This window comes from Lotus japonicus, chromosome 3 (genome assembly GCF_012489685.1).
Source record: "Lotus japonicus ecotype B-129 chromosome 3, LjGifu_v1.2".
Taxonomy (NCBI): domain Eukaryota; kingdom Viridiplantae; phylum Streptophyta; class Magnoliopsida; order Fabales; family Fabaceae; genus Lotus; species Lotus japonicus.
Window position 1 is genome coordinate 60,841,452 of NC_080043.1, and position 72,089 is coordinate 60,913,540.

The 72,089-nt window shown below is 39.2% G+C and overlaps 1 protein-coding gene and 1 long non-coding RNA gene across 4 annotated transcripts; both read left to right on the top strand.

The window, feature by feature from the left end:
• The first annotated feature begins 24,112 nt into the window (after nt 1-24,112).
• LOC130745135 (uncharacterized) lies at nt 24,113-27,230 on the top strand. Its single transcript, XR_009021546.1, has 3 exons — nt 24,113-24,481; nt 25,259-25,380; nt 26,713-27,230. It is a non-coding gene; the product is annotated as an uncharacterized LOC130745135 (long non-coding RNA).
• Nucleotides 27,231-32,796: 5,566 nt separating this feature from the next.
• Nucleotides 32,797-49,649, top strand: LOC130745137 (protein FAR1-RELATED SEQUENCE 3-like). Of its 3 annotated transcripts, none has more exons than XM_057597281.1 (4): nt 32,797-33,005; nt 33,108-33,287; nt 34,892-35,435; nt 48,988-49,649. In XM_057597281.1, exons 3-4 carry the CDS (start codon nt 34,893-34,895, stop codon nt 49,198-49,200), a joined length of 756 nt encoding a protein of 251 aa, XP_057453264.1. In that variant the 5' UTR covers nt 32,797-33,005; nt 33,108-33,287; nt 34,892; the 3' UTR covers nt 49,201-49,649. The 3 variants fall into 3 exon arrangements, with proteins under 3 accessions (XP_057453264.1, XP_057453263.1, XP_057453262.1); XM_057597280.1 differs by having other exon boundaries at nt 33,108-33,183; nt 34,889-35,435; nt 48,988-49,648; XM_057597279.1 differs by having other exon boundaries at nt 32,798-33,005; nt 33,108-33,183; nt 48,988-49,637.
• Nucleotides 49,650-72,089: the final 22,440 nt, after the last annotated feature.

Consider the following 72,089-nt stretch of genomic DNA (forward strand, 5'->3'; position numbering starts at 1 on the left):
TGATCAGAACCTCTGAGGTAACTAACAAGAGAGGACCCAGAAAGTGGGTACCTAAGGATAAGATTATCTATGTTGCAGATATCCTTGATAGCTCCACTGAAACACCAATCATGGTATCTGGTTAGTGGATGCTCGCGTCACATGACGGGAGAAAGGCGTATGTTCCAAGAGCTAAAACTTAAGCCTGGAGGCGAAGTTGGCTTTGGTGGCAACGAAAAGGGTAAAATTGTTGGTACTGGTACTATTTGTGTAGATAGTAGTCCATGCATTGACAATGTTTTATTGGTAGACGGCTTAACTCATAACTTATTGTCTATAAGTCAATTAGCTGACAAGGGTTATGATGTTATTTTCAATCAAAAGTCCTGTCGGGCTGTAAGTCAGATCGATGGCTCTGTTCTTTTTAACAGCAAGAGGAAGAACAACATTTATAAGATCAGATTATCTGAGTTGGAATCTCAGAATGTGAAGTGTCTTCTTTCTGTTAATGAAGAGCAGTGGGTATGACATAGACGGTTAGGGCATGCCAGTATGAGAAAGATTTCTCAGCTGAGTAAGCTCAACCTTGTCAGGGGCTTACCCACTCTGAAGTTCTCTTCAGATGCTATTTGTGAAGCATGTCAGAAAGGCAAATTCACAAAAGTCCCTTTCAAGGCAAAGAATGTTGTCTCAACCTCAAGGCCGTTGGAACTTTTGCATATCGACCTGTTTGGACCAGTGAAAACTAAGTCTATAGGTGGCAAGAGATATGGGATGGTCATTGTTGACGACTATAGCCGCTGGACATGGGTAAAATTTCTAACCCGCAAGGATGAGTCTCATTCTGTGTTCTCTACCTTCATAGCCCAAGTGCAAAACGAGAAGGCTTGTAGGATTGTGCGTGTCAGAAGTGACCATGGTGGAGAGTTTGAGAATGATAAGTTTGAGAGTCTGTTTGATTCCTATGGAATTGCACATGATTTCTCTTGTCCCAGAACTCCTCAACAAAATGGGGTTGTTGAGAGGAAGAACAGAACTCTTCAGGAGATGGCTAGAACCATGCTCCAAGAAACTGGCATGACTAAGCACTTTTGGGCAAAGGCAGTAAACACAACATGTTACATTCAGAACAGAATCTCTATGAGACCAATTCTGAATAAGACTCCCTATGAATTGTGGAAGAATATAAAACCCAACATTTCTTATTTTCATCCTTTTGGTTGTGTTTGTTATGTTCTTAACACTAAGGATAGATTGCATAAGTTTGATGCTAAGTCTTCTAAATGTCTATTACTTGGTTACTCTGATCGTTCTAAAGGTTTCAGATTTTATAATACTGATGCTAAAACAATTGAAGAATCTATTCATGTTAGATTTGATGATAAGCTTGACTTTGATCAGTCAAAGCTAGTTGAGATATTTGCAGATTTAAGTATAAATGTTTCTGACAAAGGCAAAGCTCTAGAGGAAGCTGAGCCACAGGAAGATGAACCAGAAGAAGCTGGTCCCTCTGATTCACAGTCTCAGAAGAAAAGCAGAATCACTGCAGCTCATCCTAAGGAATTGATTCTGGGTAACAAAGATGAACCAGTCAGAACCAGATCAGCCTTCAGACCCTCTGAAGAGACCTTGCTCAGTCTGAAAGGATTAGTGTCCTTAATTGAACCCAAGTCAATTGATGAAGCTCTTCAAGACAAGGACTGGATTCTGGCTATGGAAGAAGAACTGAATCAATTTTCCAAGAATGATGTTTGGAGCTTAGTGAAGAAACCTCAAAGTGTTCATGTGATTGGAACCAAATGGGTGTTCAGAAACAAGCTGAATGAGAAAGGAGATGTAGTCAGAAACAAGGCAAGGCTAGTTGCTCAAGGCTACAGTCAGCAGGAAGGAATAGACTATACGGAAACATTTGCTCCAGTAGTAAGACTAGAAGCAATCAGACTGTTGATCTCCTTCTCATTAAATCACAACATAATTCTTCATCAGATGGATGTTAAGAGTGCCTTCCTAAATGGTTACATTTCAGAGGAAGTCTATGTTCATCAACCCCCAGGTTTTGAAGATGAGAAGAACCCTGACCATGTTTTCAAATTGAAGAAATCTCTCTATGGTCTGAAGCAAGCTCCCAGAGCATGGTATGAGAGACTCAGCTCATTCCTTCTGGAAAATGAGTTTGTAAGGGGTAAAGTAGATACAACTCTCTTTTGCAAAACTTACAAAGATGATATCTTAATTGTGCAAATTTATGTTGATGATATTATATTTGGTTCTGCTAATCAATCTCTATGCAAAGAATTTTCTGAGATGATGCAGGCTGAATTTGAAATGAGTATGATGGGAGAACTCAAGTACTTTCTGGGAATACAAGTATATCAAACACCAGAAGGAACATATATCCATCAGAGCAAGTACACTAAAGAACTTCTGAAAAAGTTCAACATGCTAGAATCTACAATTGCCAAGACTCCAATGCATCCTACATGCATCCTGGATAAAGAAGATGCAAGTGGTAAAGTTTGTCAGAAGCTCTATCGTGGTATGATAGGATCACTTCTATACTTAACTGCATCTAGGCCAGATATTCTGTTTAGTGTTCATCTCTATGCTCGATTCCAATCAGATCCGAGGAAAACCCACTTAACTGCTGTTAAGAGGATCCTGAGATATCTGAAAGGTACCACTAACCTTGGCTTGATGTATAAGAAAACATCAGAGTATAAGCTTTCAGGTTATTGTGATGCTGATTATGCTGGAGATAGAACAGAGAGAAAAAGCACTTCTGGAAATTGTCAATTTCTGGGAAGCAACTTAGTCTCATGGGCAAGCAAGAGGCAATCAACCATTGCACTATCCACTGCAGAGGCAGAATACATCTCAGCAACAATATGCAGCACTCAGATGCTCTAGATGAAATATCAGCTGGAGGATTATCAAATCCTTGAGAGCAACATCCCAATCTATTGTGATAACACTGCTGCTATCTCACTGAGTAAGAATCCTATCTTACACTCAAGGGCAAAACACATTGAGGTAAAGTATCATTTTATTAGAGATTATGTTCAAAAGGGCGTACTTCTTCTGAAGTTTGTTGATACTAACCATCAATGGGTAGATATATTTACAAAGCCCTTAGCAGAGGATAGATTTAATTTCATTCTGAAAAATCTGAATATGGACTTTTGTCCAGCATGAAGATGGATCAGAACCTCTGACTATGATGCTTCTTTATCAGAAGAAGTCTAGTTCATAAGGTAACTCCATCAGAGTTTAAGTACCCATTGGTGCTCACTCTGAAGCTGAGACAGTAAACGTGTGTCAGTAGCTATGATTCATCGTTCCTTGTGCCTGTGCTGACAGTCTGTCGTAATGAGTGTTGATGTCCTTCTCTCCAAAGTGTGCTATTGGTATTAACTGTTGCTATGATGTCTTTATTTTCTTAACCGTTGATTTTATCTTGCTTTTTAATCAACAACGGTTATTTTCAAAAACCCACTATACACACACGTTCTCCATCACTTCTGATTTACTCTCTCTCTCTCTTCGGTTGCAATCCCTTAATCCCCACGATCTCTCTCTCTCTCTTCATTCATCCTTTCCTTTCTACCCAAACCTTCAACCGCTTCAAAGATGGTGAAATCAAACAGAGGTGAAACTGAGGACGGAAGAAGATTTCCAGTCATGTTAGTAGGTCAAATTACAGGTCAATCGGGTTCTGCAAATCAGAGAAATCAACCAGAAGCTCAAGCTCAAGCTCAAGGGCAGATGATTTGTAACACCCCGATTTTCGGGTGGTGTCACTTTAGTAACTCAAAAATAAAATGAAGCGGAAAAGCAGGTATTTTTTTTTTGTTTTCTTTTTAAATAAAATGACTTGTCGAAATAAAGACTCAACTCATTCGCGATTAACAGCGACTGATGTACAATAAAAGTACAGCCCTCGCTGCAACCAAAATCATCGTCACTAGTGTCCTCAAGTGACAGAAAGCAACATCAAGTAACTAAAAGTATTGCCCAACGACAAACAAGTGCGACCCATAGATAGAGTCATAAGTTTTATAAATACAGTCCTCCAAGAAAGTAAGTCAGCCCAAAACGGCCTCCAAAAGACTTCCTACGTCCGACAACTCCCTGTGATCCTCATGGAAGAGAACCACACAAAAAGCTAATAGTCGGGGACCTACCCTGCCCCAAAATGAGAAATGACAATCAGAGCTATGACACTAACACCCAACCTTAATAGGCTCTAAACACCCATACCCTATACTTCCATCATCGACCCTCATCTGGTCATGCATTCAGTCCGGGTCCTTGTCGAAAGCTTCAGTAATAGTCATTACGCTCCTGGTCCTCCTCGAGTGACGAATCATCACAAATCGACTGACGGACGCCTGGCAGCAGGCCGACCGCCCAAACACAAACATGCAACCAAAGCCAAGGCTGTAAGATCAAGATTTGATCAGTGGTTGCATCTCTATATTTTGATGATTACAATTAAGGTTTGTGATGATGAACAATTGTGGTACCCTAACGTTTGTATTTTTTAGTTGTGATAAACAGGTTCTGAATCTGACCCAAGCCTATTTATTCAGAAGAAGAAGAACCAAAGGATACTAAAAAGAGAGCTTTAAAGCGTACCATGTTCGTTCAGAACAGTGGAAAATCCTTCAGAAGTTCTGAAGATACAAGCTCTCAAGAGGTTCTGAAGAACCAGAGTCAGAAGTTCTGAATACCAGATGTTCCAGTGGAACGGTCCAGAAGTAGAAGACTCAAGTTCTGAAGACCTGCAAGAAGTTGGTTATGAAGACCCAAGCTATTCTAGCTCTGACGTTCAGAAGTTCTGAAGAACTTGTTCAGAAGCAGAAGTTGCAAGGTCAGAAGAATCCAAGCCTTAATCTGACGTTGATCAGAAGCTTCACCAACGTTCATCTGAAGCCTTCAGATCTCAAGTCAACTGGTGAAAGGACAGGTCGCTATCATAGTACAACATCGTACAAGCCTCAGTCTGTCCGCCACCTACCTTGTTCAGCCTAGCAGTCTGATATTACAAGATTGCCACTCCAACGGACAAAACCCTAGCAACGGCTACATCACAAGTCTTGGAGTATATAAAGGCTGAAGAAAGAAGAAAGAGGCTAAGAAACCTTGCTGAAATCATTCAACATATACGAACCAATCTCTTAGCATTATTTCTTCACTATTCTTAAACATCTGAGTTTACTATTAGCTTTTTAGAAGCACGTCTTGTAAACCCGAAACCTTTTACATTACATTGTAAAGTTCCTTAAGAGACCAAGGTTGGTCGGATCTTGAGAGGACTGAATCAAGGTTGATTCAGTGTTTAGCTAGTCTTAAGAGGATCGGTAGATCAGCTTCTTAAGAGGATACTAGTGAGAAAATCAGTGTATTGTTAGTCACTTAGCAGGTAGCAAAGTGCAGTTGTAACACTCATTGATTTTAGTGAATTGCCTTCATCAGAAGAAGGAAGAAATCACCTTCACAGGTGGACTGGATTAGCTTGAGCTTTTATCTCAAGTGAACCAGGATAAAATACTTGCGTGCTTCACTTCTTATCCTTCAGCACCTAGTTCTTATCTTTGAGTTTTGAAAAAGTTCTAAAAGTATATCCTTTATTCAAAAACTCTATTCAAACCCCCCCTTTCTAGTGTTTTTCGCACCTTCAAAGGCGCTAGGGTCAACTTACGGAATACAATAGATATACAAACAACATGTGATAAAGGGGGGTATATACTTATATAGGTTCTCAGTTGCCTATCTTAAGGTATATACTTAGCATGTTATCAAGGCTCTAATAAACAATTCGATATCTGCTATCTCAACAGTTCAATAAACAATGGCTCAACAATTCAATAAGGGTGCATGTATGCATGCAATGTCAATTCAAAAGATGATCCCAACCAATAGGCATGTCAAGTCGATCCAACCCATCGGGTTGAACATACATACTCGCACACGCAACAAATGACAACGCCAAGTCGGTTCACTCAATAGAGTCGAACATACGGACGTTGCGCGCGTCCAATGACTATCGCCGAATCGATCCAATCCATTCGATTGAACATACGGATCCGCGCCTGTCGAAAGGTTGTCGCTGAATCGATCCAATCCATCGGATTGAATATACAGACTCACGCGAGTTTAAATGGCAATCGCTGAATCGATCCAATCCATCGGATTGAATGTACGGACTCACGCGTGCCTGAGTGACTACCGCCGAATCGATCCAATCCATTAGATTGAATATACGGACTCGCGCGTGTCAAACTACTATTGCCGAATCGGTCCAACCCGTCGGGTTGAACACACGGATTCGCGCCCGCTATGCCGAAGATACACTCTTGGTGTTCTTCGTGAAGGCCCAGCCTTTCGACCATCTCAACCCCGAGTATATGCATGATGCAATATGGTTAGGTAAACATCGAATCGTCCTCGCTCGTACATGTTTAACTACAAATCTCAATTTAAAAGTACCCGAAGGTCAAAGTCGTCTTTGCGACTAGGCTGTGAAAAGCCGGAGTACGTATTGCACTCAGTGACATTTCCCTGGTCACTATGGTTCACCCCCGTGGCGACCATCAAATCATCTTAGGTTCAAGGCATTTCGACTATTTCCCGTTTTTCACAATCATTTCCAACTCTTAAGTTTCCCTACAGGTCTCGTTAATTAATCAAAGCCCTATAAGTTGAGTTAATCAAGTTATGAGGTTTATTGACAAAATCTAAGTTTCATGAATTATCAAGTTCCATGTTCTAACTAATCAAAGTCCCCAAAATCCCCCAAGTATAATCCCGGGAAAAGTCTAAGTGTTCAAAGAGGGCTAGATCTCTGACCTCAGGTTAGGACCTGCCTAGGGTTATTCTTTCAACCCGAATGATAAAAAAGAATCAATTCAAATGTCCTACACTTCGCAATCGCGTCAAAGCGCACGATTCGACAACAATATCAATATCTCAAGCTAAGAAGCAATATATTAATAATTCAGTGCGGAAATCATAAGACAAAAACCAGTAAACGGCCGAAGCCTCTCAGAAAACGGAGACACACGTCTCATATAAGTTCACTCGGCCGAAGCCTCCAGAAAACATTTTCCAGTTCAAAGCGATAAACAATATTCAATGCAATCTTCAATATCAAGCAGTATTCAAGTCGAAGTTATCGACGCCTACAATACAAATAGCTAGTAAGTTGCCCTAACCTCGAGTTGTTCCAGTCTCGCGGTGTAGGTCTCCCTCACAAGCTTGTTCAGTCAACCCCAAAGTTTCCATAATTGAACCTTTGAGCGAAAACCACAGAATTCAATCTCAATCAGTCAGAAACTCAGCAAACAATAATTACTAAGGTTACACGAAACATCATAAACTCCGAAGTACGATAATCTAACGCGATAAGACAAGTTTTCGAAAAAGAGAAATTTCCTCCCCCCTAAAGGGTGCTCTCGGCCACACCCACATGCAATTGTGTTCGCCGCTTTTTCTTCGATTAAACTTGGTTCCTAGGTTATCATTAGTCGTAACTAAGGCGAATTAAAGCTCAGAAAAATTATCGGATCGAAAACTGACGCAGGGGTATTTTGGTCAGTGTTTTTAGCTCGGAATTTCAAATTGGAATTTCGAAAAACAAATTAGATGGGGATGTCACCAACGACGTTTATGACAACTAATCCTACTGGAGCTAAGCTCAGTCGAGAGTTTTAAGTCTAAAGGACGAAGCTTTGGCCAAAAATGGGTTTTTCGAGCAGAAGTGAAACTCGGCGGCAATTCGGCGAGATTCAGCAGAAAACAACCGGATATTCATGCTCTTGGGCATGTAGGCAATAAGTTTAGACATTGAAATCAAGTTATTTGAACAGTTTTACAAAAAGCTCAAAACTTTGAGTACAGAAAGACATAGAGAAAAGCGACAGAATTAACAATCAGAAGTAAGGAATAGCATTTATACCTCGAGGTCTACGCGTAGCAACGAACGGTGCAACGATCAGGCAAGAACCGGCGAAAAACTCTCCTCCCTTTCTCTCCTCCAAGCTCGCGGCCTCTAATGGTGAATGGGGTTTGAATTTTTGATTTTTCAAGCTATTTATAGAAGATGGAAAATGCGGAAAAATGTAAATTTCGCGATTCTGATTTTTCCTGCGCGTTCCTCTGTTAATTCTAAGATAGATTCTGGCGACAGAATTCCAGAACTCGAAACAGGTTTCTTGGAATTAAAGCAAACGATCCAAAGTCGGTGTGAATCGATTTAACCCGAAAAGTTACTTTTTGCAATTGATGTCGGATGAGAAAACTTTCTTCTGAAGAAAGATTAGAAACATCGAAAGAAATGGGTGTTCGCATGTGGAATATTCGTTTGAAGCTCCGAATAGAAAAAGTCTTCATCGATCGTTTATTTTAGGTTTCTTGAGCTATCAGAGATTCAGCTTCGGCAAACTTCCGAGAATTGGAATCGGACGTTCGTACATTCCAGGGTTTCAGATCGAAACAATTGTCATGGAAATGAATAAGAGAAATTCTTATATTTCTCTGAAGATTTTTGGAATTAGTTCCTATAGTGCTTTAGGAGTAAATTAATCGTTTACTAACGCTCTTGCCCTAGGCGTAAGCGTATAAGACTTACGCTATAACTTATATCGACTTTAATACTATTTTCAGCCTTTTCCTGAACTTTCTCCTTCATAAATTTATTCCATTTGATAAACACTTGTTCAGGTTTCCTTCACGATACATCGAAACCTAATCGTGAATATGAATTTAATTAATTTATTCTAAGCTTAAAAACTTGGGTCTCACATGATTCCTCTCGCACAAAGGGGTTGTGCTGTTACATGTGTCTACTCTCCTGATGAACTCCAGGTTCTTGCTGAGTGGAGTTCGACCTGGACAACATTGCTGCAAATGGGTATGATCTTCGTCCTGAAGTTCAAGCTCAAGGCTGGGAAGAATACTTCAATAGGCTTCGTGGTCCAGTCTACGTCAAGTTGGTAAAGGAATTCTGGAAACATGCCGACTGTGACGACAATCAAGTGGTTTCCTATATTGCTGGCAGAAGAATCATCATCACAGAGAAGTCGATTGTTGATCTTCTGGGTGAACACACTGGCACAGGCTACAGATTCCACCTGACGGAATCAAAGGTGAAACCCAAGACAAAAGAAGGAACCAACAAAGCTCTCTACACAAACTATAAACCTGGCAGGAGTGATTACAAAGTAGTGGAACTTCATCCAAAGCTGAGGATTTGGCACAAGATTCTGCTTCATTACATCAATCAGAGACCAAAGGGAAGCTCTCCAGACTACATCAACTTTTGTTAGAAAGTGATGCTCTTCTTCATCCAAGATCACAAGAAGATCTGTCTTCCCTTCTTCCTGTTCTCTTACCTCAAAGAGTGTATCAGGAAATCCAGAACCACTGCTTCTCTAAAGTCTGCCATCAGATACATTCCTTTTGGAAGACTGCTCTCAGACCTCTTCATTGAGAGCAAATTGATAGAAGATCTGATTACAGCAGGATGCACAGAGGATCTGTCGACCGTTGCTGGTGATATCTTCACCTCCACATCCTTGAAGAAGATGAGATTGATCAAGACAAAGGTTGCACCTGCTCATGAAGATACCTCTGATGAAGTCAGACAAAGAAGAGTCCCTCTGACCGATTATCCTCTATGGTCTCAAGCAGATGATCCAACTGCTATCTTGTGCTATATTGATGACTTGAGGCAACAAGGTTATGAGATAGATGTGGACGAGTTCTTCAGAACCCTGCCACCAGCTCCAGAGTTTGATTCTCCTCCCAAGAAGAAGAAGAAGAGAAAAATCATCTTAGAGGAATCCTCTGAAGAGTCTGATCCTTCTGATGGTGTTGATCAGAAGAAGAAGAAGGCTGACAAGCCTAAGAGGAAGCATGAGGAACCCACCAAGCCAGATGCTCCATCTGATGGTGATGATGATGATGCTCCTCCACCAAAGAAGAAAAAGAAGCAAGTGAAGATTGTGGAGAAGCCAACCCGTGTGGAACCAGCTGCTGAAGTAACCAGAATTGAGGCTTCTGCCAGGGTTACTCGGTCTGCAGTGCGATCATCAAGTAAGTCTGCTGTTACAGATATTGATGATGATTTAAATTCACTTGATGCACTCCCAATTTCTGCACTCCTTAACCGTACTACCACCCCACTCACTCCTATTCCAGAGTCCCAACCAGCTGAACAAACCACTTCTCCACCCACTTCACCTAGATCTTCATTTTTCCAACCTTCTCATGAAGAAGCTCCTCTTTGGAACATGCTTCAGACTCCAAGACCCTCTGAACCTACCTCACCCATAACCATTCAATACAACCCACAAGCCTCTGAACCCATCATCTTAGAACCATCTGAACCTGAACCCAGAACCTCTGATCACTCTGTCCCCAGAGCATCAGATCATCAGGGTCGCAAAACAACTGATACAGAAACCACAACTCCCTATCCCTCTGTATCTTTTCCCACTAATGTTGCTGACTCCTCACCCTCCAATAACTCTGAGTCCATTCGCCAATTTGTTCAAATTGTGAAAGAAAAAGAGTCTCCCATTCCTGAGTACTACCATACTGTACCTAGCCCAAGGAGATACCCTGGACCTAGACCAGAACGTCTAGTTGACCCAGATCATCCTATACAAGTTGTCCTTCTGAATGCAGCAGACCCTTCATCTCAACCCATCCAACCAGAACTTGTTCAACAAGAACTTGTTTAACCAGAACCAGAAAACTCAGTATCCAACCATTCCTCGGTTAGATCTCCAAACCCTGAGGTTGAAACCTCTCAGCCTAACCTTGAGATCCACACTTCAAATGTTCAAACTTTAGATGTTGGTTCTCCTCAAGGTGTTTCTGAGGCCAATAGCAGCAACCACCCAAATTCTCCTGAAACCAATCTTTCCATTGTTCCCTATACTTATCTCAAGCCAAACTCCCTTCTTGAGTGCATCAGTGTGTTTAATTATGAGGCATCATTGATGATTCACAATGTGCAAGGCCACACTGACCTCAGTGAGAATCCTGAATCTGTTGTTGAAGAATGGAATCATCTGAGTAATTGGATGATTGCTCAGGTTTCTATTATGATGAGTCATCTCACAGCTGAAAGGGATCAGAGGATTGAGGCTGCTAGGCAGCGTTTCAGCAGAAGAGTGGCTCTGCATGAACAACAGCTAAGAGTTGAGCTACTTGAAGCTGTTGAGGAAGCAAGAAAGAAGAAAGAACAAGCAGAAGAAGCTGCACGCCTAGAAGCTGAACAAAAGCTAGAAGCTCTGAAAGAAGCTGAAAGGTTACAGGCTCAAGCTGAAGCTCTCAGATGTCAAGTTCTTGCACCAGTGCCTTTCACAAGTGCTGCCTCTCAATCCACTCAAGCTCCTCACTCTGCTCAGGATGTTCCATCTACTTCGACTCAGCCAAGTTCTTCCAGACTTGACATTTTGGAACAACGTCTTAACACTCATGAGACTCTCCTGATTGACATGAATCAAGCACTTCAAGAGCTTCTGCGTCGCACTGCCAAGCCCTAGTTCTTAGGATTTCTCTCGTTTTTTTCTTCCTTAATTAATTCACTTTTAGCTCCTTGTTTTCATAATTTTAAGATATTCGCTTTATGTGTTATATTTGTTTATTTTCTTTAGTGTTTGTTTATTTTCTGTTTCTTATTGCATTAATCATAACATAAGCTTGAAAAACCTTTCTTTATTTATATAATAATCATAACCATTACATTACATCATACATTTCCATAAATCTAGAATGGAGGATCCTTCCTCATTCTTCTACATTCCTGGCGCTGCTCCACTCTTTCCCTCTCTAGACGATCTAGTGTATATTCTATGTTGCCGAGCTTGATGCTCAGCTCATTATTCTCCAGACTATCCTCCACCGTCTCGAGTCTTTTCTCCACTGCTTCTTTCTCTTCCAGCAGATTCAGCTCAAGCTGGCACAGCTCCTGAATCTCCTCCACGAAGCAGAGGAACTCCTTCAGATCTTTTTCCAACTCTGGACTAAGATCCTCTTCCAGCAGCATTGTAATTCGCTCATGTATGGTTCTTGAACCATCAGGATGCCTAACATTCAAGAACAAGTCTTCTTCAAAGGCCTTCTTCCTGAGCTCCGCTAAAGCAACCATGTATGATGCCATTTTCTTATATTTGGAATTGATCGTGTTGTGAAGCTTACTTCGTTTCTAATCACTTTATATAAGCATCCTCTTCTCTCCGGCAGTTATTGCTACTGCAGTTTCTCGAGAATGAATCCTTGGTAATTGAAGCTTCTATTTACTCCCGTGGCCGGTAAACGTTCTACACATGCATTAATTCTTTCTTTAATTCGCTAATCTCCTTTTCATCATTAATATTTTCTCCATCTTTTTGAACTTAGTCCTTCCTTTAGGGGGAGTACCTTGTACTTCATGCTAAGTTTTTCACACCCCAAGCTTTTTGCTTATGACAAAAAGGGGGAGTATAACCCAAAGTTTTTGATGTATATGCTGATTAGTGTGATTTAGTTATTGTTTGGAGAATTTAAGAGTTCCACTGCTATGACCATAGATATGTCACTGGGCAAATACAAGGAATACATTTCACTTCTTCTGAAGTGATTTTAGTTGACTCTGATACCCTACTCGTGACTCTGAATATTTATGCACTCTGATTATTTCATTTCATCTATGTCATGCGTTTTCACTCTGAACTCTTATATTATTTAGCTCAGAATCTAGACATTACTAACGTTTTCATTAAGTCTTAGATTCAGGGGGAGCTAAGCTCAGAATCAAGTTGTGACTTGGATTCAGAATGAGCAAAATAAACCATTCACATCAGGATAAGTTTAATTCTATTTCTCAAAACTCTGAGTGAATTCAGTTTATTGTTTAAGAATTGTTCATCAAAATACTTGGTTTTGTCATCATCAAAAAGGGGGAGATTGTAAGATCAAGTTTTGATCGAGTAGTACAACTCTATGTTTTGATGATTACAAGTTAACATTTTAGTATGAACAATTATGGTACTCTAACGTGTTTTTCTGAGTGTGCTCTTACAGGCCCTGACCTTAATCCAATCTCACACAAATCAGAAGCACTGTGCTTAAAGAGTGTCCCAAGCAACGCTTTCGCAATCTCTATGTTCAGTCTGAACAGTAGAAAAGCTTCAGAAGATCTGAAGTATATCAAGCTCTGATATGGACTCAGTCACTTGAAGTTCTGAAGATCCAGACGTTCTGACAACCCAGACACTCTGAAGGTTCAGATGTTCTGATGGTGTAGAAGACTCTGAAGATCTAGAAGCTGAAAAGTGAAGACTCTGAAGTCCAGAAGCAAAATGGCTCTGAAGACCAAGTACTTCTCCTATGAGTTCAGAATCAGAAGATACAACGGTCAGAGGATCCATGCTTCCCTCTGACTCTGATCAACAAGCTTCACAAATTCCAACACGAAGCATTCTTCTGATCAGAAGTCTACTAGGTTAAAGGTCAAGTCACTATCCAAAGTACAAAAGCAAATGTACTATCCTTACGACCTAACCTAACATTCTCAGCCACAGCAAAAGCTGGAAATTCCAGAACTGCCCTCCAACGGTAGCATTCCCATGCAATGTTCAAACCCTAATCCTTGGAGTATAAATAGAGGCTGAAGATTGAAAGATGCGGTTGGAAGAATCTCATACGCGCAAGCTATATTCAAACTTTCTAAGCATTCTTTCATCTGTGAATTCATTGTGTTTACTACAAGCTTTTTAGAAGCAAATTCCTTTGTAAACAATCTTTCTTAAACAGTTGTTTAGTTTACCTTTAGGAGATCAAGGTTGATCGGATCCTAGAGAAGACTAAGAGAGTGAATCTTAGTGTGAGCTAAGTCAGTGTATTGTTAGTCACTTGTAGGTTTCAAGTGTAGTTGTAACAATTATCTGATTAGTGGATTGCCTTCATTCTAAGAAGGAAGAAATCACCTTAACGGGTGGACTGGACTAGCTTGAGTGATTCATCAAGTGAACCAGGATAAAATCCTTGTGTGCTTTTCTATCTCTTATCTTAAGCACCTTATTTGCTATCGAAAGATTTGCCAAAATCTTAAGGTGGAAGTTTTATTCTGAAAACGTTATTCGAACCCCCCCCCCCCCCCTTTCTACCGTTTTTCATACCTTCACCCTTGGCATCCGAGAGTCGGCGTTTCAATCCTCGCAAGATGACTTTGTTCGCCGACTCCGCCTGGCCGTTGGTTTGAGGGTGTTCCACCGACGAAAATCTCCTCTGGATCCTCATTTCTTCACAAAATTCCTTGGTCTGATTGCTTGCAAATTGCGTCCCATTGTCTAAGACGATCGCCCTTGGCACTCCAAATCGGCACACAATCCTTTTCCAATAAAAACTTATTATCTTGGCTGCCGTTATGCTTGCTAAAGGTTCAACCTCTATCCATTTAGTAAAGTAATCCACCGCCACGAGAATGAACTTCATTTACGATCTGCAGTGGGAAAAGGCCCGACGAGATCAAATCCCCACATGGCGAAGGGCCAGGGGGAACTAATCATGGCCAATTGCTCCGGCGGGGCTCTAGGTAAATTCGCGAATTGTTGACATTTCTAGCACTTCCTTACAAATTCCGCACAATCCTTTTTTATCGTGGGCCAATAAAAACCTGCCATGAGGACTTTACCCGCTAGAGATCTTCCCCCGATGTGGCTCGCGCAAACCCCCTCGTGAACCTCCGTCATGACATCCTCATACTTTTCTGGCGGTAGGCACCTTAAGAGGGGCGAAGTGAATCCTCGCCGGAAAAGGATGCCATCGAGCAACGTGTAATGCCCTGCTTCTCTCCTTTGAGCCTTTGAGTATTTTATCACATCGCCTGGCTCACCCGCCAAGATATCAATGATGGGGTTCATCCAAGTTGCCTGGCGATCTACTGAGGCCACTAGTTATCCCTCTATGCTGGGGTTGGTGAGTGTTTCCTGAATCACGCTTCGGTTATTCCCGGGTTTTCTGGTGCTAGCCAACTTAGCTAGGGCATCAGCCCTTTGATTTTGTGTCATCAGCACGTACTCGACCACAATCTCCTTTATTAGACTCATAAGCGATCGGTACGCGCTCTAGATACTTTATCAAAGCCGGTTCTTTGACCTGAAACTCCCCATTAACCTGATTTGCCACTAACAACGAGTCCGTCCTTACCAACAAACTGTCAATTTGCACCTCGATCGCCAGCTTTAGTCCTGCAATTAGAGCTTCATATTCCGCTTGGTTGTTACTGGCCTTGAACTGGAATCTGAGAGATTGCTCCAACACCAGTTCTCCCGGCCCCTGCAGTGTGACTTCGGCTCCACTTCCGTTGTCGTTCGACGAACCATCGACGAACAACGTCCATTGTGTGTTTACTCTTTCTCCTTCCTCGGGTGTCAAATCTACCACAAAATCCGCCAAGGTCTGCGCCCCAACTTTCGCCTTTTTATCATACTGCAATCCATACTTGGACAGCTCCACTGACCATGCGACGAGCCTTCTTGACAAATCTGGTTTCTGCAATACCTATCTCAAAGGAAGGTCAGTTCTCACCTTTACCTGAAAACTTTGAAAGTAGGGTCGCAAACGTCTGGCGGTGACAAGGACGGCGAGCGCCGCCTTTTCTATCTTTTGATACCTCATTTCGGCCCCTTGAAACGTGTGGCTCACAAAGTAAACTATTTTATGTTCCCCGTCTACCTCCTGAAGGATTACCGAGCTGATCGCGTGATCTCCCACGGAGAAGTACAAATGCAGGGGAAGACCTTGGACGGGTTTCGAAAGGACAGGTGGTGCTGACAACATTTCCTTGAGGCGAGTAAAATCTTCTTCACATTCTGGACTCCACTCGAATGTTGCGTTCTTCTTAAGGCATTTGAAAAACGGAGCTGACTTATCACCTGAATGAGGCAGAAATCGAGACAAAGCTGCGATTCGCCCGGTTAGCCGCTACACCTCTTTCACATTGCTTGGGCTCTTCATCTCCCGTATCGCCTTGCACTTGTCCGGATTAATCTCAATCCCTCTTGACGTAATCATGAAGCCTAAAAATTTACCCCCTTGAATTTTGAAAGAACATTTCTCCGGATTGAGCCTCATGTCGTGCTTCCGGATTTTGCCAAAGGCTTCCGATAGGTCCTCGTGGTGAGTCGACCCCAGAACTGACTTAACGATCATGTCATCGACGTACACTTCCATATTCCTTCCTACTTGCCCCTCAAACGCCCTGTCCATCAGTCGCTGATACGTCGCCCCCGCGTTTTTCAACCCAAAAGGCATGGTCTGATAACAGTAATTTACCCTTGCGGTCATGAAAGCCGTTTTTTCTTCGTCAGATGGATGCATTTTGATTTGATGGTACCCCGAGTGTGCATCCATTAAACTCAGAAGTTCATTCCCGGAGGCTCCATCCACCAGTTTATCTATGCTAGGTAGAGGGTAGGAATCCTTCGGACATGCCTTATTTAGGTCTGTGTAATCCACACACATTCGCCATTTCCCGTTTGCTTTTTTGACCATTACCACGTTCGCCAACCAGGTAGGGTATTTAATTTCGCGAATAAATTCTGTTGCGAGTAGCTTGTTCACCTCTTCCTGGGTCGCCTTCTCCTTTTCATCGCCCATGCGTCGCCGAGACTGGGTTACTGGCTTCGCCCCTGGATTTAGTGCTAATCTATGACAGATGAAGTTCGGGTCTATGCCAGGCATATCCTTGTGACTCAAGGCGAAAAGGTCCAGGTTCTCTCCCAACATCTTTGACAACCTCTGCTCTTGGCTTTCACTTAGTCTGGTCCCTATTTTGAGTATCTTCTCGCCAAACTTAAACTCTTTGGTTTCTTCTATCGGGGTGGGTCTATTGACTCGCCCCTCGCCCCTTGGATCCAAGCTGTCCTCCTGAGCCTCTACTTCGTTACAACGATGTCCTGTTGAGGCGTTTTTCTTACCATACCGATCCACAGCGTTACAGTAACACTCCCTCGCAACCCTTTGGTCCACCACAATTCGTCCTATTCGCCCGCTCGCCAACGGGTACTTCACTGCTAGATGAGCTGTTGATATCACGGCGCACAGTCGGTTCAAAGTGTTCCTTCCAATGATCACGTTGTATGAGCCTTCTGCCTCTAAGACCAAGTATTTTACTGTTAGTTTTTTGGCATCCTCGCCCTCACCGAATGTGGTATCAAGATCTATGACTCCTTTTACCCACACTCGTTCACCTGCGAATCCTACCAAGGTCCCTTCATACGGGATAAGGTCTCCTTCTTCTATTCCGAGCTGCGTAAACGCTCCACCATAGATGATATCTGCTGAGCTCCCCTGCTCCAGGAGCATTCGTTGTACGTCTAAGTTGTTAAACCGAAGGGAGATCACGATCGGGTCATCCAGATGTGGTTTTAACCGAAAAAATCAGCAGGTGAAAACGTGATGTCTGGATGCTGGAAACCGAAAGGCGCTTCCGCGACCACATTTACCGTTCTGAGGTATCGCTTGCGCGCTGCACTAGTGATTCCTCCTCCGCTAAAGCCGCCGGCGATTGTACCTACCTCGCCGATCGTAGACGGTTTGTTGCGCTGCGCCTTAATAGTCTTCCCTGTTGTTATCAATTTCGCAACTGCATGCTGTAAAGCTCTGCATTTTCCGGTATCATGACCAGAAACTTGGTGATAAGCACACCACTCCTCCATCATCCTATCCCTCGTCGAAGAAGACTCTAACTTCCTCACGGAACCTCGGTACTTTTCCTGTATAATCCGCTAGGTTTTAACGCCGCGTCCACTATGGTAACTGCCTCATCTTGATGTTCCAAACGGCCAACGACTTCACCGATCAATTTTTGCCAACTTCCGTCAGCCTCCAATTCTGGAAACTTCGTGCTCACGCTTGCTGGCATTTGCTTGTCCTGCTCGTCTCGTTCCTGCGGGCTTACGTCTTGTTTTGACTGATCGCGCACACGCTTTGACTGTCTTCCACGCAATCGATGATACCCTCCCATCGAACCGATTCCAATGGTGGCTCCTATCAACTCAAGAAAATTCCACAAGAGATTTTGCACCTTCCTTGAAATCGTGATCCACGTTGTCCGGGAATTGAAATCTACCGATCCCCACAGACGGCGCCAATGTTCGGGTCTAGAACATAGAATCAAGGCATGGTGCCTAGAGTGTGTGGAGTGTGATCGGAAATCTTAGAAAGATGAACTCCTAACTGTTTAGAGAGAGAAAATATAACTGAATTTCAATGTTGTTATTGCCAAATGAGCTAAGAGTCCCTTACAATTGGTAACTGTCCCCTATTTATAGATTTGGGGTTGGGTCTTCGTGCCTTTAATCTGTCTAAATGGGCCGGTTGGGCCTTGGGGTGCGAGGCCCAAAAGACCTGGGTCTATCCCGTGCTTAAGTGTGAGCATCCTGTGCGAGGGACCCTAGGGGCTCGCCAGTCCAAGATTAATTCTAGCCTTTGATTGCTTTTAATCATCACCATGGATGCTTTTCTTTCTAATTCAATTTTGTGTGGCCTTTTCTCATTCCGGATTTCTCTTTCTCATCACCATTTTCAAACTCTTCACTTCCCTCATCAGCCGTTTTCTAATTTCTATAGTCTTTGTGACTTTCCTTCTTCCCTCATTAAAAACATTTACCGTTCAAGTTTTTTGGATCTCCTTTATATACACCTTGAAGTTTCAGACATTACTTTCATAGTATTGTCTTCACCTCTGATTTTGTGTAAAAATTGTCCAAAGCGCTGGCTGAGCTCCAAAACTCTCTTGCTGTATGTTTTGGTCAATTTCTTTTATGCGACATAGGTTGCATATACAATTGTTGCATATACTAACTTCAGGATCCTATTTTGTCTCTAATGTTTCCTGTCTATTTTGTTATTAGGCAACATCACTGATCCTCCTCTTTAGTCTTGGTAAGAACCCTCTTTTAATCGCATTTTTGGACGAGGTTGGCTCAGTTGTGTATGATTTGTGATTAATTCATCCCTTTGTTCATCTTCTATGTCACCCTCTTCTCCTATGAGCAATAAAATACTATTAATGTTTTTTAATTTTATTTATTTATTTCTCGATATTAATTTTTTGTCTCAATTTGAATTGAATCCAATTTATAATTTTCCCTCATTGTTCTAGACTGCTAGGTGCTTTGCAGTGGCATTTTGGAGACTGCAAATTTTAATAGTGGGGAATGTTGTAAATCTTGGTGGAACTTAAACAATACTTTCCTTCTCATACTCCCTTCTTTATTTTATAAGATCTAAAGTTGCACATAGCTTTGTCCCTCATATTCATATTGGAATATGCTTTTATTCATTCAAGTAAGTAATGTCATCTCTTTTTTGGTTCGCATTTGTATGCACAAGAAATCTTTGTTTTCTACATCTCTTCGAGTTCTTAATAGCCCTATAGGAGTATGGGAAAATCTTTGTTTGAATGATCATATGACAAAAGAATTTCTTACCTAAAGTTAGATTTTCATAATAAATGATTTATTATTTTCATTTTTTTTACTATTGATATTTTCTAGACAAAAAATTGAAGGATATTAGTCTTATTTTCTTTTAAGGTTTAAATTCTTATATTTACAAATAAAAATAGAATAAAATGACTGTTTTTATATTTAAAAATGTTCCATTGACATGCTTAGTCACTATCAGCAACTATTATCCAATAAAACACCCAAAAGTAAATTATTTAGCATAGGAGAGAAAAACACAGTTATAAATAAAACTCATTAACATCCTTTTGGGGTTTTATAAAAGTTAGAAAATATAAATTTTAAAGATTGAATTTAAATCTCACTTTAAAGTGCCTAATGATAACACAAAAATAAAGAATTTAAAATATTAGCATAAAAATAGTGGTTATATTCTATGAATTTATATTGGTTTTTAATTAGGAGTTATGTAAAAGATGAAAAATTTAAAACATAAAAGATTGAATTTATATCCCACTTCAAAGCTCTTAATAATGACCTAAAACTAAAGAATACAACTCATGGGCAAAAAACCTTTACACTTCTACATATATGTGCTTACTATTTTATAGAATTTACAAAAACAAATTAGTATTCTTAAAATGAATTTCATTTTGTTTGTAAAATTGATACCAATTCGAAAATCAACTAATTTAGAAATTAACAATGTTATTTTTAAAATAAATAAGACAAAAGGGAAAATTGATAAAAACATTATTAATATAAAATAAAAATCTTAAGTATAAAGGACAAAAACACAAAATATATGAGGCTGCAAACCAGAAGCTCAAATTTGTAGTGGATACTAAACATATCGGAGCCACAAAGGCCAAAAGCTAGACAGTGGAATTAGACAAAACATCCCTCACAATATGAAAGCTACTTATAACATCTCTCATTTGTTATCCTACATTCAGGTTATTCGGTGATTTCTGATTCCAATATACTTATATATCTACTTATTTGTCTTTCCCATATAAGAAAGTTAAATGAGGATGAAAGTTAGGAGGTAAAAAGCGATGTGGGACTTAATCACTCAAGTGTGGGTTGAAATTTTTGCTTATGCTGCTAGCTACTATCAGGGAATTCATACCATCGTGTTTCTATGACAATCTTTACAATTATATTTCTTAAACTGCAAATCAATATTACCAGTCTTAATGCTAAATCAATTGACTCAACTGCAAAAACTCTTTCCTATCCAATTGTGTCATTTAAATGTGTTTAAGTATATAATTTAGTGGTTTCTTATTATGAATTAATATCAATTAGGGAATTGCAAAGTACATGATTGTCGTAGGATTTGAGTGAGAGTCATGCAAACAGATAATAAAGGCACATAAGTTGAAGGAGGACATTGTAATATTAAATATGATATCGATGCAAAGATGACATTCTCACTATCCCTTCCCCTTGAAATTCTATTTGACGATTTCAATCCTCCCATTAACGTCATGCTATATCCTTCTTTTATTTACCTCAAAATATATAAAAATTGTTTATCATTTTTGGTTCATATGAGTTAGGAAATTCCATAGGGCACAAAAAGTTAGTTTTGGTTTCTTGAATTATTAGTAATAAATAATATTAATATTAATCCATAAAATATAAAGATGGTGGATTTAATATTATATCAATGCAGAAAATAACCTTCTCATTATCCTTTTGCCCTGCAATTATATAAGTACAAATTTAAATGATTTTTAATTCAATTAATCATACCATCGTGTTTTTTGTCAATGAGTTTTCCATATAAGATAGAGAATCTATAGGACATAATTAATATGTTTTGATCTAGAGAAGTATTAATTGTTTATTAATTAACAATAATACTAATACATGTGGTGGTTTTAATACTAAATATGATATCACCCAAAAAATAATTTTTTCACTAACCAGTTTCCCTACAACTATATGTATTAATAACACCGCTCATTCAAAATGTGCACTTCGTATAGTCTGTGTTGACGTATTTGCATTGAATATAGGCTCAAACTTTTAATCATTATGTATGTTTTAGCTTAGAATGTGTAAATGTGCTATAACTTACTATTTGATTTTGTATTGATTTTCTCTTGATTCGATCCTACTTTATATTGAACAATTTCGATGTATAATTGAGTCTTCCTAATTTTTCAAGGTTTACAAATAGGATTTTTCTTTTCATATTTTTTCACAGTAAAAAATCTTTCAAATTTATAATTTCTTTATCTAAATTTAATTTTATGCTTATAATTCATAAAATTTATTTTTTTAAATGTAACAAAAATAACACAGGTTTTGAGAAGTTTTTTTTTTTGAGAGCAAAAGAGTTATTCATTGATAAAAAAAGATGGATACAATCCCACAAGATGGGGAAAATAAAAAGTAACAAACCACCCTAGAAAATCCAAAACAACAACCCAAAGGAGGAAACAACCTTCCTAGCACTTAGAAGGAAAATTCTCTTTAATAACTTCAACCAACCCTCGAATGGCATCTTCATCACTACCAGGGAAAGACATGCCTACGGACTTAGCAAGACACCAAGCACTTGAGAAGTTACATGTTATAAAAAAGTGAATATTATCTAAGGTCATTGCTAAATTTTACAAAGGTGCTAATTCATTTCCAAACTTAAAAAAAGTATATGAAGTTCTATATGACACATTAAGGACATGTGCTATATGATGGACTTACTTGAAAATGATAAAAAATACACACTGATGAATTAATAGAACCTTTGCATTGCGGTAATAGAAGACTTTTTGCTACTTTACTATTATCATATCAGCTTTTAAAGGCATAATTTGTTTGGAAAAAAACTTGAGAGTATTTAAGTGATAGTAAACATAGACAAATGCTTCTTATGCAACGCAGTGGTAAATACATTTTTCCTCAAAACTCAAAAAAAGTAAGGAAAAAAAAACCATAAAAAATAAAATTATTGCGCTTCTGCAAAAGAAAAACAAATACATTCATAACTTGAAATAGAAGGCAAATTTTTGTTTGCTTACTAGTTTTTTGCGATGCACGGGGAATATTCATTTTTATTTAATTTGTGTGTTTTTATATTTTTACGTTATTTTCTAAAATATATTTTTGTATTAATTATATTAGAATTTTTGAAGTTTTTTGTAAGAAATGTGTTTTTTTTGTTTGGTCGTGGCATTGTGATGAATTTAGTGTGTTTGCGGTGTCTTGTCTCCCTTGCGACGACACACCACACACTTTTAACTTGTCTTGTTTTACAACCCTTGTCGTTTTCGTGTTGCCTTGGTAATATAGTGGATTGTATTACCTATATGTAGAGTTTTATCTGTCATTTTTTATTTTACCTTGGCTGATGTTGGTAGTGCAACTATCTTCATGTCTCTTTTCTACTCCATTCGAGAGGATCAAAATAAAATATTATGTCACCGGCATGCCGCTTCATTAGGTTCTTTGTTGTGACGCGTTGCTGCATTGCAACCATCTTTGGTGACAACAAATACCTCGTATGCGCCTAACCTCCCGGGAGCTTCCTCTAGCCCGGGCTCGACCTCCTCCATATATGGTGCAAGCCAATTTTGATGTTTCTGTTTCATTATCTAGTTCAGCTGGTTTTAGCTTTTTGTTTTGAATTAATTTTTTTTTCCTTGAAAATTGTGATACAATATTTTCATGGAGGTTGAAACTTCCAATTGCTCTTGTCATCCCACAACAACAACTTTTCAACCTAAATATCAACTTCTCCTTCGAAAAGTTGGTTGTAAGACCTGGATTTACAGAACAAGTTAATTTCCGACTCACGCGTAGAATCAGGGTAAGCGTGACAAGAGTTTGATGTTTGAGGAAGATTAATGAAGAAGAAAGTGCAGGAATTGCTGGAGGAATGTTGCGTAGTCGTTTTAGGAGTTAGTGCGAGTCGTCTGCACACCTGACTTATGGCGAGAGTGTCCAGAATAGGCTAATTTCGCTTTTAGAGCAACGTATTAAGTGAGATTTCGAATCCTTGGAAAATTTAAAGATTCTCTTTATTTTTTCTTCGACCAGCGTTTCATTTCGGAACCCTGAACTGTACGCACGATAGTATTCACTTTTCGGAAGTCCGACGACGCTAATTTCCTTGCTTCGAAACCCTAGATTCAAGCACTGGATGAAGACTTTTTCTATTCAGGACTTCTAACGAAGTTTCCGTCCGCGTTACCAGATTTGTTTCGACGTTTCCAATCTTTCTTCAGAAGGAAGTTTTCTCATCCGACATCAATTGCAAAAAGTAGTTTTGCGGTATATTTTGAAGCATACTGCGTTCAAGCCATTTTCTCACTTAAATGAACCCGATGCAAGTATCGCCCTTTCTTGGATCGATACTTAGATTAATTGCATAATATGACAACGTCATATTTGTTCTAATTGTCTAACAGTTATTCTTTAGCTCAGTTTTTACTCATTTTCTTGTCGATGGATCGTTTTATTTTGCCCAAAGTGATCCAAATTTATATTTTATCATTTCATAGAGTTCCTCTTAATTTTTGGGATAATAATATATCACCCCTATATTTTTCTCTTAACTCTATGAGTTAAATCATTCGGTGTCTAAATCAATTCGTACTAGTTTTAAAATATCTTCTCCCTAAATATCTAAACCATCCGTCCTTATCCTCCCTCACTCACGTTCTCTCTCTCAGAAGCATCACCACCAGACTTCAATATTTATTCATTTCCTTTCTTCCATACTTTTACTTTCCTTTTCTCCTTCACGTTTTTCTTTCCCTGGCAGCAACAAACCGACGCACACCACCTTCTTTTCCTCTTTCTTTCTCATTTTCTTTCTTCTTCTACAGATCACATTTTTCTTCTTCTTCTTTTCCACTTCTTTTATTCTTCTTTTTCTTCTTCCTTCATGAAACAATAACCACCATGCTAATTTCTTCTCCTCACATTCCAGCACCCAAAACGCACATAATGGTCCCTCTTCCCTCCCTCACGTGATTTCTCTCTTGTGCAGCACCATGTCTTCATCTTCCTATTCTATGGTAAAGTCTCTTCTCCTTTTATCATGTTTTTAATGGGTAAAGTTGAGTTTTGATTTGTTATGCTTTTAAAAAAAAATGACTTCCATCCAAAGTGCTTTTACAAATGTTATCCCCCATCATCGGATCTATGGATTTCACCATTTAATTTTCTTAAAAGTTGTTTTTTTTAGTTAAGTGATTTTGGGATTTTAAGAGCTTTAATTTAAGTCTTGATTAGTTGTGTTTAAATGTTAAAAATGGATTTAGAAGTGATTTGGGGAAAAAGGAAAATTTATACATATTTATGTAGTCGTGGCCGAGCCTATGACATGTGTTTTGGGTTTGGAAAATCAATTCTGAAACTTGTTTTTGTTTAGTGAAAATCATAAGTTAAGTTTGAGGACTAAAAGTTTATTGTGGGAAAACTTTAGGATTAAAGCACAAGAGGCTGAGAAGTTTTGGGTTAAACCGGAGTTTTAAAAGTCTTGGGGTTTGTTTGATAAATTTATTAAAGATTGAGGGTTGAAAAAGAACTTACTTTTGATGTGAGGACCTTTTCGTGATTATGTGCTTATCAAGGGACTAGGGTTAAATTATTTAAAAGTTGAGGAGTTGTTTGCGAAATGTGTTTTTTTAAGGACATTTCTTTAAAACACAAATATTTTATCTTTGGACTTTAGTCCTTGAAACATAAAGTTTGTGCATTTAGCCTAAGTGAGCTAGAATGATTGGCTAAGTTTGTTCTGGAACTTTAGATGTGACTTTAGAGGCTAAGGTTTAGTATGTGAACTTGTGAAGGGTACGAAGGACGGAAGTGCTTGACGACGAAGCCAAAGAACAAACGGAAGTGAGCCAACACGGGAAAGCAAATATATGATTGGATTTGATTTGAGTCGCATTTAGTAAGGAAAGCACCTAAGGTTAGGGCAACTTACATATTAGCTATGACTGCATGATAGGCGTCGATAAATTCGACTTATGTTTTATCTGATGTTGATTATGATGATAAGTTGATGTTATGATGTTTTTCCATAACTTGTGATGTTGTGATATTGATGGATTGTGCGTTTTGACGCGATTTCGGAGTGGGGAATCTCTGAACTGGTTAAAGTTGGTGTTTTCGGGTTGGATGAACAACCCTAGGCAAGTCCAAACGAGGGGTTTGAGACTTAGCCATTTGTTGGTATTCGTTGGTTTACTTAGACTTTCCCCGGGAAACTTCTTTTGGGTGGTTGGTTTTTGGAAATTTAGAATGATTAGACTTTCGAAAAATAAAGACTTGGGAAACTTAGACTTTGAGAAATAAACTCATAACTTGACTAATTCGAATTGAAACAATTTTTATTAACGTTTAAGCATAGGAGAACTGAAGGGGAAAATATTTACGAAAGACGGAGAAAAGTCGACTTCTGTTGTGGGTTTGGTTTTGGGGAAAGCCACTGAGGTGAGCTACGGTGATGATTGAAAGTCACCAAGTACTTTAAGTACTCTTGTTGTTGGGGTTGTGTTGTATTGACCGACACTAAACCCTTGGGTTCTATTGTGGTGGGAGTTGTGTTGTATTGACCGACACTAACTCCGAGTCGTGTTGTATTGACCGACACTGACTCTGGCTTTGTTTGTGGGTTTTGTGGTGGGAGTTGTGTTGTATTGACCGACACTAACTCCGAGTTGTGTTGTATTGACCGACACTAACTCTTGGGTTTGTTTTGAGTTTGGGTTTGAGCTAAACACTTATGTGGTGAGGACGATTCGATGTTTGGCTAACCATATTGCATCAATCGGGTGAATAACGGGAATGGTTCACCTGTGCATCTTTTGGTGAATAACGGGAATGGTTCACCAATGTATTAATGATGAATAACGGGAATGGTTCATCATACGGTGAATAACGGGAATGGTTCACCAAGGATGAATAACGGGAATGGTTCATCCAGGATGAATAACGGGAATGGTTCATCCATAGTGAAGAACGGGAATGCTTCACTTGTGGCGAACGGGAACGCGTCACAATCCGGATCATGATTGCATTTCACGCATACATTCATACTGACTGGGATTGTATGCTGTTTGATTTATTGAAGCATTGTTAGAGCCAATGACATGCTAGGATTATCTATATGTATAAATAACAACATATATACCTATACCCTTATCACATGTTGAGTGTATATTTACTTATTTTCGTGAGTTGACCCTAGCGCCTTGGCTTTGGTTTCATGTTTGTGTTTGGGCGGTCGGCCTGCTGCCAGATGTCGACGGTGGACTGGGTTTCGATGGTCTCTCCCACGGGGGGAATCAGGTTTGAGTTGGAGGACCGTACTGACGAGCGTGGACGTCTGACGGAGAGAGTTCTACGACGCATGGAGCTGAGCTCCAACTTGCCAACTTTAGTTCGCTGTGGACTCGGTTATGTGAACAGTACTGGGAGGGTAGGTTCAGGCAGGCGTCATACTTTGTGTAGAGCTCTGATTCGTTTTGCTTTTGGGACAGGGTAGGTTCCCGACGCATGACCTTTCGTGTGGTTCTCTTACTGAGGGATCACAGTGAGTCAGTCGGACCATAGGGGTCTTTGCTTAGGCCATTTTGAGGCCGACTTTCTTTTGGTGGATTGTACTTATAATTTTCTCACTTACAGTTCTGGTCCTGTATATATTTGCCTGCGGGCACACTACTTTGGAGTCACTGCAAGTGCGCGTGACATGGGAGTGCAGCTGAGGCTGTACATGTTTATATTTGATGTATATTAGTTAGTTTAGTGGTTGGGCTATGTCTTTATTTTCTATTGCTTGATTTGAAAGGAATCAAACGAAAAAAAATTACCTGTTTTCCGCGTAAAGTTTATTTTGGTTACTAAAGTGACACCTGGAAATCGGGGTGTTACATTGGTTGGAACTCTGCTTATTAGTAAATATTATAATATCTCTGAGTGTTCAGTCTACAACTTGAAAATAATGCTTGTGAGTTCTTCGTCCTTTGATCTTATAGTTGCGATTAATGCTCTCCAAATGAAAATTGTCTTTGTTCCGCCATAACCATAGGAAACAAATTATACCCATTTATCATAATTAATTGATGATATGATTGTGTCATAAACACTTTTATATTCCGTTATGTTGAGATGAAGATGTACACGCTATGTTGTTAGATCTTGTCTATCATAACATAATTCATCCATAATAAGCTTATTTTGAGAAGTTGGTATTGAGGATCTATCAATTTGAGTCATTTTGGGGAGCGACTAATGACCTGTTGTTGCTTTGGAATAAAGTGATTATTTTTTAAAATAAAATTTTTTATTTGCTCCTCAGTAGTAAGTTTTAAATCTTTTTTTGTGTGTGCATCGGAAGAGTAGTAAGTTTTAAATCTACAACAACATTATAAGTAGTAGTGTAAAAAACTATTGCATTATAATTAATTGAAATCTGACACAATATAACTAAAATTTATTTTGATGATTTTTTATTTGAAACATACCATTAGTAATATTAATTTCTTGAATGCTTGTAGAGGCTCCATTGCTTCAAGGATATGATTCTCTGGTAGAATTGTAAGTTATGACAAAAGGGTGAATTTTGAAAGATTGTAATTGATAATTAGTAATATGAAATTTAATATTGATATGAACTACACTTACTTGTGTGGTTGGAAGAAGATCATAACTAAATAAATTATGCGTGCGAGCTTTATCTGTAAGTCATCTTTCTTAAAGAATGTAAAATATATTTTTAAGGTTTGGGCACATGCAACAACATTAAAAGCTGAGAAACAATGTCAAATTTTGATGAATATTTGGATTGATAAATAGTTTATGTGAGAGATTTTTTTTCAAAGAGCACGAAGTTCATACATACATCGAGATGGATGAACAATCTCAGTCATTTATATAGCAAGTCATTAGAAATGAAGAACTACTTAATGACATTAGTTCATAATATGTAACCACCTTTTTTTTGGTAAATCAAAGAAAACTTCTTTAGATGAATTTTAGAAACATTTCTATTTATTTTTAATTTTACATTAAAATTGGAAATTAATTTTTAGTTCAATTTTATATTTTATTTCTCAAATAAAATGAAGTAACATGTTAAGAATAATTTTTTATTTTATAAATTATATATAATAGTAATCACATGTAAATAGAAGTGTAGAATTGTAAATTTTTTTACCTCATGAATTTAATTGTTGAATTGTGTCATGATTATGCACTTTGAAGTTGGATTTAAATTCAAACTTTAAGATTTTTACCTTTTGAGTTTCTACATAACTCCTAAATGATATCAATGCACAATATTAAGTTTTAAGACTTATTTTAATAGCATTTTAATATATTTTTCGTTTTTGTACTTTTCAAATTCATAATTTGTAACTATATATGTCTTTTTTTATATTTTTATTTTTATAATTTAAATTAATATATATAAGTAATATGTATTCGATATTTGTTTATCCACGAATAAAATGAAGCATAATTCTAATAAATTTTTCTTTTTTAAAATTTTATAATGAGATTGTTTATTTTTAATTTTTATTTTATACTCATAAGAATATAATGCATTTGTAGATATTAAATTTATGTAAATGTTACACATGTTTTATGGAGTTGGGGATGTGAAAAGTTTTTTGCCTCATGGATTTAGGTCTTTGTTTTTAATGATGAATTGGCAATTTGAATTGACATTTAAATTCATTATTGAAGGTTACATTTCTATCTAACTCCTAATTGGTTTTTTAATTAAGGTTACAAAGAACGGTCAAGATGAAAACTAACGAACGATCATGATTGATCTCCTATAAAATAATATACACAATTACAAAAATATACATGGTAAAAAATATATTAATGAGTCATGGTTAATAGAAGGATAATTTTACCCTCCAGGTTTTATAGGTTTCACCAAATGCAAATTAAACTTCTTAAAGCATTTATATATAATAAGGAATTTACATTATGTCTTGTGTTTCATACAATACTATTGCTGAAAGAATCATGATGGTATAGTACTAAATTCCACTAATAACCAATTGCAAGCTTTATTACCTACCAAGAACATGTTCCTTAGTCCCATACCAAGAACATGTTCCTTAGTCTCACCAGAAAAAACTAATCATGGGGCTGTAAAAGGTTTATGATTTTTTTTATGTTTGTTGTTTTTTAAATCCTCTAATTCTGCTAATGAGCAAACAATTGTTTTTGGTAATAAATTGTTCTTTTATGTACTCTTAACTTCTTGATACCGGAGGTATTTTGGACATGAATGAAGTTTACATTGAATATTGAGGGTGAGTGAACCAACCTTTCATTGCCAAAGGTAAGGATAGAGTGAGCATAGAGAGCAGCTTCAATGGCTTCATAATTTTCAAATAAATCATAGAACCATCACTCCAGTTTCTTCCAAATCGTACCTCTTCTTACTGCATAATAATCTACTAAGTTCCGTCGCTGCCTGAATTTTTGAGCTTCTCTATCACCTGACCAAGCATAATCTATTAATAATGCATGAACAAAGTTTGAGCAGATTAAAATGCATTTGAAAAAGAAAAAGAAGATGAAGTTAGCAAATCAGTGCAACATAATTTAATGTTATTGGACTTATTTCAATTGCAAAGAAATAAACTTTTCTAAGTAAAACCAAAAATTGGTTTTGAGAGAAAATAAAGGAAACCAAGTAAAGAAAGGAAAGACATTGGTACCTAAATATAAGAAAATGAATAAAGAAAATTATCAAAGATCATTAAGGTGATACCTAAGTAAACCACGACTTCCTTCCTTGAGAGTAGGGTATGAAAACATGATTAAATGCCAAGGAAAAAGAGTAATTCAGCAAGCTGAAAGTTAAAAAATGAAATAGATAAATCCAAAACAAAAGAATGCAATTGCTGGAAAAGATGATAACTTCGAAATGAGATGTAGGGATAAAGAGAAAGAAGCGATAATACCTTGGGAGTAAAATTGATAGGTTGGGAAGAGCAATTGCAGAGGCTAGGAGCGCAGGCAGAAGAAGAGTGGCTGCATGCTCCAAGAAACAATCAGTATCAATAAGAAGGATTATTGAGATAGGAATCTAAATATAATCAAATGACTAAAGCATAAATGACTGAGTCATACCTTGATGTTGAAATTGGCGTAGGTGGTGCAGGTTGGTAGAATCTTGTTTCTCTTTGTGAGGAAAGCTTGTTGAAAATATTTTATAGGGAGATTGTTGAAGCTGGAGAGGTGGGTGAAAGAGGAAGAAACATGCAAACCTGTTTGATCTTAGGAGTGCCCATGTGAGCATGAAGTAAATTCATTGGAAGGTGAGAAGGTTGTTGAAGCCCAAGAGGTTTATGAGAATCTGTAACTGCTGAATGTGGAAGAGGAAAATGAATAAACATATGATGGATGCCCACAACATTGCAGGTGCAATCAACGGTCCTGATCAAATCTAACAGAAAATAAGTAGCTTTTTTGCCTATATATACCCATGCTTAATTTGAGAGTGATGTACAATTAAATATTGAATGATAAAGTTGCCCTCCAAGCTACAAAAACTTTGCTTTTATATAGATTATAGATTATAGATAGATAGATTATAGATTATAGATTATAAATAGATTATAGATAGATTATAGATTATAAATAGATATCTAAAATTAATTTTTTTTAATTCATAATAAATTTTGTTTTAATAAACATTAAAAAAAACAAATTTGAGAAAAAAATACATGAATAACCCCCGTGCGATTAAAAATAGGGTTAAATATGTTTTTCGTCCCTGAACTTTCAGCGAGTGCTGGTTTTCATCCCTCACCGGAGTAAAAGCTGGAAAGAGTCCTTGAACATAAGAAAAATAGCTGGTTTTCATCCCTGCCGGAGTGGTGGCGTTGACCACCGTAGCCACATGTGCCGGTGGACTGACGTGGCCCTTCGCCACGTCAATTAATGAGGATGAGTCACATTTTTTTTTTCATTTAAAAATAAGTAATTTACTAAATTCTAAATTAACCCCTAACAATCCACTAATTATCCTAACCTAATCTAACCCATCTAATCCCAAAACACACCAACTCTCATTAGTTAAGATTATAGAAAACCCTGAATCTTCATCATTTTACCATTTTCTTCATATTCTTTTTATTTTCATCCAAGATTTCATCATATTCATGCTCATCAATGCCCAGAAAACCAAAAAATAAGAAAATCAATGTTCTCAACGTATTTAATCCAGAAAATAGTGTTCATTAATCTTCTTCCTCCTGAAACACAAACACCCCAAAAGTTGCTGAAATACTACAATTACCAAGTGAAATTTAATTAAATACAATAGCATGCATTTGCTCTACCAGATAGTGCATATAATAGAAGAGCTTAGATTAGATCCATGAAGTTCAACTCTCTCACCACCCCCACAATCCAAACCGCAACCCCACCACCCCCACAACACCACTACTCTCAAACCCCAAATCCAGAAATTACAACCCAAAAATCCCAAATACAGAAAATAACCCACAAAACTTCATACCGATGAACCTCCATCGTTGTGCCTCCCTACACTTAAACTCCGGATCTGAAGAAGAAAAAAAAAACCACAAGAGCAAAGTTTGAAGCTTTTTTCATAGAACCATCAAAGTAGATAAGCAAAACCTCCATATCCCATAAGAATAAGAAGATCTTCCTTTGTTATTCAGATCTAAGGCCCTATCCCCTTATTTCTCTTTAAATCCAGCCCAATCCCCTTATTTCTAGTTGCCGTTTTGGGCTGGGGTGTGGCGAGCGACGTGGTCGGGGTGGCGACGCGTTTTTGGGAGGTGAGGTTGATGTTCGCTGTTTTTGGGGGCGCGTTCTTGGCAGATTCAGGGATAGACGAGGGTGGTTTGAGCGATGGAGGTTGGTGATGTTCGTTGGTGGTGGCTGGGATTCAGATCTGAAAGGAGAAATTTGAAGGAAGATGGTGATGAAGGAAGATGAAGATGTTGTTGATGAGCGTATTATTTGAAGATAATGAAGGATTGTTTTTCAATTTTCATAATTATTTTAGTTCATAATATAATGAAATTAATTATTTTGTGTAAATGTAAAATAAAATTTAATTAAAAAATCCAACTAGGTTTCATTAATTGATGTGGCAATGCCACATCAGCTCACCATGACAGGTGACCTCGGTGGTCAGCGCCGCCCCTCCGACAGGGACCATTTCCAGCTATTTTCCTTATGTTCAAGGACCATTTTCAGCTTTTACTCCGGTGAGAGACGAAAACCAGTACTCACTGAAAGTTCAGGGACGAAAAACATATTTAACCCTTAAAAATACTAGTGGATGTATGAAGGAGGAGAGGTGCCCTTGTTTTTTCAATTTTCAATTTCAATAAATGACACCATACAACACCATACCACTACACTGAACTACTGTTGCTGGTCTGATGGTCTCTCTGGTTGGTGTCTTGAATTCGGCGTCACCTTCCGTCCGAGTCCGAAATCTCACCAACCCGACCCGATCTACTTCCCTCTGTTCGTTACTCCCTTGGTTGCTTGCTGCTGCTGCAGTTTCTACACCTCATCGATTAGGTAAAGTAAAAGCTTCATCAAATTTACATGGAGCATTCATTCCCAGTTGAAAGGAAGATGAATTATGTTAAAATCTGAAGTTGCCTGTTCTTCTTCTTGCAGGTTTTTGCGTTCCTGTGTCCAAAGGAATATCAAATATGTTGAAGTTCAGTTGATCGCCTCGTGCTAGTTCTCATAGGTAAACCCATTGCCTTCACAATCTCGGACGTTGATTTCTTAATCGATAGTTCAGATGACTTACTTTACCTCCTAAAGTGACGAGCCAAATCTGGGCTACTATAGGTATTGCAGTTGTTGTGGCGGGTAAAAACCCTCTAATATCTTCTTGTAGTCATATTTTTTAGTTCCCCCAAATTGGATGGTTTCTAGTCTATATATAATTTGAAAAATAAAAGAAACTAATTTTGATTTTTTTTCTTAAATTGGGGCCAGTATTTTTGTGTTAGCATCTTAGGCTAATTCTAGCTGGTGACACCTTTACTCTAGCTGACGTGAAAATTGAGGACCATTTCACATCACAAGTCACACGGTTTAAGTATTTTCCGTTGGATCCATCATACAAAATTATTTGAGAATAGAGGGAGATGTAAATCATAAGTTTCAATACAAAAGTGTCACTCGAGCTTAAGTCTATCATATAGACTTGCTATGTTTTATGGGATTAAATGCTAGCAGTGAAGAGCCAACTAGAAAATAAGTTTAATGTAATAGAGATAAGAATATTACAATGAATGAATAGAAACATAAAATAGCATAAGATTAGGAATGAATCCACTGTGGAAAATGGAACTTAGCATCTTCTGTGGGAAAATATAATAAAATTAGAGAAGACAAGTAGGAGCCCTAGCATGGAGAGTAGATAAAATGGAAGGTAGTGCAATAGTTAGAGATAGAGTAGAGTGAGGTCAAGAAAGGCTATGGTACAATTTAGTAGGTAACTTAGAGCACAACAAAACATATGTCACTGGTCTATGCTTGTTGCATTTGAAAATAGAACAGAAGAGACATCTGGGTAAGAAAGTAATACATTTTGATTCTACTAGATGGTGGAATCAAAATGATTAGAATATATCAGATACTACCTGTAGTGATAGTAGGTAATCCCTGTGTTAATTAGATAGGTAACCTCTTAGTGTGATAGTTAGTTAGTTAAGGAGTTTGTTTGAGAGAAAAGGAGCAGAGGTTACAAATAATAGAAAAGGGAGATTAGAGGGTGCGTCACTTATATTGAGTGAGATTGTGGAGAGTTTCTAGGCCTCTCGAATACTCTCAGCCATTCTTGTGTCTCTTTATCAGTCTAACCTACATTGGGTCAATGTTGTGAATTCCTTTGTTCAATACACCCAGTTACCAGGTTTTGATCATATTGGTTAAACCATTAAGAATGATTAGATTTATAAATGATTTGTCATCAGACATGATGCACAATAAGACATTATGTTATTGTTTGATCCATATAGTCGACCCGAACTAGACAAGTAGTAAGAAAAAAAACTTCTACGACTTTTCTTTATACTGTTTCTTTTTCTGGTTGAGCATTATTTATTACTGTTTAGTGTTTAAGGTTATTTTGAGTTTAGGGATATGATAATTTTTCTCCTGATACCATCATATGGATAAAAGTTGATTGGATATCCATTCATTATTGTCCATATTGTGAAAAAATGCTGATAGTAATTATTTATATTCCAAAGAGGAAATTAAAAAAGAAATAGGAATATAAAGAAAGAAAGAACAATCTCTTTAAATTGGAAAATCATGAAACTGTAGTAATCATATTCTTCAATTGTTAATAATTACTGATTATCAAAGTGTTAAATTTTCCTTTTGTTTTCCGATGAACTGTCACAGATAATCTAATTATTTGTACAATTTTGCCATAGTAGGATGATGAACCACCATTACTGCCAGGGATTTGATTCAGATTATAGTGACCTTGTTATGCAAGCAGAAATCAGTGAGAAACATGAGAAAGAAGATGAGTTTTCAGAAAAATTAGATTCGTGTGCAGATGAAGATGAAAAGGATGTCGAACAACCCATAGCAGGCACAGAAGCTTTAGAACCATTTGCAGGCATGGAGTTCAATTCTAGAGAAGAAGCCAGAGAATTCTACATTGCCTATGGTAGACGGATGGGATTTACAGTACGAATACACCATAACCGCCGTTCCCGAGTAAATAACCAGGTTATTGGTCAAGATTTTGTTTGCTCAAAACAAGGCTTTCGTGCAACAAAATATGTGCACAGAAAAGATAGAGTGCTCCCTCCTCCTCCAGCCACCCGAGAAGGCTGTTTGGCCATGATAAGGTTGGCTTTACGGGATGGAGGGACGTGGGTTGTCACCAAATTTGTGAAGGAGCATACTCATAAACTGATGAGTCCCAGTAAAGTTCCATGGCGAGGATCTGAGAAGCACTTGGTTAGTGAGGTATGTTTCTGTTTCTCCAGGCTGAGGCAAATATGACTAGATAGTACTCATGCATATGCCTGATCTAATGTAAAATATGCCGTGCCCAAATTAAAAAGCTTGCAGATATGATCGAATAAACTGTTATATAGAATTGGAACTGTGGATTTTGGATAATTTGATTCATGTGTAGTTAGGTGGCTTCTAGGGTGCAAGTGCACCCTAGGTCTTGCACCATGCAAGAGTAAATTTGACCTGTTATAATATGTATGTTAAAAAAAAAAAGACACATTACAAAAATACCCTTCATATTTCCCCCACCTCCATCTCCCTTACCTCATTCTTACTTACCCAACTCCTACACAGTTGCTGCCACCAATCAGCCTCCGCCGTCTGCGCCACCACGGCCATCTCCGACCAATTACCAGGTGACGACAGTGATTTAAGCCTTTGCATGTTCGAGAAGTAAATGGTGATGGAGATTCATTTGTTCTTTTTCCATGTGCCCAAGAACCACAATCATAACCAAAAACCACAATCTCATCCAACCTTAAACAATCCAGAAAACTCTAAACATGGGTAAAACCCAGAAAACTTACTGAAAATGCTTCAAACCCAGAAAATCATGGCAACCGCCATAGCACACAAACTCACAAGCATAGTAGTCAATCCCGGATAGCGGCGCGTAGCGGCCGGCCCCAAAAGTGGGATAGCGTGATAGCGCATAGCGGGATGGCCGCTATTCTGAATTTTTTTATGTAATTTTATATCATTAATAGTTTAATACTATATACATATAAATAGCAAACAATGTCAAATATTGCCTAAAATTCATAACATTCATAATAGAAATAAAAATCATGAGTCTTGAACAATAACACACAACTAATAACTTCTCAAAAGCAAGGTAAAGAAGTCGAATTTGCAAATCTGAATGAAGAATGAAGCTTAATTCTATCAATTTTGACCTATAATGGCCCTGAGAAGTCCTAACATGCCCATAAAAAGGTTCCCCAACAATTTAAAACGAAGGGGCTTGAGTCATTTTCTCCTTCGTTCATATAGCGCCGCTATTTCCCGCTATTGGCCGCGATCTGCCGCTATTTTGGCCGCTATTCGCACCGCTACGACCGCTATTGTGAAGTTGGCCGCTATTTCATCTCAATAGCGGCAGGGAGCCGCTCCGCTACGCCGCTATAGCGCCGCTATTTGCCGCTATTGACTACTATGCTCACAAGAGAGAAGAAAAACAAGACAAGGAACTGGAAATGGGTTTGAAGAAACTCCGATTATAACTCATGAACACTTCACATAGTATTTTAGAAAGAAAATTAAAGGAAGGCATTTGATGCACTAGTCCCTGATTCATAGGCCAATTATCGAAAAATTATAAGAACAAGAAGGTAAAACTTACCCACACCTTGCTAACAAGGTTGTCAGACTCGTGAGTGTGAGTCTAAGCAGACTTGTTTTGGGTTGGTAGACTCGACTCGTAGACTCGACGAGACTCGAGTCTACCAGAATTGAAAATTTACTAAGTATAACCCTGTCACATGAAGAATAAATACAAACATATAATCTAATTATAAGTGAATTTCCAGCCCCTGACATTGCACTCACTCACTGTCCCAGAAACAAAAATAGCAGGCAAGAAAGCAGAAGCAAATGACTCACTCACTGTCTCAGAAATGAAAGAACAGGGAAATGAAAAAAAAACAAAAGAACTCACTACAGAAATAGAAGGTACAGAAGCAAATTAACAAACAAAGAAGGAGATGAAAACGAACCGGGAAGGAAGAAGGAGACGAAAAAATAAATAAAACAAACAGGGACAGGGAAAGAACACGAACAGAGAAGCTTGCTTACCCAAAAGAAGAACACGAACAGGGATGGAGAAAGAAGGAGACGCGAGACGGCGGCGGCGGCGCGCACCCTTGGACGGCGGCGGCGGCGAGAAGAAGAACACGCGAGAGAGGAATGGAGACGCAAGAGAGGAGAGGAACGCGAGAAAGAATTCTGAAATTAGGTTTAGTTTTGGGGATTTTTTATAAATTTGGGATTTTTAATTAAAAAAAAAAACCTTGACTCGGTGACTCGGTCATGACTTGCGAGTCAGACCGAGTCTTGCCAGAAAACGAGTCTGGCTGCGAGTCCACCCGTTTTCCCTATGCAGACTCGCGAGTCTGACAACATTACTTGCTAATGCTACAACTACAAGACACCCCAATAAAGCCCCTAAAAAGATAGCACTCAAGACACTGCAAAGCCAACAAACTCTTGCCACCTGCACCTTTGATCCACCCCTTGAATGTCATGAATTTGTGACACCTGAATGTCACAAGCCAAATCACAGTTAGCACCAGACCCTAATTTTCTTGCCTTTCAGAATGTAAACCTCAGATGATCCTGCTTCCTTTGATGAAATCCGCTGCCTCAAATTCTGGATCAATCCAAAAGAAGCCAACCCTCCTGCCACCCCTTCTACTCCCACCATAGTAACCTCCAACCCCATTGATTGGCCAAAACTGTCCAGAAACCTCCCTCTCTATTGCCGCGCCTTCTAAATGATTTTCCTTCTCAACGAACCACCCATTCCTCCGACATCCCAAAACCACTAGCACAGTAGCAGTGCTCCACGAATGCAAAAAGGATGCAACTAGAGGCAACTTGAGCAACTCCTATTTTGAACAGCTATATCGCGAGTCACTCTGACCCCTTCTTCACCCTCCTCTCCGACTCCATTGTTGTCAGGTCATACCGCTGTTTGAACTACTCAGAACACATGTACCCCCCTGTTAGCAACATCCCAGATCTGACCCGGAGCCCAGAAAAATTGAACCCGGAACCCATGTTCCCTCGATTTTTGACCCATAACCCAGACAAATTGAACAACTCAGAACAACCGAACAAAAACACCCCCACCCTAAACTACAGAAGCCCTTCATTATCGTCCCCGTGCTTGAACAAGATGTAGGCATAGGTAGCCCTTGGATTTCCTCGAGACGTTGCTGAAGGCTTTGCAGTCCTCGATCCCGTCGTACCTGCTGAAGACGTTGGCTATAGGGTTTCGACGGTGGTGTCGATCGCAAAGGATGTGGCGGGGAGGAGGCATGTAGGAAAGGCACAGAGATGGTTTGCCGGACGACCGCGCTGAAACTCCGTGACCGTCGCCCCCGCAGTGAGTGGCCGGAGATGGCCTTGGTGGTGAGGTTTATCGGTGAAGGTTGTGATGAGGACCAGGCTAGGGATCAAGAAACCTTCAAGGGACTTGGAGGCCCAATGACAAGAGCAAGGACCAAGAAAACCAAAGAAGCTCTCCAGCAATTAATTGCAACAACACTTGAGAGAAGTTTGGACAACAAAAATAAACCAAAGGTCCAAATGCTCATCCAAGCCCAAGAGCAAGAGGCCTTTCGCGCCTAGGGCTATTCTTAGGGCTGCCATGTTGCTTTAATTCATGGAATAATTGTGCAAACTAATTCAGAATGCACATGTGTGTGAATTGTATTATTTTAAGTTGTTGTTGTATTATTTTGTGTTAGTTGTTGTTGTATTATTTTGTGTTTATTATGGGCTGCCAAGCAAGAACATGGAAGAATGATTCAGATTCAGCTCATAAAGTGACCAGCTCATAAAGTGGAAGACAAGGGAATTATTATGGGCTGCCAAGCAAGAACATGGAAGAATGAATCAGATTCAGCTCATAAAGTGACCAGCTCATAAAGTGGAAGACAAGGGAACAAGAGCCAACTCATAAAGCTAAGGACAACTCATAAAGTGGCCAGCTCATAAAGTGGAAGACAAGGGAACAAGAGCCAACTCATGAAGCTAAACATTGCACAAATTCTGGCCAGTTTTTGTGGCTGATTTCACGCCCAAAATAAGGGCTGGATACATGGTCAAATTTCCTTGTTTTTTTAAGGCTAAGTGTTCAGCCTCTTTAGTCTTCATTTGTGTTTATTAGTTGCTATAGTTCTCCTATAAAATGGAGCCTTGATGCATTGTAATTCTCGGTTGAGTTTTAATACAAAAAAATTGAGTTTTCATACTCTTTGGTTCTGGATTGAACCTAACTATTGTTCTTATCAAGAATTCCTTTTCTTGTGGTGAACCTCACTCCATAGGCTTATCCTTGACCTCAAGGTGGCGCCCCTCCCTCCAATTCTCTCATTTCTGAACTATCCTTTATCATATTTCATTCTATTCTTCTTTGAAATTCCTAAGCACCCATTAACCTCATAATTTCGAGCAAGGAAAGCAAGCATAGCCAAATTCCACAACAAGAACATGGAAGAATGATTCAGATTCAGCTCATAAAGTGACCAGCTCATAAAGTGGAAGACAAGGGAATTATTATGGGCTGCCAAGCAAGAACATGGAAGAATGAATCAGATTCAGCTCATAAAGTGACCAGCTCATAAAGTGGAAGACAAGGGAATAGAATGAGGTTAATGGCTATGCTTGCTTTCCTTGCTCGAAATTATGAGGTTAATGGGTGCTTAGGAATTTCAAAGAAGAATAGAATGAAATATGATAAAGGATAGTTCAGAAATGAGAGAATTGGAGGTAGGGGCGCCACCTTGAGGTCAAGGATAAGCCTATGGAGTGAGGTTCACCACAAGAACAGGAATTCTTGATAAGAACAATAGTTAGGTTCAATCCAGAACCAAAGAGTATGAAAACTCAATTTTTGTATTAAAACTCAACTGAAAATTACAATGCATCAAGGCTCCATTTTATAGGAGAACTATAGCAATTAATAAACACAAATGAAGACTAAAGAGGCTGAACACTTAGCCTTAAAAATACAAGGAAATTTGACCATGTATCCAGCCCTTATTTTGGGCGTGAAATCAGCCATAAAAACTGGCCAGAATTTGTGCAATGTTTAGCTTCATGAGTTGGCTCTTGTTCCCTTGTCTTCCACTTTATGAGCTGGCCACTTTATGAGCTGGTCACTTTATGAGCTGAATCTGAATCATTCTTCCATGTTCTTGCTTGGCAGCCCATAATAATTCCCTTGTCTTCCACTTTATGAGCTGGTCACTTTATGAGCTGAATCTGAATCATTCTTCCATGTTCTTGCTTGGCAGCCCATAATAAACACAAAATAATACAACAACAACTAACACAAAATAATACAACAACAACTTAAAATAATACAATTCACACACATGTGCATTCTGAATTAGTTTGCACAATTATTCCATGAATTAAAACAACATGGCAGCCCTAAGAATAGCCCTAGGCGTGAAAGGCCTCTTGCTCTTGGGCTTGGATGAGCATTTGGACCTTTGGTTTATTTTTGTTGTCCAAACTTCTCTCAAGTGTTGTTGCAATTAATTGCTGGAGAGCTTCTTTGGTTTTCTTGGTCCTTGCTCTTGTCATTGGGCCTCCAAGTCCCTTGAAGGTTTCTTGATCCCTAGTCTGGTCCTCATCAGAAAGGGACTTCCACTTGTTCAGTCACAACCATTTCAGCCTCATCAATGAGCCATTTAAGCTTATATGGTTTGGGATGCGGTTTAGTTTCTAGTTGAAGTTTAGAAACTAACCTTGTGCTGGCAGTATTGGTGCAACTACCTCCATCAAATATAAGGGCACATACTGATAGTTCAGAAATGAGAGAATTGGAGGGAGGGGCGCCACCTTGAGGTCAAGGATAAGCCTATGGAGTGAGGTTCACCACAAGAACAGGAATTCTTGATAAGAACAATAGTTAGGTTCAATCCAGAACCAAAGAGTATGAAAACTCAATTTTTGTATTAAAACTCAACTTCCGGTGAGTTGGTAAGTCAAGGATGGGTAAGGGAAAGTTTGAGTCCCTGTGCTGTACCTGTGATCCTAGTCCCTAAAAAGGATGGTAGTTGGAGAATGTGCACTGATTGTAGAGCCGTAAATAATATAACCGTTAAGTATAGACATCCGATTCCGAGGTTAGATGACTTGCTTGATGAATTATATGGTGCATGCGTGTTCTCTAAAATTGATCTAAAAAGTGGCTACCATCAAATTAGGATAAGGGAAGGGGATGAATGGAAAACAGCTTTCAAGACTAAATATGGTTTATATGAGTGGTTAGTTATGCCTTTTGGCTTGACTAATGCTCCAAGCACTTTCATGAGATTAATGAACCATGTCTTGAGAGAATTCTTGGGTAACTTTGTTGTTGTGTACTTTGATGATATCTTGGTATACAGCAAGACTCAAGAAGACCATTGTATCCACTTAAGGGCTGTCCTAAATGTTCTTAGAAAAGAAAAGTTGTATGCAAATCTTGCCAAATGTGTTTTTTGTACAGAACAGGTTATCTTTCTAGGATTTGTCATCAGCTCCCAAGGAGTCCATGTGGATGAAGCAAAGGTAAAGGTAATCCAAGAATGGCCAACGCCTTCTTGCGTGACAGAGGTAAGAAGTTTCCATGGTTTAGCAAGTTTCTATAGAAGGTTTGTTAAAGATTTTAGCACCATTGCTGCACCTCTTAATGAAATTGTTAAAAAGGAAGTTGGTTTTAAATGGGGTGAGAAACAAGAACAAGCTTTTTCTGTTTTAAAGGAAAAACTCACCCAAGCACCGATTCTAGCATTGCCCAATTTTGCAAAATCTTTTGAAATTGAGTGTGATGCATCCAATGTTGGAATTGGGGCTGTTTTGTTGCAAGAGGGACATCCAATTGCTTATTTTAGTGAGAAATTAAAGGGGGCTGCCCTAAATTTCTCTACCTATGATAAGGAATTATATGCTCTAGTTAGGGCTTTACAAACTTGGCAACACTATTTGCTGCCAAAGGAATTTGTCATTCATAGCGATCATGAGTCCTTGAAGTACTTGAAAGGACAAGGAAAACTGAACAAGAGGCATGCTAAATGGGTTGAGTTTCTGGAACAATTCCCGTATGTCATCAAACATAAGAAAGGAAAAGCCAATGTTGTGGCCGATGCTTTGTCAAGAAGGTACGTTCTTCTCTCTACCCTTGAAACTAAAGTTTTTGGTCTTGAGCACATTAAGGAATTGTATGAACATGACCCTGAATTTTCTGAGAAATATGCTAAATGTGTGCATGCTGCCCACAATGGATTTTTTAGGCACAATAACTACTTGTTTAAAGAAAAAAAGATTGTGTGTGCCAAAAGGATCCGTTAGGGAATTGCTTGTAAAAGAAGCACATGAGGGGGGCTTAATGGGTCATTTTGGAGTACCTAAAACTCTGGAATTCTTACAAGAACATTTCTATTGGCCTCACATGAAAGTTGATGTGCACAAACACTGTGATAGGTGTATAGTTTGCAAAAAGGCCAAATCCAAAGTTATGCCCCATGGATTGTACACCCCTTTACCTGTACCTGAGTATCCCTGGATTGATATTTCCATGGACTTTGTTTTGGGCTTGCCTAGAACGAAGAACGGGAAAGATTCTGTTTTTGTTGTTGTGGACAGGTTTTCAAAGATGGCACATTTCATTCCATGCAAAAAGGTGGATGATGCTTGTCATATTGCTGATTTGTTCTTCAAGGAGGTAGTTCGACTACATGGCCTTCCCAGGAGCATAGTGTCGGATCGGGACACCAAATTCATAAGCCATTTCTGGAGAACATTATGGGGTAAGGTGGGAACAAAGTTGTTGTACTCTACAACCTGTCATCCACAAACGGATGGGCAAACTGAGGTAGTAAACAAAACCCTCTCTACTCTTCTAAGGTCTGTGCTTGAAAGGAATCTTAAAATGTGGGAAACATGGCTGCCCCATATTGAATTCGCATATAACAGGGTTGTGCATAGCACCACGAAGCACTCCCCATTTGAAATTGTGTATGGGTATAACCCTTTAACTCCTCTTGACCTTTTACCAATGCCCAACACTTATTTGTTAAAGCATAAGGATGGCAAGGCTAAGGCTGAATTTGTCAAAAGGTTACATGAGAAAATCAAGCTTCAAATTGAAAAAAAGAATGAAAGCTATGCCAAGCATGCTAACAAGGGGCGAAAGAAAGTGATTTTTGAACCAGGAGATTGGGTTTGGGTACACCTGAGGAAAGAAAGGTTTCCAACACAAAGGAAATCTAAACTCTTGCCTAGGGGAGATGGCCCTTTCCAAGTGGTGGCTAAAGTGAATGACAATGCCTACAAACTTGAACTTCCAGGTGAGTATGGTGTAAGTGCCACTTTCAATGTCGCTGACTTGTCTCCTTTTGATGTAGGTGATGAATTCAATTCGAGGTCGAATTCTCTTCAAGAGGGAGGGAATGATGAGGACCAGGCTAGGGATCAAGAAACCTTCAAGGGACTTGGAGGCCCAATGACAAGAGCAAGGACCAAGAAAACCAAAGAAGCTCTCCAGCAATTAATTGCAACAACACTTGAGAGAAGTTTGGACCACAAAAATAAACCAAAGGTCCAAATGCTCATCCAAGCCCAAGAGCAAGAGGCCTTTCACGCCTAGGGCTATTCTTAGGGCTGCCATGTTGTTTTAATTCATGGAATAATTGTGCAAACTAATTCAGAATGCACATGTGTGTGAATTGTATTATTTTAAGTTGTTGTTGTATTATTTTGTGTTAGTTGTTGTTGTATTATTTTGTGTTTATTATGGGCTGCCAAGCAAGAACATGGAAGAATGATTCAGATTCAGCTCATAAAGTGACCAGCTCATAAAGTGGAAGACAAGGGAATTATTATGGGCTGCCAAGCAAGAACATGGAAGAATGAATCAGATTCAGCTCATAAAGTGACCAGCTCATAAAGTGGAAGACAAGGGAACAAGAGCCAACTCATAAAGCTAAGGACAACTCATAAAGTGGCCAGCTCATAAAGTGGAAGACAAGGGAACAAGAGCCAACTCATGAAGCTAAACATTGCACAAATTCTGGCCAGTTTTTGTGGCTGATTTCACGCCCAAAATAAGGGCTGGATACATGGTCAAATTTCCTTGTTTTTTTAAGGCTAAGTGTTCAGCCTCTTTAGTCTTCATTTGTGTTTATTAGTTGCTATAGTTCTCCTATAAAATGGAGCCTTGATGCATTGTAATTCTCGGTTGAGTTTTAATACAAAAAATTTGAGTTTTCATACTCTTTGGTTCTGGATTGAACCTAACTATTGTTCTTATCAAGAATTCCTTTTCTTGTGGTGAACCTCACTCCATAGGCTTATCCTTGACCTCAAGGTGGCGCCCCTCCCTCCAATTCTCTCATTTCTGAACTATCCTTTATCATATTTCATTCTATTCTTCTTTGAAATTCCTAAGCACCCATTAACCTCATACTTTCGAACAAGGAAAGCAAGCATAGCCAAGTTCCACAACTAATTTGTGTTAGTTGTTGTTGTATTATTTTGTGTTTATTATGGGCTGCCAAGCAAGAACATGGAAGAATGATTCAGATTCAGCTCATAAAGTGACCAGCTCATAAAGTGGAAGACAAGGGAATTATTATGGGCTGCCAAGCAAGAACATGGAAGAATGAATCAGATTCAGCTCATAAAGTGACCAGCTCATAAAGTGGAAGACAAGGGAACAAGAGCCAACTCATAAAGCTAAGGACAACTCATAAAGTGGCCAGCTCATAAAGTGGAAGACAAGGGAACAAGAGCCAACTCATGAAGCTAAACATTGCACAAATTCTGGCCAGTTTTTGTGGCTGATTTCACGCCCAAAATAAGGGCTGGATACATGGTCAAATTTCCTTGTTTTTTTAAGGCTAAGTGTTCAGCCTCTTTAGTCTTCATTTGTGTTTATTAGTTGCTATAGTTCTCCTATAAAATGGAGCCTTGATGCATTGTAATTCTCGGTTGAGTTTTAATACAAAAAAATTGAGTTTTCATACTCTTTGGTTCTGGATTGAACCTAACTATTGTTCTTATCAAGAATTCCTTTTCTTGTGGTGAACCTCACTCCATAGGCTTATCCTTGACCTCAAGGTGGCGCCCCTCCCTCCAATTCTCTCATTTCTGAACTATCCTTTATCATATTTCATTCTATTCTTCTTTGAAATTCCTAAGCACCCATTAACCTCATAATTTCGAGCAAGGAAAGCAAGCATAGCCAAATTCCACAACAAGGAGGCTATCAAATGATGAGGACCAGGCTAGGGATCAAGAAACCTTCAAGGGACTTTGAGGCCCAATGACAAGAGCAAGGACCAAGAAAACCAAAGAAGCTCTCCAGCAATTAATTGCAACAACACTTGAGAGAAGTTTGGACAACAAAAATAAATCAAAGGTCCAAATGCTCATCCAAGCCCAAGAGCAAGAGGCCTTTCACGCCTAGGGCTATTCTTAGGGCTGCCATGTTGCTTTAATTCATGGAATAATTGTGCAAACTAATTCAGAATGCACATGTGTGTGAATTGTATTATTTTAAGTTGTTGTTGTATTATTTTGTGTTAGTTGTTGTTGTATATTTTGTGTTTATTATGGGCTGCCAAGCAAGAACATGGAAGAATGATTCAGATTCAGCTCATAAAGTGACCAGCTCATAAAGTGGAAGACAAGGGAATTATTATGGGCTGCCAAGCAAGAACATGGAAGAATGAATCAGATTCAGCTCATAAAGTGACCAGCTCATAAAGTGGAAGACAAGGGAACAAGAGCCAACTCATAAAGCTAAGGACAACTCATAAAGTGGCCAGCTCATAAAGTGGAAGACAAGGGAACAAGAGCCAACTCATGAAGCTAAACATTGCACAAATTCTGGCCAGTTTTTGTGGCTGATTTCACGCCCAAAATAAGGGCTGGATACATGGTCAAATTTCCTTGTTTTTTTAAGGCTAAGTGTTCAGCCTCTTTAGTCTTCATTTGTGTTTATTAGTTGCTATAGTTCTCCTATAAAATGGAGCCTTGATGCATTGTAATTCTCGGTTGAGTTTTAATACAAAAAAATTGAGTTTTCATACTCTTTGGTTCTGGATTGAACCTAACTATTGTTCTTATCAAGAATTCCTTTTCTTGTGGTGAACCTCACTCCATAGGCTTATCCTTGACCTCAAGGTGGCGCCCCTCCCTCCAATTCTCTCATTTCTGAACTATCCTTTATCATATTTCATTCTATTCTTCTTTGAAATTCCTAAGCACCCATTAACCTCATAATTTCGAGCAAGGAAAGCAAGCATAGCCAAATTCCACAACAAGGAGGCTATCATTTGGTATCAGAGCCTGGTTAGTAGTAACATGAGAAGGACTAATAGCCGCACTTTTACCTTTGGATTCAGGTGTAGCTTCTTTTGATGATGAGCTACTTTCACCTCTGGTATTGTTCTTCCAATTTTGAGGGTTGGAAGCGGTATTGCTTCTTCTGATTTGGCCCTTCCTTTTGAGCTGTTGTTCTACCCTTATGGCTTGATGCACTAGATCTTCCATTTGTGTATAGTGTTGTAGTTCCACTATATCACTAATGTCACGATTCAGGCCATGTAAGAATCTTGCCATGGTTGCTTCTTCATCTTCCTCCACATTGGCTCGGATCTTTGCCACCTCCATCTCCTTGAAATATTCGTCCACACTCTTGCTGCCTTGTGTGAGGCGTTGCAATTTGTTGTGCAGCTCTCTGATGTAGTATGATGGAATGAACATTCTCCTCATGATTCTTTTCATCTCCTCCCATGTGGTAATGGCTGTGCTCAAGACCAAAAACTTTAGTTTCAAGGGTAGAGAGAAGAACGTACCTTCTTGACAAAGCATCGGCCACAACATTGGCTTTTCCTTTCTTATGTTTGATGACATACGGGAATTGTTCCAGAAACTCAACTCATTTAGCATGCCTCTTGTTCAGTTTTCCTTGTCCTTTCAAGTACTTCAAGGACTCATGATCGCTATGAATGACAAATTCCTTTGGCAGCAAATAGTGTTGCCAAGTTTGTAAAGCCCTAACTAGAGCATATAATTCCTTATCATAGGTAGAGAAATTTAAGGCAGCCCCCTTTAATTTCTCACTAAAATAAGCAATTGGATGTCCCTCTTGCAACAAAACAGCCCCAAGAATAGGAGAAACAGACCTTATGAGCTGGTCACTTTATGAGCTGAATCTGAATCATTCTTCCATGTTCTTGCTTGGCAGCCCATAATAATTCCCTTGTCTTCCACTTTATGAGCTGGTCACTTTATGAGCTGAATCTGAATCATTCTTCCATGTTCTTGCTTGGCAGCCCATAATAAACACAAAATAATACAACAACAACTAACACAAAATAATACAACAACAACTTAAAATAATACAATTCACACACATGTGCATTCTGAATTAGTTTGCACAATTATTCCATGAATTAAAGCAACATGGCAGCCCTAAGAATAGCCCTAGGCGTGAAAGGCCTCTTGCTCTTGGGCTTAGATGAGCATTTGAACCTTTGGTTTATTTTTGTTGTCCAAACTTCTCTCAAGTGTTGTTGCAATTAATTGCTGGAGAGCTTCTTTGGTTTTCTTGGTCCTTGCTCTTGTCATTGGGCCTCCAAGTCCCTTGAAGGTTTCTTGATCCCTAGCCTGGTCCTCATCAGGTTGAGAGTGAGAAAGGATGAGATGGGGGTGCACATGGGTTGGGTTGGATGGATTTTGGTCAAAATAAAATCCGAACCGATCAAAATTGTCTGAGTTGGGTTGGGTTGGATTTCACGAATTTCTTCTTCGGAACCGATCCGAACCAACCCGACGAAGTTTGGATTGGGTTGGATGGATTTATTGGGTCACTATATTATAATAATAATATATCTGAAATATTAAAAAATCTTGCAAAAATTATTATAAATTCAGAAAAAGTTATAAAAAATACTAAATATGTTATAATACTAAATAGCATGAAAAAGACATAAAAAATTATAGAAATAATACCACATAAATGACATATAGCCAAATATCATGAAAACATAAAACTTCATTACCAAATCACATGAAACAATCTAATATAAATAGTATCAAAAAAGTGAAAAACAACATTAAATAACATGCCATGACACTTAGAACTTAAATTTCTTCAACATGTCAAATAACTATATATAAACATGTAACAAATAACTACGAACAAATACTCTAAGTTCAAATATGACAAATAACTACAAATACTTAAGTCTCAAAAAGTCATCACTCCGACACTAGCACTCCAAGTATGAGTAAAATTATAAAAATTATTATTATATGTATGGATTCTGGGTTGGGTTGGATGGATTTGAACTGAATCCGAAATTCGATCCGAACTTGGTTGGGTTGTAGTAAAATTCATACGACTAACCCGATTGCCCGATCCAACCCGCATTTTTTCTATTGGATCGGATTGGGTTGGACGGGTTCATTAGATTTACCCGGCCCATGTTCACCCTTAGAACCCATGAAAGAGCTTTAATGTAAAAGACAAATTAAATTTGTAACGAATTATATAAAACAAATAACAGCTTGAACCAGAACACCTGGTTTTGCATTCCCCTCCATGTCAGGTTCTGAGATCCCATTGGCCATTACATGTATGGCACCGGTGCAAGACCAAATGTTCAATGCACGTTAGACAACACCACGTAGTATCATTTGTTGTTATGGTTAAATCTCACTTTCTGCTTGTTTCAGTTTTTGTACCTCACTTTTATTGGTATATGTGTCACAGGATGAGAAAGATAAGAGAATCCGAGAGCTATCGCTCGAGCTACACAACGAAAGACAGAAGTGGAAACGCCGTTGTGCTGTATATGAAGAACAGTTAAATATGGTTCTGAACGATTTAGAGAAGCACACAGAGTACATCTCTCAAAAAGTTGCTGATATAGTCCGAAGTATAAGAGAGATTGAGGAGGAAAAATCAGATTCAGATGGCAGGTAATTAGTGACGTACATAGCATAATTCCGACATCCTGGTTGCGATAACCAATATTTGCCTTTTAAAGGTTTCAAACATAATTCACCAACATTTAGATGTGATTTGGCTTGAAGTGGTGTTGTTGTCACAAACTTCAAGCAACATATTTACCAGAAAATTCATTTTATGGTGTGTATCATGTCTTGGGTTAGGTTCGTAAAGTGTATCTAAAAGCCATTTCATTCTTACATTGGCCTCAACTTCTTGGAGCTGCAAATTTTCAATGATTACCTGTGTGCTTGGATTGGCTACATGCACACACTCCGAAGCACCTATTTGCAAAATCTATAATGTGTAGCCTCATAAACATATGCCAGACTATAATACAACATTGCTGCAATCATTTACCTTTTCCAAGTGATGAGATTATGGCTGATAGCACCACATGGATACTAGTGTACACTACTTACGTTTTGAATGCTAACCAATACAACCATGGATTTGAATTCCCTGCCGTGACCGATCTTCTATATTCAAGAAATTTAGAGCATAGGATCACAAATCAGTCGGCTCATATTTTTCACGTAAATGATATGGTAGAGATATCTTACAATTTAAGCCGTCTAAACGGCTCAAATTCGTTCAACTCGTTAATTTCAGGACTATCCGATTTGTGTGAATGAAGTAATGGCCTTCTATTACCAGATAATTATCACTTTTCAATTTTAAATAAAGACTTCAATTTCTCCCTAAGGATATCATAATTGAGTTAGATAATATCTACTAGTCCTTAAAAAAAATCTATTATGCTAATTTAATTTAGGCTTAATTGCACTTTTGGTCCCCCAACTATTGTCTTCCTGCGAAAATCGTCCCCAAACTTCAAAATTAGCAAAACACGACCCTGAAGTTTACACCCGGTTGCAAAATTGGTTTTCCGTTAACTTCCGTCTAAAAACTAACAGAATATTCCGTTAAAAATGAATTAAAAAATAAATAAAAATTAAAATTGAGAAAAAAATAGTATTTTAATTGAAATCCAGAAATATCAACCCAACATCTCACCTTCATCGTTCTCTTCCCTTTCTCAGCCCCACTCTCTTCTTCTTCTTCCCACTCAACCACCACACTACCACCACTCAACCACTGCACCACCACAACTTTCACGCCACCACACTCTGTTCTTCTTCATCCCTTCTCAACCCCACCGATCCCAACATTCAAATCAACTACGAAATCCAAATTTCTCCCAGCAAACACTCCCAAAAGAGAATCAAACCCAAAATTCACAAAGATCCCTTCCCCCTTCCATCTCCAAACCAACATTCACAGCAAAACCAGGAACTAAAATGACCAAGACTTCAAACCAGGAACCTCAAACACCAAACCCTAAACCATAGCCACAGGCCCCAAATTCTAGCTCCATGTTCTACTGCCGTGAGAAGCGGCGTCGATTTGGGTTTTGTGGGGGATGGGCGATTTGGGTTGATGATTTCATCAAATAGAGGTGGGGGTGAGGGAAGGAGTGGGTCTCGATGATGGTTCACGGCTTGGCAGAGGCTTCAATGATGGTTCACGGTGTGGGTTTGGTTGATGATACAGGAAGTGGGTCTCTTGCACATAAACAACGATGGAGAAAGGAAAAAGCTTGGGAAGGATGAAGAAAATAGAAGCGGTGGTTGAAAACAAGTGAGGAATGAGGAGGGGAGGAGGAGTGGTGGTTATAGATTGGGGGACTAAAAATGCAACTCACTAAATTATGCAGGAAGGGAGGTGGGTGAGGAAAGGTGAGGGAGCAAGAAGAGGATGTGGTGGAGAAGAGAGAAGGGGAAGAGGGATTTTTGAAGTGGGGGAACATGGATTTGTAGGTTTTTTTATAAAAAAAAAATTATGGGTTTTGTTTTATGAAGATGAAGATTCTGGGTTTTATAAGATTTAATGATGAAGAAGTTTGAAAAAGATGAAGAACCAATCAATACTTGGGTTTTTGAATTTTTTATTTTATTTTCCAGCAATCTGTTAAGTTTTGGACGGAAGTTGGACGGAAAACCAAAAATGCAACGCAGGTATAGTTGGAGGACGTGTTTTGCTAATTTTAAAGTTTGGGGACGATTTTCAGAGGAAGGCAATAGTTGGGGGACCAAAAGTGCAATTAAGCCTTTAATTTATTTAAAACAAAATAGGTTATAAGAGAAAAGTGTTTGAGATGTTTTGTCGTAGCAAGTCATTGTCCTAAAGCAAAATTTTCTGTGAGCTCCAGTGCAATTCCTATTGCCGGTTTTTCCCTAAAGGCTAACACAACAACAACAATCTGACTCGTGCACTCGAGACAGAACGCAATGGAGCTAGTTATGATGTTCTTCATCCTTTTGGGCGTGTATGTTGTGTCCACTTAACGCCTACTGAATGACACAAGCTTGGAGCATAATGAACTATTATAGGACATAGTAGCACTAAAAAAGGTTTCTTGTGGTGAAATGTCTATGCTAATCGCATCCAAACTTCTCGGAATGTGGTTTTCTTTGATAATCAATATTTTTTCTCTTGTCATACTGGTAGGTTAACATGCTTGTCAGTCTTCCTAGATTTTCTCATGTTCCTTTATCTATAGTATGTGATAAACTTGAACAAGTATATGTTAGACGCCTGACTGCTCCACCACCTCCCAATACCGGTCCATCCCTTACCGAGGCTGGTCCATCACCTCCTGATGTTGGTCCACTTTATCTTGTTGTTGCTTCTTCGTCAAAATCAATATCGGTTGTCATACGTAGATCCTCTTGTATGCATCGTGCACTCGATAGGTGTGGATGGCAACATAATTCTCTTACTGCTACTTTGTCTTGCACAAATATTTCTACATGGTATTCACAGGCTACTAAGGACATCTATTGGGTGAAAGCAATCCAAGAAGGAGAATTTTACTTGAAACATTGTTTCTTGTCCACCGGGTCTTAAACCCATTGGTTGGAATTGGGTGTCCTGTGTGAAGCTGGACTAAGATGGTTCTCTTAAGTTACAAAGTCAGTTGGTTGCTTTGGGAAAATCGAGAATATAGGGTAGACTATGATGAGACGTTTGCACGCGTGGCCATGATATCTCCATCAAATTGATGGGAATTTTTTTTTTCTTCACGATGACTTGGCCGAGGATATCTATATGACTCCTTCTTCTCTAGGCCTGTTTTCTTCCTCCACAGAAGTGTGCGAAATCAAGCGTTCCCTATATGGTGTGCGACAAGCTCCCCGAGCATGGTTTGAAAAATTATTGTCTACTCTTCTTGGTTTCTCATTCACACATAGTCATTTTGACTCATCTTTATTTATTCATCAAACGTCAGTTGGCATTGTTCTTTTCCTCATTTATGTTGATTACATTGTTACTATAGGCTCTGATCAGCCGTCCATCCACCAACTTAAAAACAAACTTCAAGCTTCTTTTTAGATGAAAGATCTTGGGTTTCTTCACTACTTATTGGGTCTTGAGGTTCATTCAAATACCTAGGGAATCTTTCTCCATCAGCATAAGTATACTGATGATTTGATTTATATGGTTGTACTTCAATAGGCAGTTCTAGTGGATACTCTGCTAGAAGTTAATTCCAAATATCATTGTGATAAAGGTGACCTTATGCCTGATCCTCTTGTATATCTTCAGTTGGTGGGGAGTTTTAATTACTTGACCGTTACACATCCTAAAATTTCCTTCTTCGTTCAACATGTTAGCCAGTTTATGCATGCTCATCGTCATCTTCACATGGCGGGGTACCTCTCACATGGGTCTCTTCTTTCCTGCTCGTATGTCACTCAAATTGCTTGCATATTACAGATTAGACTGATTGTCCAGATTCTCGAAGATCTGTCTCCGATTGGTGCATGTTTCTTGATCATGCTCTGATTTCTTTGAAGAGTAAAAAGCAAGATCGAGTTTCCACCGCATAGTCTAAATATTGTGTTATGTATATAGCTTGTTAAGAGATAATTTGGCTTCGTGGCTTATTGGTTGAACTTGGCCTCCTCAGTATGATGTGTCACCTCTTTATGCTGACAACATTAGTGTTATTCAAATTAATGTCAATCTAGTTTTTCATGAGCGTATTAAACATGAAAGGTAGACTGTCATTCCATTCGCGAGATTTTTGATGGTCGTGTTATCTCTCTTACTCATGTCACCTCCCAACTCCAACTTGCACAAATATTCACGAATGTCGTTCCTCGTCATGGTCATTAGTTTATACTAAACAAATTGATGCTTCTTGATCAACTGCATCAATTTTAGGGGGGTGTTAGGTAGAAAATCTCCTACTGTTACACTATCCTATTATACATTGTATTAATTAGGCATAAAATTGTAGGTTTATTTTAAATATTTATATTCTTATTTCAGATTGCATAAATTGGATACTGCACTTAATTTTCTAATAAAAATTATAAATGTTGTGTATTATTTATATGTGGAATAAGATGAGAGATAGACATCAAGCTTGAAATTACTTTGACAAGACGAGATGAAAAAAACATACTTGTAAGACCAGGATTTTAGAATTTAAATAATTAATTAATTTCCGACTCACGCATAGGATTCTGTGTAAGTGTGAGAGGAACTTGAACAAGTGTGTGATGTTTTGACTACTGAAATGATGATGAATGTTCTGAATATGTTTGATATTAGGACTATAGTCAGTTTGGATGCTAGCACGAGTCGTTTCACACCCGGCTTAGGTCCGGAGTGTCCGAAAAATGATATTTCCGCTCTTAGAGCACTGTTTATGCGAATTTTAAATTTGGTAGAAAAATAAGGACCTCAGGGTATTTTTCCCATGACTAGTGTTCCGATACAGAACTCTAGACTGTATGCACGATAGGTTTTGCTTCCCAGAAGTCTGTCGAAGCTAGACTTTATCTTCTCGGGACCTTAATTAAGACCCTGAATAAAGAGTTTTTCTATTCGGAACTTCTAACGAAGTTTCCATCCGTGTTGCTTCTTTTCTTTCGACGTTTGCGATCTTCCAGAAGGAAGTTTCTTCATTCAACTTCAACTGCAAATAGTAGTTTTCCAACGTATTTCGATCCATACTGCGTTTGAATCATTTTCTTCAATTAAAAGAGCCTCGAAATAAGTTTCGGCATTCTGTCGCCGAATACTTACTTAAAATCAGCAAATGAAAGTACCAAGACGACCGGACCCGAGAAAACCTTCTTTTTTCTCATTTTCCCTCCCATATAAAAGGAGAATATGAGAATTTCTTCTCATTTCACCCAAGAGGGCCTCAAGCCTAGAGAGAGATAGGAGGAGAGAACTTGGTCGATTCTTGCCCGATCGTCCCGATTTCTGTTGAATTGGATTGCTAGCAAGGTAACCTTCTTACTTCTTACCTATGTTTCTTCTTTCTGATGCTTTTCTCTATGTCTTTCTGTGCTCAAAGTTTTGACCTTTATGCAAAAATGTCTTTTTAATTCGATTTCTTCTTTCAATCATCTTCTACACCTTCCATACGTTCCATATTCACCGCCGGTGCTCTCATATTCCATCTGAGCTAAAAACTCATTTTCACTCAACCGTTACTTTTTGATGCTTAAAGTCTCGACCTTTCTTAGCGCCTGTAGGATTTGTTGTTAGTAAATGCCTTGTCTACAACTCTATCGGTTTACTTTTTAAAAATTTCAACTTTGAGTTTTTGAGCTGTTTAAGTGGACAAAAAAGCCCTTATTCTAGTTTTAGCTCCTGTAATTGTTCCGAGTGTTTCCCTACCCTAGATATCACCTAAGAATACATAGGAATTAAATTAGATCGAAGAAAAAGTGTGGGAAGCCCTATTTTGAATAGTGGCCGAAACTTGTTAGAGTGGCATTGTGTCCAAGAATAAATTATGGGCAAGCATGGCCGGATGTTTATTTTAGCCCTTTAAGTTGTCGAAATTTTGGCTTTAGTTTCGTGTCGTTCCGAGTTCTGTAGCTCGAGTTATGCGCGTTTTAGCGAACAAGGTCCTGTTGTACATTCGTGCCTAAATGTCGAACTTTGAAGCTTCGAAAGCTTTTCCCGATTTTGATTAGTATTATTAGATTGTATTGTGTCTTAGTGCCTAAGCAATGATATTTTGCTTAAGGTATGGAACGAGTTGAGTTGAGGAAAGAGGTTTTGGAGCAAGCTGTGAGGTTTCACGACGGAGGAGGACGCCCAGGGAACTTGTAGAGTTCGGGAACTTGATTTTGGATCGGGCTGTGATGTCAAGCTTGGAAGGAGAAATCAAAGGTAATGGTAACTCAGTATAGAAGCTTCATTTGAGTCTTGCATGTTTTAATTGCACTGCTTGCGTTTGACATGAAGGTGTTTAGTTTGATTGTTATTGGATTGAAATTTTAGCATGTTCTACTGTGATATATACTTGCTTATGTTGACTGTTCTGAGGCTTTTGCCAAACATTTTCTGAGGCTTCGTGTAAGACCCTAGTTTTTAAGATAGGTTAAATTATTATTTTCTTATTCACGTTTAGGTTTCCAATGTAACATGAATGGAACTTGAACAAGTGTTTACCGATTTGGACGATTTTATGAAGAAGAAAGTTCAGGAATTGACTAAGGATGATGCCATAGACAGTTTAAGTCATAGTTCGAGCCATTTCAGAACCCGTCTTATGTCGAGAGTGTCCGAAAAAGGCTATTTATGCTCTTAAAGCACTGTTTACGGGAAATTCAAAATCTTTAGAAAAATAAGAATCTCTCTTTATTTTTCCCATGACCAGTGTTTCGCTACGGAACCCTGGACTGTTCACACGATAGGTTTGGCTTCCCGGAAGTCCGTTGAAGCTAGGCTTTAGTCTCTTGGGGACTTCAGTTAAGACCCTTAATGAAACGTTTTTCTATTCGAAGCTTTTAATAAAGTTTCCATCCGCAGAGTCACAATTCTTTCAGCAATTGCGACATTTCTTAAGAAGGAAGTTTCTTCATCCGACGTCAACTGCAAAAAGTAGTTTTCCGGCGTATTTTGGGCAATACTGTGTTTATATCGTTTTCTTCAATTCTGAGAACTTCATTTGGAGTTATGGCATTCTGTCGCCAGATATTCACTTGTTATCGTTAGACGGAAGTACCGGAACGATCGGTTTCGAAAAACCTCAAAGTTTGCTTTTCGAGCATCCGCTATAAAAAGGCGGGAAATGAGAAATATCTCATTTCCCACCATTATAGAGAGAGCCGCGAGTTCTAGAGAGAGGGAGAGGATTTCTTCGCGAGTTCTTGTCCGATTGTCTCGATTTCAGTTTTTGTGGATCGCCAGCGAGGTATTCTTGCTATTTCATACCTTTGTTTCTACTTTCTGTAACTTTAAACCATGTCTTTCTATGCTCAAAGTTTGGAGCGATTTCCAAAACTATCTTTTTACTTCAATTTTTCTTTAGATCTACCTTCTACTACTACCCAACAACCTATATTCATCGCCGATGCGCGCCGATTTTGATCGAGTCGCCGTAGATCTGAAAAACTGTGGAACTACCCATATTCACCAAAGTTTCTCTTTTTGAACCAAAAATTCACGACTTAACCTTGTGCCTTTAGGATTAGTTGCTATAAATGCTACAATCTACTACCCTGTCAAATTTGTATTCAAAAATTTTAACTTGAGTTTTGAGCTTAAAGTTTGGACCCAAAAGCACCTAGTAGCTTAGCAATTTCTAAGAATTTTCCGAGCATTGATTTACCCTAGTTATACCCCTAGATTACCATTAATCAAGTTAGATCGAAGAAAAAGCGTCGCAACGCAATTATGGGGGGGGGGGGGAGTGGCCGAGGGCCTATTTGGGTGTTGGGGGAGTTTTATTTTTTGTAAAAACTTGTCTTTTGTCCTAGATTCTTATACTCTGAAACTTCTAAAGTTTCGTCGAACGTTAGTTAGAATTGTTTAAGTTGTTGTGATTGATTCTGACTGAGTAAATTGGTTTTTACTGAAAGGTTTGAGTTTGGATTTCGGAACGCTTGGAGCTGCTGAGGATTCGCTTGAGGAACTTGAGAATCGTGAAGCTGGAAGACACACCGGTGAGGGCAACTTACTCTACTAGATAAAGATTTAGGCGTCGATAACTTCGACTTATTTATTTGGCTGTTGATATTGATTGTTCTGAACTGGAAAATGTTTTCTGAGGCTTCGACCGACATATATGTTTAGAAGCCTTAATTGTTCTATGATTGATGTTGACTGAATCACATGTTTTATGTGCTAAGTGGCTAATTGTAGAATATGATAATATGTCTGAATATGTGTTACTTGATTGTACTAACTGATCGTGCAATTATTTACTCGTATATTGTGATATCATCAGAGTGTGGGTAAAGAGAGTTGGCTTAATTGCAACTTTGGTCCCTGACATTTACAAAAGCCACGATTTTGGTCCCTCACCTAATTTAATTACAAAAATCGTCCCTCACCTAACACTGCGTGAACAACGTTGGTCTAACCGTCAATTTTTTAACGGAAGAAGCTTACGTGGCGTCTGAAAGCTTATGTGGAAGTGCCACTGGCGTCAGAATCGATTTTTCCTCTCCTCTCGGCTGTTTTTTTTATCTCATAGTGAAGCTTTGATGTTGGGAGGCCTAGTTGTTGGAACGTTGGGATTGAGGTTGTGTGCTATTCCTCTGAGTTTTTTTGTTGTTTTTTCCTCTGAGATGTAGAGGCATGTGCCTCCCTCTCTCCAGTGGCACTTCCACCTAAGTTTTCAAACACCACATAAGCTTCTTCCGTTAAAAAATTGACGGTCGGACCAACTTTGTTCACAGAGTGTTAGGTGAGGGACGATTTTTGTAATTAAATTAGGTGAGGGACCAAAATCGTGGCTTTTATAAATGTCAGGGACCAAAGTTGCAATTAAGCCAAGAGAGTTTATGCCATGCTAGTGACTGAAACCATTAAGAGAATAATCATTAGGAGATCGAGACCTTATCGGGGAATTACACGGGTTTAAGGGAAAACCTTAGAACGTAGGAAATTATAAATCATTTCACAAATGAAAATCAAAACACGCTAAACAACATTCAAACACTTTAAAGTATTGATAAATTATTGAAGAAGACTTAGAGCTTGAATAATAATTTGGGAATATGAGAAGTGTCGATGATCCTAGTTTAGGGAAAAACCCTGAGTGCTGATGCACCTTTTGCCAATCGGCAGTTAACATTTAGGCTACCTAAAGGATAAGTCTGGGAAACCAATAAGTTTCTAAGTACGATGTACCCCTTTTGCTCTAAGAGTAGTACGATCATCCGAGTGATGAGTCAGATGATTCGAGTAATCATCAAGAGTGTTTGCACTATATCGTCGTAGGTGAAGGTATGAAAAACACTAGAAATGGGGGGTTTGAATAGGGTTTTTAAAACTGAACCGCTTTCCCTTAAAGATATTGAGAATCTTTTCGGTGATAGAATCTAAAGTGCTAAGAGTGAGGGATAAAGAAAAGCACACAATGATTTTATCCTGGTTCACTTGATGAATCACTCAAGCTAGTCCAGTCCACCCGTTAAGGTGATTTCTTCCTTCTTATAATGAAGGCAATTCACTATTCAAAGATTGCTACAACTGCACTAGCACACTTTGCTCAATGACTAACAATGCTAAGAACTAGCAACACTAAGACAACCTTTCCTTAGTCTTCTCAAGAATACTGACCTCACCGGTCTCTCAAGGAACTACAAACAAAGTTTGTGAATAAGTTTGGTTTACAAAGAGATGCTTCTAAACAAGCAGAAGTAAACCCAATAAGAACAATGAAGAAATATTGCTAAGGTGTTCGCTTGAAGGTTTTCACTTGTATGCACAATAGTTTCTTAGCTGATTTCTTCTATCTTCAGCCTTTAAATACTCCAAGGTTTATAGTGTGTATCCGTTGGAGGGCAGTTCTGAAATTTCCAGAGCCTGCTATGGCTGAACGTCGTAGGTAAGGCGGTCAGAAAGGTACATCTGCTTTTGTACGAATGACAATGACTTGCCTTAGCCTAGTTGATTCTTGATCTTGGCGACGCTTCATATTGGAACTTGTGAAGCTTATGCGATCAGAGTCAGAGTGAAGCTTGGATCCACTGATCTTCAGAACTTCTGCTTCTGGACCGTTCAACAGAACTTCTGGTCTTCAGAATGTGAAGTGCTTCAGATCTTGAGAGCCAACTTGTTCTTGGACTTCAGAGCTTCCACACCTTCAGCTTCTGGACCGTTCATCAGAACATCTGGTCTTTAGAGTTTCAGCGCTTGAGTCTTCAGAGTCCACATCAGAGCTTAAATCTTCAGACCATCTGAAGTGTTTGCTACCGTTCAGAAGAACGTAGTGAATGCAGAAGCATAACGTTGGCTACTCTTGAGTCTTTAACTTCTTATAAAAGTTGAGCCTTAAAATCAGAGTCAGAGCCTGTTTGCCACAACTTAAAAGACAAACATTAGAGTGTCATAATTGTTCATACATAATAAATAAACTTGTTATCATCAAAACATAGAGTTGTACCACCTGACCAAATCTTGGTCTTACAATCTCCCCCTTTTTGATGATGACAAAACCAAGTATTTTGATGAACAATTCTTATACAATAAACTGAATACACTCAGAGTTTAAGGTATAAGAGTTAAACTTATCTTGATATGTATAGTTTATATAGCTCCTTCTGAATCCAAGTAATGAGCTTAATTCTGAGCTAAGCTCCCCCTGGATCTATGACTTAATGAAAACGTTAGAATAGTCTAGATTCTGAGCTAAAATGAATGAATGATCAGAGTGATGTATCAATCAGAGTCAATCATTTAAAGGATAATATGACATATAGTATATCAGAGCATTAAGGGAATCAGAGCATATGATCACTTCAGAAGAAGTGAAATGTATTCCTTACTAGTGCCTCATGAAAGATCTATAGTCATAACGATATGTAACTTCAAATTCTCCAAAAGAAAAATAACACATCAAAAACTGGGTTGTACTCCCCCTTTTTGTCATAAGCAAAAAGCACAGAGGTGTGAAAAACTTAGCATTGAAGTGCAAGGCACTCCCCCTGAAAAAGACTAAGTTCACAAAACAAATAAGGAGAATAAGTTAAATAATAGACACACATATAATCAGAGAAAAATAGATAAAGGAAAATAAATGAAGCGAAGAACACCGACCAAAGGAGGGGAATAAAGACAACGTTTACTACCGGCCAAGTGAATTTAAGACATTCAAAGATGATCTTGGTAACGATGTCTTGGAAAGGTGTTTCAGCGATAAATGCTAGCAACCGTTCCTGGAGTATAAATAGAAGGTTTTCCATGGTTAAGCTTGCATACTCAGAGAACTTAAGAGAACAACATGGCAAGGTTTGAGGGAGCTCTTAAGGAATTGAGGGAACGAGCCTTCGAGCAGAATCTATTTGCTGCACTATACTTCAAGATCACAATTGTGAGTAGCATCCGCCAGTTGATCTGTCAGCTGCTTGGGATGGGTCTGGATCCAGTTCTGGACGCAACTCTTCGAGTATTCCTGGAGTTCGTGGAGGAGCTGGGCGAGCTCTTCCGTGCTGAAGCGGAAATCACCATGATGATTGGTGGTTGGGAGACAGAGCTAGAGCTTCGAGCAGAGGACACAAAGGAGCGACAGGAAGAATGTAAGGATGAAATGGTGCGTCTGATAGTTTAGAGGCAGTGTAAGACCCGGATAATTTATGCGATTAATTAACTAGTTATTTATTATTTAAATAGCGATAAGCGCTATTAAGTTTAAGTTGATTTATTTATTGTGCCTTCTGTGCTTATGTAAAAATTATTGCATAATTAAGTATTATTATTTTCTTACTTGAATTGAAATAAAAGAAAATTTAAAATTTAGTTAAAAGAAAAAAAAAGTGGAAGAAAGAAAGTCACGAAAGTGACTTAAATGGAAAAAAAAAGATAAAGAAGAAAGTAACGAATTGAAGAAAATGTTTATGTGATTTGTATATGCTTGTTAATACCTTGTTTCTTGATCACTTAAACTCGCTCAAAGTGATTTTAAATTATATTATAGAGTTCATCATAAGTTTTAGGATAATAATTCATCTTCCTAATATTTTTCTCTTAACTCTATGAGTTAAATCTTACACTACGAAAATCATGTCATAGGACAAATATACTATATTCAGCTTCTGCATTTGTTTTTCTGTCGTGGCACATAACCACATTCCTTAAGTATCTTCAAGCATGACTCATCAATTTCCATGCTGAATCATTTTCCATTTTCTTGACAACACACACCCTACCATGAATCATCACTTGACACCTCATGCTTTTTTTGCATGCTTTACACCTCCTCCTTAATTGTATGATCTACAACACCGGCTTGTTTTCAGAATGTATGACTATAAATAGGCATCAACGAGTGGCTTTTGTGCAACACACACACAAAGTATCGAAACACATGTATTATTAGTTGTGAGTGAATTAATTTTTAGTGAAAAATTTTGAGTGTGAGAGAATTTTTAAGTTTTGAGAGCGGAAGCTAGGATCTTGAAGCTTAGCATTTTCTACAGCGAGTAATTTTCTAAGATCGGAAGAGTCACAAGGTTCGCAATTTCTATGTACTACTCACAAAGGTAAGGGTAACTCAGTATAGAAGTGTCTTTGAGTCTTGTCTGCTTTAATTTCACTGCATGTGTTTGAGATGAAGGTGTTTAGTTTGATTGCGAAGTTGACATGTTTTATTGTGATATATTACGCTTTCGTTTCTAAGGCTTCTGCTAAATGTTTTCTGAGGCTTCGGCCATTGTTAAACTTAAGGCTTACGCCTTTGTTTTTCTTGGGCTTAGGCCATTTTTCATTGCTTAATGATCTACTTTATGAGCTAGTATGCATAATTGAATTGACTTATGCTTGTTGGAAATATGAATAACATATGGTTACTCTGACTTGATTATTGGATTTGGAATTGTTGATTAAGTGACCACTGAGCTTGATGAGATGTTGTTGACTAACTTTGGCATATAGGGCTTGAACTTGAAGTGGCAATGTGGTGGTGATTGTCCCACGTGATTGTCCCGTCTTTCGAGGCGTTATAAAGTGGCGATGTGGTGGATATTGTCCTACGGGATCGTCCCATCTTTCGAGGTGTCCTAAAGTGGCAATGTGGTGGTGATTGTCCCACGTGATTGTCCCGTCCTTTGAGGCACTAAGTGGCGGTGTGGTGGTGATTGTCCCACGTGATCGTCCCGTCTTGTGAGACGTTATTGATCGATCCATCTTAGTAGCAGCATATAGTCGCATTATAGGGCACTAACATTTGATTATGTTTATATCTGATTTGATTTCATGTTGTGGATATACGTTGTCATCTACCTTGAATTAAGTTGCTATCTCATATGTCATGTTATGCACTAAAATTTGAATAACATGCTTTTCTCTTTTTATGTGAAGTATTTGCATGGAGTTAACCCTTTCTGTTTGCTACTTGTTGTTTGGGCGCTTAACGCTATTAGGCGATGGAGGTCCTTCTGCCGAAATTTAGCTATGTTCGAGTTGGAGACAAGGATTGTAGGCGTCAGAGTAGTGATGGGAGAAGCAATTTAACTTTCTTTTTGTAGACTATGTATAAGTCTTCTTCGCCATCCGAAAACTCTGTTATTAAAACCTTGTTTTCGCCACTGTCTAAATATGCGTACTTATTTTGAACCCTTCTTATGATATCGTAAATAACTATTACTGTATGTCGGGAACGTGTTGTTTAATTAAGGTTATGTTATGTTTCCAAACCTATAGTTGAAGTGTTTTATCAAACAAGTGGCAGGTGTATTCGTTTTAGCGATATTGTGTTTAGTTCCTTTCGAAAAAAAATTACTCTTGTATTTTAGGATTGCAAATTATTCCTTAGACTTTAGTAGGTTTCCAATGTGATTCCTCAGTTGAGAAATTGGGGCGTTACATTTGTGGTATCAGAGCTTTGGTTGAGAAAACCAGAGCTTTTGGGTAAACTTGTTTGCTTAAGATGTTTGAACTCTGAGACCGATTGATGGGGTGTCAATCGGAGGAAGGGTGAGCTTGATTGCTCTAATATTGATTGTGTTTGAAGGTTGTTCGTGAGTGAATAACCTTAGGTTAGTTAGTATTGGTTATATAGTTTATGTATGTATAAAGGTATTGTAATGATACGGGCGTATCCGCTTTATGATGTATTGGGCTTCTCATTATTTGTACAGTTATTGGGTCGGGCGACCCATGATCCTAAGCGGGTCAAAACCATGTTATAAATATGAGACACCACCCAAGCGGTGGGGGATCCAACTCTTGACACAATTTCTGACTTTCTCTCTTTCTCTCTTCGCTCTTTGATTTGCTTAGCCTTGCTTCTCTAGTTCTATACCGGAACATTGGCGCCCACCGTGGGGCCAGGTAAAACTTCCCCACTCTCACAAATCACATCCGTCACCAGATCACCATAAGCTTTTCTCCAACCACCACTTTCATCCTTTTCCACCGCCAATCCTCATCCGGTGGCATCTTAAGTTTCAAGTTCTTCCCCTTAACAAAAGTATAGTGAACTTGATGTCTTTCTTTCCACTGATTAAAAACATTGCTTCTAAGGACTTCAAATATGTGATCTTGCATTTCATCATTTGTCACAAGCAAGCATCTAAGTTTCACGACAGCGTACAACGAATACCAATCCTCTTCTCTGAATTTGCAATCGCTGACCACCATTTTCCTCTTCACCATCCTCTGAGCCACCATCATCGATCTGCCACCAAACCACCCATAATTCACAAAACCAGAGAAATGAAACATATTGAGGAAACGTGAAGGAGAGCAGAGAAGAGAAAACAGCGACAGAGGATAAAATGTCCGCATCGACGACGGAGAGGACGTGAACGGAGGCGGCGGAACTCCTTGGTGCCTGGGGCGATGCGTTTTGTGGCCGGACCTTATTCAAAACCGTCAACAGATCCCAATTCATTCGATTTTGGAACTGCACAACCGCCACTTATAGAGATGAAGCCACGGGTTGAAACCGCTCACTCAACACAACCGCCACGACCAGAATTTAAACGGCCATTTTGTCTCAACTGCTACTTCAGAGTTGCAACCGCTCATGTTGTCTCAACCGCCAATCCAAATTGATTCGGGGCCATAGAAAGAGATCCTCGTTCCTTTGAATTTTTATTCTACCTTCTGTTCGGTTTTGATTCTATTAGTTTTGTAGTTTGATTACCAATAGTTCGAAATTAATTTTGTTATTCTCTTCTCTGTTTGATTCAAGATGGATAAATTGGATCAGATCAAGAAGTAGTGGAGAATCGGAGTTGCACGCCAACTGTTCGATGAAATCGGTGAACGATTTCTGCACTTCAACTTTGCATATGAGAGCACAAAGATCAACTCAAATGTCCTGCTACGCCTGCAATTTCTACTGGTTTATCCTTTCCAAGTCTTTTATGTTTAGCTCTCATTTTCCTTCATGATTCTGTTTTGGTTTTCTCACCTGCCATTTGTTCGGTAAAATGGTTGAGTGGATTTCATTGAACTTAAATACTTGCTTTACTTGCTATTATTGCTTCTTGGTACAATATGAACTCCTTCTGTGAATACAATACCTGCACACCACTTGTTCGATGAAAAGACAGAATGAACTTTACTCATATTTTCCTTCCGGTCTTTATGGGAGTTGGGTTTGGGGCCTCCCCTATGGGGCTGCGCGCCCCACCCTTTTTTTTTAAACCCAAAAGTGCCCTACGGAAAGGTACTTTCCGTATTCAATTTAACTGAATACGGAAAGGTACTTTCCGTATTATATTTTGATGAATACGGAAAGGTATTTTCCGTATTTAACTCTGACAGGATTCCCCCTTTTTCCACCATTACTCCTCCCTCACCAACTTTCACCAACCCCTCACCAGCCCCCCTGAACCTCCTCAATGCCTCCAGACCACCCTCTCTCTCACCCTCTCCTACCTCACTTTCATTCCCAAGCTCTCCACCACCATCCACTCCTTCATTTCCCAAGCTCTCCACCACTACAACAAGTGTTGTAGTAGAGGTAAGTCTATGTGTTTATTTGTTGTTATTTTGTAGGATTAAGTAGTGGAAGTAGTTAGATTAAGTAGTTTAAGTAGTTAGATTAAGTAGTTTAAGTAGTTAGAAGGATGGGTTTTTGAATTCTGAGTCGTGATATAATACGGATTGTTATCTTCCGTATTGAATATGGAAAGGTACTTTCCGTATTCAGTATGGAAAGTAACAATCCGTATTCGGTATGGAAAGTATATTTCCGTATTGAGTATGGAATGTAACTTTCCGTATTCTCTTCCAGGGATGACAGATTCATTTTTCTTTGGTGAGTCACAATTGATTGAAGCTGGATTTCACAATGGTCAACCTGAAGAGGCCACTACAGAGGTGCCACCACCAGCATTTGTGCCCCCGTGTATAAGTATAGATGTCTCGCATTTATTTGCAACTGATCAGGTATTCTTTGAACATATTTTTGCATTGTTTTGAGAGTGTAATATATCAATTCTTATTATGTCTTGATCACCCTTGTAATCAATTCTTATTATTATAACAGATTTTCCCTACCCGTGATGATCTTATCAATCTCCTCTACGGGTTGTTGGTCATACCTTCCACTAAGAGGAGAAGGTCCACCGGATGTACATCCTGTTATAGCTGTTGGTCATGTGATTAATCACTTTGTACAGGTATTTTTTGATTGAGTACACTAATATCCAATTGGTGAATTGATTTGTTGTATTTGCAAGTTATCTAATTTTATTGTTATTCTCTATAATGTAGCTCCATCTAACTCCTGGACATTCTATGCCGCCAATTGCTCTCCAGTGGGAACGGTATGTTGATCCTACATCAGTAAGCTGGTGCGCCCCATATGGTACACGTTTAGGAAGATTCACATCAGAATATGAAGTTTGGCTTGTTACTTTTGGTGTTCCTCTTATTCACCAAAGCTATGTAGACATCACCTCAGATTGACACCACACTTTTGTGTGATATTCATTTGTAAACGCTCTGTAATATTAATCTGATGGGCCTTGCCTTTATGATGTTCATTTGTTGCTTTTAATAATATTAATTTGATGGTCATTGTTATATTGATGGGCCTTATTATTTTGAATCAGCATCAGGGATAATTAACATAGACAACCACTCTGTCATCAGAGTCCTGTCATTTTCATCCACCCCATCATCAGAGTCCTGTCATTTACAACCACCCCATCATCAGAGTCCTGTCATTTCCAACCACCCCATCATCAGAGTCTTGTCATTTTCATCCACTAAATGACGAACTTGAAACCTGACATTACTATCTACCACCAACCAACCCCAACCACACTTGTATTATCCACCAAACACCATAAATCTTTTGACCATTCTGCTATAAATCTCTCTGGGTTCTTTATTCTTCTTCATCCTTTTCTTCATGTCTTGCTTTCGAAGATAAAAAAAACAATGGAACAAGACTGGGATGCATTAGTCCGCCGTTGCAAACGTCAAGGCAGCACTTCTAGCAGCTCTCGTCCTCTCATTCCTGGGCCAGCTGGCGCCGTCCAGGCTGCCATGTATGGGCGTAGATCCAACCCTAACACACTACTCATTCCGACCCAAGAATTTGTGAGGCGTGCGCTCGAAGACAGATCAACCGAAACCGATCCTGATTTCAATTCAAATGCTTGGCTTACAGCCCTGCAATTGGTGGAATCTGCCACTCCGCTGGGCACAATCACAACGAATGTTGAGAGAGTAGAGAGTGTTGTTGCTGTTATTAAATCATGCACTCCCAATGGTTTCGGAGATGCCAAAGTTACCCTCAAGGTATTTGCTCGCCTTTGATTATTCACCCCAGTGTTGTTGCTGTTATCCTGCCTTTGATTATTTACGGTGTAGTTATACGGGTTTTTTTCAATACAAGAGTCGGCATATAATGAGTGAAAATAGAAAGCATGATTAATATAAAGAGAGTCCTAATATAAAGAGTCACATGTCATAATATAAAAATACAAAAAAAATATACAAATATATAGTCAATCACTCGCCCCGACCCCTACCGGCCCCTCTACGACCTCTAGGTCCACGGCCTCTGCCTCCACGGCCTCTGCCTCCACGCGCACCCTCTGCAGGAGCACCCTCTCCACGGGCTCTGCCTCCACGGCCTCTGCCTCCACGCGCTCTGTCTCCACGACCTCTGCCTCCTGCAGCTCTAGCTCCTCGGACAGCAGCAAAGGCTACCCCCTGGGTACCAATGAAGGCATTGGATCTAATAAGATCCAGCGCCCTCTCAGTGAGGGATCGGGAATGCGTGCCCTCTGCAGGAGCATCTGGCACCTCGAGTGACTGCTCCAACAAGTCCACGGCCCGACGCATAACAGTCTGCAAAAATAATGTAGATACATTAGATACAAATAAAATATCATGAACAAAAAATCACAATTGAATGGAAAATAAAATTCAAACTTACCACTGCACTGAACTCCTCCCTCCTATCATCAGGGATGATGAACCGATGGGACACAGCGCTGTACCACCTCATGTAATCCTCCACAGCCTCTCCCGGATATGTAGCGGGGATCCCCTGAGGGCGGAGGTGCGGCGCAAACTCAGCAAAGGCAGCATCTGCGGTCTCAGCAAGGGACCCAGACGTCTGGATCTCAGAGGGGTGTCGAGGGACATCCTGTATGAAGCCAAACTGGCGCAGAACCCTCTCTGGTAGATGCCGTCGAACAACACGGCCAAATGGCGACCGGATGTAGCCAGAATACATGGCCCTCGGATCCCGTGGTCGATGAGCCCGATGGTCCTCAAATGGGGTCCATATAACGTCATCCACCGTTAGCTCATCGAGCATGACTCGCCTCTCATCAAGGCCTGCATGCCCGACCCGGGACATAGCCCACCGCCGCGCCCTAGGCTGGTCCTGCGAGTACTCCGGATCCGCCCTACGGATAATGACGCGGTCAGAAAGGTACTCGTAGACCCATCCTAGCAGGAGCGAGGTAAAACCTCCCATCTGGGCCGTCCCCCTCCTGGACGCTCGACTAAGCTGGTCGTATAGCGTAGCGAGCGCAATCGCGCCCCACGCGTACTCGCACACTCGACCAAGATCCTCCAACATCCCTATCCAGTAGACGGTCGTATGGTAGCCTCCGCTCTTGCTAGCAAAGAGCGTGGCGCCTAGCTGGTTCACCAGCCAAATCCGTGCAGCGTCCTCATATCGGTGCTCTACAATGAAGTGAATTAAGTTAATAGTTTATAACAATACAATAATAATAGATACAAAGACAATACAATAATAATTAAGACATACCCGCCAACGCAGCCTCATACCGGGTCTGCAAGACCCCAAAGCGAATAGTCTGGGACCTATTCGTATCAAACTCAGCCTCATAAATACCAACAGATCCTCCCATCAACTGAGCACAGAGCGCTGCACACTCGTCCCTCTCCCCCCTCCCAGGCGTATAGAACCTCGACCCCATGGGGAGATGGAGAAGAGCCGACACGTCGTCCAAGGTGATAGTCATCTCCCCGAACGGCATGTGGAAGCTACTAGTCTCCTCATGCCATCGCTCCACAAGGGCCAAAATAAGGCCTGCATCTGTCACCGGGTAGCTGCAATATGGTAGCTGATGAAGACCTGTCTGCTCAATCAACTCTCGAACCCGCCTGTGACTGTCTGAATCACCATCACAAGCAAGGTTCCAAACCTTCCCCCCAGCTGTGGCCACCTTCAACTGTCGACGGTCCACATACCGCTCGTCTGTGCGTAGGAGTGCATGCCACGCCCAGGGAGCCTTGTGATCAGCATAATGGGTGAGGAGCGATAGCTCAACAGGCCCCCCCGGAAACGGCGGCAACCTCTGGATCAGGTCCTCCTCGCCACCCTGTGCCCCCTGCTCCCCCTGCTCTGGCGGCAGGACATCAGCATCAACAGTAGGCGGAGGAATACTATCCTCGTCAGATCCTCCCATGCCGGATGAGGCCTCGCCTGATGACTCCTCGCCGGAAGACTCCTCGCCTGAGGACTCCTCGCCTGAGGACTCCTCGCCTGATGACTCAACCATGGGAGAGGGCGGAGAAACAACTGTAGGTATCTCAACCGTGGGAGACGGCGGATAATCAACCAGAGGAACCTCAATCATGGGAGACGGCGGAGAAACAACTGGAGCTGAAGCCTCCACCGCCTGAGAGGTTGCAGCGTGATCGCCGCGCCGGCTAGAAGCATGTAACCGCCGGTGTCTATCCTCAGTAGCCCCGACATCCTCACTAGAAGCATGAGACCTCTTTCTGTTCTTCATTCTCACTATATATTCAGAGCAAACATTCACTATATATACCATTTCAGCCATAGACAGAAACATGATGCAAGCAAATGGAAAATTCCTAGAATTTTATAAGTACATAGATGATAATCGGATCTTCTGTGGATTATGCATGCTTGGATCAACTTTTATTTTCCTAATAATCAATTATGGCATCTAGAAACTACTCACAAATGCTTTGGAAACCTTCTATAATTGATTCTGAACCCAGAATCAATTATAAGTGTTGGGTTTGGTTCTGAGATGAATACGGAAAACGTTTTTCCGTATTCAATACGGAAAACCATGTTCCATACTGAATACGGAAAACCATTTTCCATATTCAATACGGAAACCTGTGATCCGTATTTACCCAGAAACGCCATTAACGACAATGAGCTATCGGCCCTAAACCCAAACCACATTCAAGACATTTCAGCCAACAATACCTCTACACAAGCAACAATCGACTACCCTAGGGTTCAATGATTAACATAATTTCAAGTTAAATGGGGAAAATCCAAAAATCCTTACCTCTAGGTTTCAATTCTGAGAATGGGGTTGTGAAGAGCTTTGATGGAGATGATGGAACCTTTCAAGTACACGGTTCAAGCAAGGGGAGCGACAGAGATCGAAGGTTGAAGAGGGGAGAAGAGCTTGGCAAAATACGGAAATGGGTTTGAAATGGGTTTGAATAAACCCTTGCCGGTTTACATACTAATATAATACGGATATTAAACTTCCGTATTCAATACGGAAATGTGTCTTCCGTATTCTATTAAAGGGGGGCGTTCCAGTAATTTCCCCACTTTAAGTGGGGCGGGGAGCCCCATAGGGGGGGCCCCAAACCCAACTCCCGTCTTTATGCGCGTGACATGATTGATGAAATGGCTAGATAAGATGTGATATTTGATCAAGAAAGGTTTGGTTAAGTTGCTTCTTGATTCTGTTAAGAAGCATTATTTCCTTGTTAACATGATTGAATGTTGTTTCTAAAGGAGTTCAGTTACAAACAATTTCTGCTGTAAATCGACATGATTTTCTTTGTATTTAGTTATTTACATATGAAAGGTTGTGGTTATCAGCATTGATTTGATTAGGGTTCAGTTTTCTAGATCAATTTTGCCCCATCCTTAGATGCTCACTGGTTATGGAAATGAATTTGAAGGTCACATTTACATCACACCTTTCTGTCATGGATAACATGTTTGACCCACTAAAATAATCATTTTCTGATATTCTATATTGTGGTTGTGATACCTTGTTTCTAGTTTTCGATGTATTCTAGTTAAAGTTCAAACTGCTCCTTGCTTAACGAACTTTCTTTCTCCAAAATAGTTTACTATGCATAAAGTTTTGGAGGGTAGAGTTGAATTGTACTGATAGTCAATCAGAAGTGTGAGAAATGTATAGACATCAACATAACCTCTGTTTGAGGGGCTGCCCTGATGCTTTTATCAGTTGCTTATTGCAGGCACAAAAACTGGGTTTTGCAGTTTTGCTTATTCAATTGATGATTTTCTTGTTCTTATTATTGGGCTGAGCTTAGTATTACTTGTACCTTATATCTTTAATCTTTTTCCTACTTTAAGTTACTTTCAAGTTCTGTGGTAGCTTCTACGACCTTAGGATGTTTCAGAAATGAAATTTAATGCTCATAACATGGTGTCCTTATTTTTTATTACATAATGAATATATGTTCTATTTGTGCTCCATATTCTGAACTCTCAGCCATTTACACATATATATATATATATATATATATATATATATTTGCATGTTTTGACATCTTTTTCATATTAGTAAAAGGTAGCATACCATCTTTTAAAAACTATCGCTCCTTTGCATGTTTCTGCACAACCTCAGTGTTATTTGCCTACTTTTCACCAGTTTTCGCAGCAGATATTGTTTTGGGTTTCCTTGTCTTTGTCTGATGACGTTTTCCAATGTTTCAGTAATAAATGACAAATAAGTTTTTGTGGTTCCCTCTGGCTTAATTTCATGAACTGTGGTAGAATACTTTCTAAAGGATGCTTTCCTGGCTTGAATTCTAAGTTATATATCAGTTTTCCTGTTGCACAAGGAAAAATTAGAGAACTTTTGAACCTGTTATTTGAAGCTCCATGTGCTATGCTACCTGTTTTGCCCTTATTCTGATTCTGTTGTTTGTGTTTCAAAGCATGATTTGCTTGTTTCTGCTATTTATGCCTTGAAGTATGATTTGCCATGAGTTTGGCCAAATGAAAGAAAGTGGCAGAGTAGGCTGTAAAAATTGTCTTCGATACAGGAAAAGTGAATGTCTTAAGGACACTGGTTACATTTTGAACTTCATGCTTTGATAATTAGTCATTAGTTAATTCTTTTACTTAATTGTGCTAAGTACTTCTCTATTAGTGTTCATAATGTCAAGGGTGAGCTACATTTGATTATGAACCTTACAATAGCACCTGCGGAAAGTGAAGTTAGACGCAAATTGCACCGCCCTTCCAAAGTCTCAAAGGCGCAAAGATATGACATCTGTGTCGGTGAATTTCAAAAGTGTCCTTCACGAAGAGGTGAAATGCCTGAAATCTGGAATTGAGATAGTGCATTAAATTTCAGTATTGCACCAAAGGAGTTTTGATAATGTGCCAT

Coding starts and splice junctions, on each gene's coding strand:
- LOC130745137 (XM_057597281.1), top strand. CDS start 34,893: ATGATGAACCACCATTACTGCCAGGGATTTGATTCAGATTATAGTGAC. Junction 35,436..48,987: donor AGAAGCACTTGGTTAGTGAG/GTATGTTTCTGT, acceptor TATGTGTCACAG/GATGAGAAAGATAAGAGAAT.